General features: G+C 38.7%; 1 protein-coding gene across 2 annotated transcripts; it reads left to right on the forward strand.

The window, feature by feature from the left end:
- Positions 1-4,516: 4,516 nt before the first annotated feature.
- LOC128368508 (cadherin-6-like) lies at positions 4,517-58,051 on the forward strand. 2 transcript variants are annotated; one of them, XM_053329339.1, is made up of 11 exons: positions 4,517-4,750; positions 17,566-17,860; positions 17,972-18,091; positions 21,063-21,236; positions 31,428-31,615; positions 32,803-33,053; positions 37,716-37,861; positions 40,194-40,315; positions 45,202-45,319; positions 49,550-49,801; positions 57,504-58,051. In XM_053329339.1, the coding sequence occupies exons 1-11, from the start codon at positions 4,544-4,546 to the stop codon at positions 58,049-58,051; spliced, it is 2,421 nt and encodes an 806-aa protein (XP_053185314.1). In that variant the 5' UTR covers positions 4,517-4,543. The 2 variants fall into 2 exon arrangements, with proteins under 2 accessions (XP_053185314.1, XP_053185315.1); XM_053329340.1 differs by having other exon boundaries at positions 37,716-37,852.
- The last annotated feature ends 14,038 nt before the right edge of the window (positions 58,052-72,089 follow it).

Below are 72,089 nucleotides of genomic sequence, written 5' to 3' on the forward strand. Positions count from 1 at the left end.
GCTTTAAGCACACACACTCAGTCACACTAGAATAACTAGGCGAAGAGGGAAATCCTCTTTGAACTGGAAGAACTGGAAGGCTCCAGGTCTTTTTCACTGCTTCATAATGGAGCGGTGAGGCTTGTTAAAAACAAGAGTGAAGGTGTCCAGCCAGAATCAATAATTCTCCTGCGTGTTGTTCACCTGATTCAATTAAACCCTTTTTCATAAAGCACAGGCGTAATGAGACTAATGCATTAGTTGGATTGAGACAGAGACATAGAGACTAGGAGAAGAAGGGGACCTCTATACTATGTAGTACATTTCCATTGATCAGAATAAGTGGTTTTTATATATTGTGCAGCTTCACCATCTATATCTAGTGAAGCTGCCTCCACTGTGATGAGGTGGCTGATGGTTGGAAACCACTGTTATATGTCAGGGCTGCACCCTAGTGCTGAAAACGTGAACTGATGAGGTGCTTTATCCTTCAAATCAAAGCAGCGTGAGACCTGTGCACAATGAAGGTAATTTGTTGATTAGTTACCAAGTCCTTTTAATCATGCTGAAAGAAGCACATCCTGCACTCTTTATTGTCCCAAAAGTCTTTCAAAAAACAACCTGGTATTGATTTGGTGTGAGCAAAGTGTTGTCTCCAGTATAAAATGGGTTATATTTCTAAGAGGTAAGTACCTCAGATTTTTAAAAAAAGGGGGCATTATTTTTTGCTTGTTGCAGCAGGACACTGACCAGGCCGTGTGTGGGAAGATAAAAGCACATTTCCTTTCAGTGTCGTAATTGCTGTGTAAGCGCTCCTTTCGTATCCTTCAACATAAATGCGTATGGATTTATTGATCCAGTGAAGTTTTTAAGTGCACAAACACACATTTTGGGACGAGTTTTTTTCTCTTTCTTTTAGATGCTACAACCGCTAGGTCAGTAGTCAATTGGATTTTTTTTTAATAATGAGAATATTCATTCAAAGCCAAGACAGCTTGTCTCCCTGAAAAGATGCCTGAGAGAGAGAGAGAGAGAGAGAGAGAGAGAGAGAGAGAGAGAGAGAGAGAGAGAGAGAGAGAGAGAGAGAGAGAGAGAGAGAGAGAGAGAGAGAGAGAGAGAGAGTAGTGAAGGGTCTGTGTTGTTTAGTCCCTGTTCTTCCTATTTTTACAGGTACAGATACCCACCTCAGTCATGAAGTTGAGGAGGTGATGTAAACACTTTGTCATTAAGGAAAAGATTGTAGAGTAGGAGGGAAACATTCTGTCAATGTGGCTTAAACTTTCCTGCCTGGTTGAACCGATTCAAAGTATTAAGTCAGTTTAACTCATTAAAACGTGGATTGATTCCAAATTCAATTTAACAATCTATTTAATGTTGTTGTTTTGGATTTTTTTTGCTAGACTTTAAACTGGGATTAAGTCTAATCAGGTCGGACGAAAAATTGGACTCATACTTCAATCATCAGTCCAGTAATTTGCAATCTTGTGATCTTAAGAATGAACTCTTACATACTGCTCACATTCTGACCCATAATTAGTCTCTACACCAATTCACATCAGTCATTAACACATGTTTGATTAATCCTTAATGAAGCTGTTTTCATAAGATGTACAAAAATGTGTACCAGCTTTACAAAAAAAGATGTATTTCATTTCCATTTTTGTATATTGTGGGTCACATAGGAAAAGTCTGGCTAAAATAAATATGTATAGGGTGTTTTTACAGCTCTCAAATGTAAACATGGGTCAAATTTGACCATGAACAGTATGTAAGGGTTCAAGCACAAGAGAATTGTTGCCAGTTGAACCAATAAATGCAGCCTTTTGAACTGATTGTACTGGACGAAATCAGTTGATAATGTTATGTGTATAAACTAATCGTATTCCTAAAACTTTAGTTCATAGAGCTTGCTCACACATGTGACACACAACATGCTAAGAAGCACCAATGTTACTTAATTCAGTGTATAGACATTGTTCTGGAACAATTCATAGTAGCACTTCAAGAGACCCTGAGATCCTTAATTCAAAAAAAGCCCATAGCTCCAGTAACACACAACAACTTTATTGTTAGACTGATGCATTTCAGCTCATGCCCCTACAAAAAAAGAACCAATTATGTGCATCCAGAAATGTATCAGCCAATGGGATATCTAGCAAGATGAGTTGGGTAGATCAAGCCTATCATTATCCAAGACAGGTAGGGAGCCAAGGGGATTGTCCAATAAGAGACATGGGTGATACCACATTTGGTTGAGTTAGTCAATCTAAACTGTGCCTATTTAATATGGCATACTTAACTTCCATGTATACATACATGAACCAAATATGATGTCACTCATGTCTCTTATTGGATACTCTCCTTGCCTTCCTGCCTGTCTGCCTCCCTGCCTGGATAATGATTTTCCTACAAGTGCTGTTGGAGCTTTGACCTTTATAGTATTATAATAATCAGGAATTATGTGGGATATTTTGGGGGGGTTCCACTTCAATTGTCTTCTTTTACATTACCCATAGTGGTTTGATTTAGCTCAGCTTTAAAAAGAAAGGTATAAAACTGCAGCTAGTAAGCAGAAATTGAGGTGAAGGACGGTGGAAGCTTCAAGGAGTTTTTCTATCCTGAGACAGAAGATACAGATTGTGTTTGGTATTACCTTCATCATCACACCTAACATCAGTGGAAGTACACTCATGCATAATTCACTTGGCTCATTGTGTAAACACACATCTTGATAGAAGGCCTTTTCAAGCATTAGCCTTCAGTCGTCATAGATAGTGAAGATTACACTTTTTTCATATTCTTCAACCTTGTCAGTATCTTTTCAGTGCTTGCAGTAATGCTCAGTGTCTGCTGTTATTACAGCTTCTCTGTGGTCTTTTCAATGGATTCTTGCTTTTGTTGTGTTAATGTAAAATGAGTCTGATTCTATTGCTTTTGCAGAGCTTTCCATCAGCTGCCAGACAAACAGAAAACTACTCATTTAAATTGAGCAAGCTGTTTTATTATAGCAATATTTGATTCTGATACAGTTGTTTTGATTGCGATTCGGTATGCATGTACATTTACTGCTACTGACTTATATGTGTATGTAAGCTGAGAGATAGAATGCAGTCATCTTCCATGTTTGACAAATTTTAGCAAAATAATTGATGATAAAACCCATTCAGAGTTGCATTGATCGCACAGATAAGGGACTTCCTTATTGGACGGGCTACTATGGAAAACACCATCGGCTGCAAACTTGATGATGGTGCAGTACGCAGTAAAAAGTTGTATTTTCATATATATATATACACCACACAGATGTTTATGGGTTTAATGATCTTGTTGCAAGTCTCCAGCAGCATAGACGCATGAGTTTTGACATCATTGTTCTGCTTTTGGGGTTTTTTCGCTACCGTCAAACAAACATGTCGGCAACGATAAAAGAAAACGATAAGCTCTTGACATTGAAAAATGATCCACCTGGAATGTGTGTTTGAATGTAGGTGATTGTCCAACATAGTGCATTTCCAGATGACATGAGCAAAAAGTTGATCCAGGTTCAACTTTTTTTTTCTGGACGACCATTGATGTGTCAACGCACTGCCACCATTCAGATGAATGAGCAGGCTGCATTTCTTCATGCAGACAGAGCTCATGTCAGATAGATAGATCAGATAGAGCATCACCAAAACCATTAGGAGCTTGAGTTCTGTGCCCATCCATCTAGAAGATGTTGAGATAATTCACTGTATAAGTGACCTGCTGATGGCACTAAAGGAAAAGTTGCAGGATCAGTCAGAAAAATGTATCCTCAATGCAACATGAACATCTGTACAAAACAGCACAGCAGTCCATCTCGTAGATGTACAGTATACACTTGAAAATCTGTAGATGCAGATGCATTTATACCATGTTTTATACTCAATGATTCACAGAAATAGTGTGGAGATACTCGTTTATAATATACCAACAATGCAAACTATGAAATACTATGGAGATTGAATGTGTCAAGTTTAGGTGACTTAAATGTGAGGGTTTTTTTTATGTGTGACAGTGGTGTCAGTTACACTCTTATCTCTCTGTGACTGCTGCATTCCTGCTTTAAATTCATACGCATGAAGGAAAATGGGACATTTCACTAATCACACAGGAGGTTGGGTGCCTCCTCGACAAGCTGCATACAGTCTTCACATAATGCATCAGACAAGGAGATGCAAAAGGTTTAGTAAATCAGGCCTTGATGAACTAACCTCTCATAAAGACCACTGTACTGCTACTGTTGATTTACATAGATTTACAAATCAATAAGATGAACATTTCTGCACTCCTACGTCCAGCGGTTCAGGTTACAAAAATATCCCTAAACTGCCCTCATAATGCAGTCATATTAAATCATGCAGACTTGAGTGTTGCAATGCTGAGCCGAACCATGTAGTCACCCCTGTTTCTCTGTTTCTTTCACAGCTTCTCTCCCCAAACCTGAGGGACTATGACTGATCGACCCGTCTCCCAAATCAAAGAGATCCTGCTGGAAAGATAGAACTTTTGTCACCAGTGCATCAGACACCCTCTTGCAAAAATGAGGACTATCTTACTGGGCCTTGTATGGCTCTGTCTTACCCTGTACCTGGACGCATTGTCTCTGGCTGGACGGAGGATAGAGACAGAAGGCGAAGCAGCAATCAGAGGAGGAAAGGTGCTCAAGAGAGTGAGACGAGGCTGGATGTGGAACCAGTTTTTCCTGCAGGAGGAGTACACAGGCAGCGACTACCAGTATATTGGCAAGGTAAGAGCTGTGTAAATCATAGATGTATTATAACAGCTGGATAGGGTTCTACTCTATCTACCTACCTACCTACCTACCTACCCTCCTATCTACTTACCTACCTTCCTACCTATCTACCTACCTACCCTCCTATCTACCTTTCTATCTACTTACCTACCTTCCTACCTATCTACCTACCTACCTAGCTAGCTACCTTCCTATCTACCTACCTACTTACCTCCCTATTTACCTTCCTGTCTACTTACCTACCTTCCTACCTATCTACCTACCTACCTTGGCTTCATGCTGTTTTAAAGATTATACTCATTCATAAGCTATAACTATCATAAGCCTATCAGCCGATTTATCCCAGTGGTCACTTGTGGTATTCCAGCAAAAAATCCCCGTCCCCATAGACCACCACTGTAAAAGAGACGTCTGGAAAACATCTCAAACTACAAACAGGGTCAATTATGATACTTTCTATTGTGAATTTTTGACCCATGGAGGTTTTCTATTTGTAAAACCTTCCTTCTCCAGCAGGAGAATCCAGCACGCATTGGGACACTGGGTCAATACAAACAGGCCATTGGACCAAAACAGTGTCCAGGCTCTTTGTAGCTTTTCTCTTTGTTTCATAACTGCTGACTCAGGCCCCCTCTGAATGAGCAACTCTATTCAAATTGGAATTAGGGTTTAGGCTTTGATATCATCTCCATCTGTCCAAAGTTGTTATGATTGTAAAGATGCAGTAGTGAAATAGTGTCTAATGGTGTGTGTTTACCATCAACATTTCCAGCAACCCCTGAAAGTACCTTGAAGGTTCAGTATCAGTTCTTGAGCAGTGCCAAAATGTAGTTCCAAGCACTTATTCCCAAAGCGGGTGCAGAACAGCGGAAACAAAGTGTAGGAACTGTGACGAGAGTTAGGGGTTACATTACGTTTCAGTGCATTCCTGCTGTGGAAAATGGCCAAAAATGAAAGAAAGTCTCTGTGCTTGGAGACATTTTCTTCATATTGACTAAAAGAGACAAAAGTGACTAAATCCATTTGATAGTGCAGAATAATCAAAGCTTCATGAAGCCAAATGATCCAAAGTATAAGACAAGGTAAGGATATTTACAAAAACCTGAAGCTACACGTGTGCATGGCAGGATCTACCATACAAGGCTCGACCCATTCTTTTGATGTCGATAGTTATCATCTCTTCAGAAACCTAGTATGTCTGAATCTAAATATGGAGTTACAAGGTTTCCCCCCAACAGCAGCGTTATCCAGTCAGAACAAAACAAAAATTGGTTCCAGGAAAATAAGACTCATAATAATAATAATAATAATAATAATAATAATAATAATAATAATAATAATAATAATAATAATAAAAGAAAAAGAAAAGGTTAAAAGAGAACGTATAAAAGTAAAGAGATGATCGACTGTTTTTATTTGTCAGTTTGATAGCTGGACAAGTGATGATTGGTCAGTGGGTTGCAATGTGCTGTGGTTAGTTTGTATTGAGGAGTGTGTGGGAAAATCAACAAGTGGAATGAACATGAGCTCCACTGGGAGTACTAATCCAGCCTTGCACATGTGCTTGACAAAACAATCTAATCTCTGGAGCTTTCAATCATAAAGTGACTTATTAAAGCACATGAGTACCACTACCTACCAACCTATCAACTACCTACCTATGGCATGATATTGTTTAATAAATTACGAAATCAGCACAAATCCAAGTACCAAATCTACCAATCCAAGTACACTTAAAGTTATATTGATACCAGTTGAGTACTTCATTCGATACCCATTCCACATTTTGTGCACTTGCTTTTATCCATCATAACAGGCGCGTAGCATAGCCATACTCTAGAGCGTTTTCTGCTAAGCGTGCATGAGCCAATCACATGTCACATTACATCGCTGTGAGCAAGTCCATACAAATAGGCATATTTTCTAGTGCTGGGTGCAAAAAAGATTGATTGCAGGTATCGATTGACAGGAGAGGTTTCCATACTACTTGATATCGATTTATTTCAGTTGATACCTTAAGTAGTATTGAGTTCCAATACCCAGCCCTATTACCTACCTACCTACTTATCTTTCTACCTACCTATCTATCTCTACCTACCTACCTACCTACCTACCTACCCTCCTACCTACCTACCTATCTTTACCTACCTACCTATCTATCTATACCTACCTATCTATCTCTACCTACCTACCTACCCTCCTACCTACCTATCGATCTCTACCTACCTACCTACCTACCTACCTACCTACCCTCCTACCTACCTATCTATCTATACCTACCTATCTATCTCTACCTACCTACCTACCCTCCTACCTACCTATCGATCTCTACCTACCTACCTACCTACCTACCTACCTACCTACCTACCTACCTACCTACCCTCCTACCTACCTATCTATCTTTACCTACCTACCTATCTATCTATACCTACCTATCTATCTCTACCTACCTACCTACCCTCCTACCTACCTATCTACCTACCTACCTACCTACCTGTCTATACCTACCTACCTATCTATCTATTCCTACCTATCTACCTACCTAACTACTTATCTTTCTACCTACCTTTCTATCCCTACCAACCTACCTACCAACCTACCTACCTACCTACCTACCTACCTATCTATCTCTATCTACCTACCTACCTACCTACCTTCCTTTTCAAGATAGTCATTCATTAGCTATAACTGATCTATGTCAGTGTTGCTGGATGGGTGTGGATTAGTTCTCTCAGTGCTTTGGTTGACTGTGTAGATTATAAACATGGGTGTTCTGCTTTGCTGAATGAAGTTTCTGAGTCAGTGTCATTATGTTAATTAATAGCTGTTATAAATGAATGACTGGGATCCATCGACATACACAAGTGAATACAATGAACACGATGTGGCTCACAGTAAATGTAAGAAGAAACAAACATAGTTAGAGAATGACAGACTCTCTCTCGGGGCAGCTGCACATGAAACATGCTGTTTGCTGATGTATTACTGCACACATATAATAATGATGTGTTTAATGTTCACTCACCTTGTGCAGAGATAACAGGGTTATGCCTGGGATTTTCTATCTAACTGGCTGCTCTGTTTAATATCTAGAGGAGATTCTCACTCTTAGGCCTATTAGTGAAGTTAGCACACACAGTGCAGAGTGATGATAGTTGGAGCTGTGCTGTTTGATCAGTAGCCAGATGCCGCGAGGTATCGTGCTGCTCTGTATGAGGCCTGCTGTCTGACAGAAAAGAAAAACAAAGTAAGCTGTGAAACAAACAGGAGTTTTGCCATCATTGAGGTAAACACGGTGAGAAGCAAGGCGGCTTTTTCCTCCCTGCTGGGGTGCTGCCTTCACTGCAGGGGATCCTCTGGGTGCTCCGCTCAGTGACAACGGTGACACATGAGCAGGGACGGGGGAACAATACAGTTAGGCAAACATTGTTTTAACTCCTGATACCACAGTGAATCCAGTCTTCTGATCCCATGTATTAATATTGAGTCACAGGGCTGAGCAGTGAGCTTTACCTTTGGATGCACTCGGCTTTACATCATCCTTTACATGTTAGAACAAAAACAACGGGCGATAAATAAGTTCATGAAATGAGTTGATCGTATGCTGACCCATACCTCAGGATTCACAGATCAAGAGAAGAAATGAAAATAACCAAACATCAAGCTTACTGGTGCCAGTGTGTGATGCTGGAGTGAAATCTTGGACATCCTAAACTGAGTGCCAGTGGCTTAAACAAGTAAAGAAATACAAGTTGGAACACTTAGTCAAGCATGGCAAAAGTCACAGTGGAGTTTATAGTTCATAGAGGTGGTGATGATGTAAAAAGGAAAAGCACAGTGCAATTAATTACATTAAAGATGGCTGACCCCAGTTAGTTTCTACAAATGTATCACTCTGTTATAGAGCACAATGGTTCAGCAGAATGACTTTCTTTTACATTTGAATGGAACTGGGCCATGGTTACTGTCATCACTTCCAGCTGTGTTTTTTCCTGTTATGATGTCTGCAGTTCTAAATGATTAACATGGAAGTCTGATGATAAAAGATGGGGTCAAAGATGGGCTTCCTGTTTTGTTTGTGTGCTTTTATAAATATTTTTAGCCTGAGTTCTGCCTCTCAGACTACAGGCTGTCCTCCTTTCTGATAGATGGAGTTCTGACCCTAGTCATGTCCAGCTGATGGGAAATACACTGTATTCTTCACTAATAACACAGAGACAACTGATGTGACATTTGTCTTCTGGTTCTTATTTGCTTCTTGTTCAGTACAATAATCAATGTCATCATAATGAGTGAGGAGCAAGATGTAAATATACCTTATATGTTGTGTGTATTTGTATATGGCCCCGACTGATACAGTATGTCAGGGGCCGATGCCAATACGGATATTAACCCTATAAAGCCTGAACCATCAAATAATTGCCAGAAAATTTAAATTTGATTGGACCTTCTGACAAGTAATTAAAAAAGATGAATTAAATAACACTTTGCATCTATGAGTTTTGTTTTGTATCATATTTGATACACTTTTAAACACTTTTTTAAACACATGAAAACATATTGAATACAACTTTTTAAGGTCCTGCATAAAGCTCATAACAACACCTTTTAAACTTTTTTATGCATGATAATAATATATAATGCATGAAATGAAATAAAATTAAAAGATAAATGACTTCTAATTGGTGATAATAACGATATATCTGTGATAGGCCAATATCAGCCAGTAATATTGGCTGACCGATATATCCTATACATACAGTAGGTAGTTAGGTATGTAGGTATGTAGGTCATCCAATAAGTCAAGTACATATTCTACATCAGTAAGCGCAGTAATCAAATGCCAGTAATGTGTAAAATGATACTCTGTGTATCATCCTGTTCCTAAGAAGAATTACCTGCCACAGCAAAATATTGTCAAAAATACTGCTCAACATTGGACTGTGATTGGCATTAATGTCTAATATATAACATGTTTTACTGTGCAGTTAAGTCAAAATGTATTCCTGGATTTCTGAATCTCACCAGTAAAGTAAAAGTGAGGTGAAGTAAGGAGTTTTTTATTAAAGGTTAGCAGCAAGGAGCGGCAAAGTCTTTCTTTGGTATGTAATGAAAAGGATGTTTTATCCACACCAGCATTGTCAGCATGAAGGTGATTATACAAAACTCTAAGAGACAGCAGTATGGTGGAGATATGGTCATGAAGACAGTGATCTGGGACATTTAAGGACTCTAAAAAAGCATCCTCGGCTCTAGAAATGTGCTGTGGTGAAATGTCTGCAGGCTTCGTCAGCTCGCGTTAGGTGAAAGCACGGAGGTGTTGCAGCCGCGCAGACTGACAGATCAAATCAGACTGAACACCGCTGGAGAGAAAAGGCAGCAAGGATCAAAAGGAAAAAGAGAGAGAGAAATGGAGGCAGAGAGTGAGGGGGAAGGGAGGAGACAAGGAAATGAGGAAAGAAGAGAAGAAACAGAGGAAAGGTATATCTTTTAATGGTAAGAAAATGCACAGGAAATATTCTGCTTGTGGTAAAAAAAAAATAGAAAAAGATCAGCATGAACAACAGGAAAGACACAAGAAAAGAAGAAAAAAGAAGAAAGTCAGCTTGAAGACAAAAAGGTGAGGCACAACGGAGAAAGTGTACAGAGAAGTGGAGAAGAAAAGGTAAAAGATAGCAGGTCCACTCCAAGAGGAAAAGTGAAGGTGAAGAATCACAGTGGACAGAAATAGATGGATGGATGGATGAATGGAGGAAAAAATGGATGGATCCATGGATGGTATAACAACACACTGGACAGAAATGATATACCAACACAGATGGATGGAGGGTTGGATGGTTTCCACCTCTTATTTTTATGTTTATATTCCTTTGGGTTTTATTTAAAATTGTGCAAATAAACCAATAAAAAAGCAATGGATGGATGGATGATGGACGGACGGACAGATGGATCCATGGATGGTATAAGAGCACATTGGACAGAAATTATACAATAACATGGATGGATGGATGGATGGATGGATGGATGATAAGTACAAATATAAAAGATGTATATTGTTGTTCATACAGTCGAGTGGCTGATGCATAATTAGTATCTGTACTATGTAATGCTCAATAGTTGTCAGTCACACTTACTTCCATTAGAATATAGAAACTATCTCAAACCTAAAGGTCTATTTATAAGCTTTTTACTGAACTTTCAACCATATCACATGTTCAGAATGGAAATGGCTCAGTAGTTCCACATTGAGACACTGGACGTACTTTGAGAATTCTCCTCCGTTCTTCATGTAACACTCGCCCTGCGTTTGTGCTGCATTATCACTACATCTGTTCCACAGTCTGTTCAACAATTCCTTTGGCTCCCTGGCTGACAGGGGGAAAAAAATAACTACAGAATTTTCCAAAATAATCCCTCTCAGAGGTGGGGCGAGAAAAGCTGCCACAGGGGAGAGCGTAAGAGATGGGAATAATGGACAAGGTGAAATATCGTAACACTACTGCTTTCAGACCCAGAGGAAGATTTACATATTTGAGTCGGCGACGCAGGCGGAGCAAAACATCCCAACTAAAAACAGATGCTGTTGCCGTGCGGCCTCGACGACACAAGCTCTTCCTGTGCACACACTAGAACCAGGCAGATGAAGTGTGACCCATCCCTCCATACTGCTGATTTGCAGTGTCGCTTTATGTGTGTGTGTGTGTGTGTGTGTGTGTGTGTGTGTGTGTGTGTGTGTGTGTGTGTGTGTGTGTGTGTGTACGGTTAAGTGGGGGGTTATCAGCAGTGAGCCAGGAAGACCCTGAGGAAAAAAATAGCTTTTTGCTGTCTTTGAAAAGTGTTGTGAGTGTGGAAGAGTCTAATTATCCCCTCAGTCTCATCAGAGTTTTGCCAAAAAAAAAAGTGTTTAGAGTGGTTTAGTTGTTCTTAGAATCATCCATCAACAGATATTTTTATTAAAATCATTTTTTTCCCGCTGGTGGAATCATTTTAATTCAGTTTCTGGCATGGTTTCATTTTTTGTTTCACAGTTATAATAGAGAATTTGCATAGAAGTTTTCTCTCTTGAGGAGATTTTCTTCTTTTTTTTTTAGCAACTGCAGCTTTTTTTTTCTTTTTTTTTTGTCATACTAAGTACAACTCTGTTAAAGTTTGTTGTTCTTGTGCTTGGAGATTACATAGTTAGAAAGATGTAGGGTCTCACAAAAAGACACAATTGAGTTTCATAATGGTAAATGTAGTAGTAGTGTAGTCAGTAAACATCTGGATGTCCTGCTTCAGTTTCACCCGCAAGTTTCCAAACTTTATGGACCAATTTGAGGTGCAATATTAAATCTGTGGAGTGACCCTTTTAATGTGAGTATAGGTAGTTTGATTGATTGATGGATTGATTGATTGATGCCAGGGTTAAAGTACAGTGTAACGCCTGTTTAAATAACAATGACAAAGACCAGCTAGATTAAAGAATGAAATAAGGTAACGGAAGCTTCCTTCATAATCAGATCAACGTTATCAGAATAAACAATCAATAAAGACACTAAAAGTGGAAAAATGCAATAAAATAAAATCAGACAAAATATTAATGGAACAGTCCATGTTGCTTTCTTTTGCAGGCTTTTGACACAACACTTGCAAGTTTAAATACATCAAAAATTAAGTAGACTTTCCATTTTTTGCTCATCAGAATGCCAAAAATATTTCAGGATTCAGTCGAACCATATGTTGGAACATAAACTCTCTTAAATCATCAGAATGTGGACAGTACAAAAGAAAGTGGGTAGCTCTTTCCACTTCACCAAGATCACAAAGCTCACACAATCTGTTTTCCTCCTGGATGTTTTTCAATCAACCAACATCAAGTGCAAGCAGAAGAATACAGGTAGTAGAGGTAAAGAGGACCTTGAAACACCAATGAGAAAGAAGTTTGTCCAGTTCTAATGTATGGATACACACAATGATACTTACAAATAAGATACAGACAGGTGACAGCAGTGGTCTGTGACTCTGTAATATCCATAATACAGAAACATCTAACATTAGATAATATTAGCTGACATTAACAATCAATTCTACATTTCTTTTTATATTGTCTTGCTTTAAAGTGGAAAACCTGACTGAAGGAGTACAGAAACACACTGAAGACAGATGCTGCCAAACAGAACACTGAATGGTTTGATGAGTATGAAAATGGTGTGAGTCATCCGAACTCAACACAAGCCTGATAATCACTGAATTGCCATTTTGCTTTCACTTCAGTCTGGCAATATGTTTGCCAATTTCTGTGGCCAAACCGCTCTCTAGCGAGTGACATATCCATCACGAGAATATAATTTCCACTCAAAACGGAAGCTTCGGTAATGATTGCTTGGCAAAGTTAATGTTTTTAAAATTGACTTGTTATTTCTGTAAGTTGACCTACAGCAAAGGGCAGCGCTGCATCTGTCTCATCAGCATTTGTTGCCATTTTCTTGAGTGTTTTTCTTTGGTATTTATACGATTCTGGCCACAAGAAGATTATATTTCAGTTCTATTAGAAATGCTGTATTTCCCAACCAACAAAAGGGTTGTCAATGAGCACAGCAGCAAACCTGTCTGAATCACTGAACACTCAGATGTGGGCAGTGTTTCAGAGGAGCTGTGTTATGTACAATCCTTGCCAAGGAGCATTTAAGCTGTTCTGGCAACTCCAGTTGGTCCAACACTTTACACTTTATGTTTGGTTTTCTTTTCATTTGTCACCCATCTGTTGGGCACATAAGCAGAAGCCAACTGGAATCAATGTCCGCCAAAGCAGAAGAACGGGGAGATCAGGAATCCAGGCAAAAAAACAGCTGAAATCAATGCTCAAAGAGGTGAAGAAAGGGCAAAACCTTCGGGGCATTTGGTCAGATCACATATTAAGACTGTGGAACAAGCTGAGCAGAGCTGAATTTAGCTACATTTCAGAAGCTTTCTGCATTGTAATAATATCAATACCTAAAGCAGACCTTGGACTTGGCTCTTTTTTTGGCTTCAGATGAACAGGACTTCTTTGGGGATAGAGATATTAAGTTAAAAGGAAAATCCTCTCATTGACAACCCAGCAAAACTCCAACAGGACAGCTCTGCAGATTTACATTTTTTTTTTAAGAAGAAGAAGAAGAAGAAGAGGTTGTGAGTCAGCACTCTTGTTTCCCCTGTCAAGGCTCATTGGTATGGGCAGGAAAGTGAGTTCTAAAGGCCAGAGAGCTCAGAGGCTGACCCGGTCATTGAGTCGGTGGTTATGATAGCAGCTCGTGCTGTGAGGCAAAGCAAACAAACTGCAAATTCTGTAATATGTTAAGTTACTGAATGAGTGAAACATGCATCTGCTGCTCCCACTGTGTTCAACATATATCATCACTGTATATTGGATGGTGACCCTGGCGTTGGGTTTATAATATATTCCGCATACAATTACTGCAGTATGTATTGATGCTACAGTATTTGCCAAGTGTCTGTACATCTGCAGCACTGTGGAGATTAAGAAAGATGCTGCAGGCTGTGTGTCACAGGGGTTTGGAAGAACAGATGAGCCTCTCTGAGTTGTTAAATCGAATACAAGTGCAACTTTCAATCAGCGAATGGTCCTTTCGGTTCGTACCTTGGTTGACACGCTTAAACAACACAAAAAACTGTGTGGCTACAAAACCAAGAGAGTGCTTCTGGCTTCTAGCTCCTCACATATATATATATATATAGCAGCTGATACTACCTGATCTTCAAATAATTAGCACCACAATCAGCTGATTGAGTTGTTTTTTTTATATTGCAACAAGCATTCATTCCAATCACATTAAAAAGTCTACTTTGCATAATGTCCATTATGTTGCAGAAACTCTTATTGTGATTGTAAGTGTTAAATGAGCACTCCTATATGTAACAAACATACCCATGCTGTTAATGTTCATCTCTGTTTTTAGTAGAGAAATCAGTGTGGATTTACCAACCCTAATCCTGGAGGCAGGTAGGAAGTTAGCCTTTATTTCCTAATAAATCTGTGTCACAATACAAAATCAAACCAAAAAAAGTGTCCTTGATGGCTCTTCCTTGACTAGTGTACCTGTACTGACAGCTCTCACAGTTTGTGATAGAACAATTAAAGATGAGTGATGGACCGATTGCCGCCAAACAACTGACTTTCATTGGGTTTTAACAGTGACAAAAAAGATCTATCTATCTAATGTGGCCTAAAGATAATAGATATGCTGAGGTCATGAGTCTGAACCTGAAGAATTTTGATTTTGTTTCAAAGACTTGTCCAAAGGACTACAATTGTGGTATGCAACTGAATTCTGGTATTTTATTGAAGTTTGACACATTTAAAATACATAAGACACAACCTCAGTGTTCTTAATGGTAGATAATGACCTGTAAATGTGGATAGACATGTAGAGCTATTCAATGTGTGTTAGCAGACTGGAATGTCATTTTTGATCAAGTTTCTTTTGGTTTTATTCTTTGAGGTATTAGTTCAAATGTTTTTGGTCACATTTTGCCAAGGTTTTCCCTTCTGTCTTTTAAAATGTTACATACCAAATAACTGGAGCATACAGCAGGCTAGCAGGAAGCCTGAATCTGGCTATTAGTAAGGGTTAGATGCAGTATATTATAGACACTGTTAGGGTTTGCCAGTACTCTGAGCTACAATAGGACTGCAGGCTGGTAGTGTGTGTAAGGGTGTCCACAATGCCAGAAATCAATAGTCTATCATTAGTGGAGCTAACAGTTTCATAGCATGCTATACTTCATACGCCCCTTCATCTTGAAATCAGCAAAACTCACTTGGTTCAGTCCATGATTTATGAAAATGACTATCTAAAACAGGTTGGTATGGAATTGAACCATGTAACAGGTAGACAACACTATGAATCAGGTTTGGATCAGTTGTTTTAGAAAGTAATATTATTAGCCCCTTATATAAACTTGTCAAGAACCAGCAGCTCACACCTTTCACAAGCAGTGGGAAAGGAGAAGATAGCAGCTATAATAGTTCTCACTGTCACATACACACACACACACACACACACACACACACACACACACACACACGTATAATCAAAGGCTTCACCTCAACACCTGGCCTGAAGGATTGAAGCAGGGATGAAGGGATGAAAGGTGAGCAGCGAGCCACTTGAGGTCGAGAGATACAGACAAAGACAAGAGGAGAGAGAGAGAGAGAGAGAGAGAGAGAGAGAGAGAGAGAGAGAGAGAGAGAGAGACGGGTAGTTGCTGCAGGTATCGGAGTATAAACAGCAGATCTCACAGCAGATCCGATAGATGTTTACTCCTTCAGGCACAACACAACACTCTGGCTGCTTTCTGCTGCGCTCTCTTCATTTTCAGCCGCTGTGGTGGAGGTTTTTGTTTTTTTTTCGCCTTCAGAAGATTCTTGTTTTGTTTCTCAATCTGTATATGACTCTTGCTCTTTCTTTTCGTTTCTCTCTTTGCTCTTCTTTGCTTTTGTCTTATATAAACCTGTCACCATCATCCACTGGCCTGTCCATCGTCTTCCCTCTCCATCGATGTAACAGCAAGCCAAGCGCTGTCTATAGATAGATGGAAGGAAAGCATGTTTTGATGCTTGACAAATTGAACAAGTAGTAATGTCTGTTTGGTTAGTATACATGTACAAGAGTCCAGATGTTTCCTCATCTGCCATCAGTTTAGACACAATCCTATTAATGTCAACATATCCAATGAAAAACTTCATGATTCATCTACCCTGTGTATGACTCATATTTCTAACCTAAAAAAAAAAGCTTCAGTATTCTCCTAAAACATCTGGTCACTCTACTTTTACTCAAAAAGGAGGAAATAGTGTCTTGAGTGGGGACTATTTTCAGTGGCGGATGAGTCCACATTTGTTGTATTTGGGTATTTCTGGCAGCAGGACTGCATGTGTGGGATTGAGACAAAGTGTATGTGTCCATGGTAATGAAGGAACGTGTCAGCCAGTGTAACAATGTGACTCATTGATGTGTTGTAGTTTTTGGACAATAACAGAGCTCTAAGGCACTGAGGAATAAGATATATCAGGCTTTTGATACACACAAAATACTTTGCTAGTAGATGCATTTATTTTTGGTTTGTGTCTTCACGTGGGATTTTTTGGCCATTAGAAACATGTAGAATATCATCAGAAAAAAGATCATGGTAATGGTTCAAATAAACCAGGAAACCTGCTTTGCTGACCAAACCCTCTACCCTGATCTCTTCCCTTAGATGTTCTGCAGGTCTATAACAATGTCATGCTATTTTCAAGCTGTTAGAGTCATAATGCACATGGTCACCAGAGGTTCCTGTCAGATAAATACAACAAAGGTCATTTTAGGTGTTTGAACAAGCATAGCCAACAACCAACAGTGGGAAAATTACCCACAGACATGGAAAAAAACAAATGAACACAGTTAATTTTAAATAAACAAACAGTATTATACTATCTGTGCAGCATTCACAATGGATATTTGGTATTACAGCAACAATGGAAACAAATGAGAGTGAATAATCTTTTTGTCTGGTGATTAATGAGAGAATATAAATGCCTGTTTGTTCTGTTAATAGAGGGGACATTGAAAATTGGCCTCACAGCAATTATTTTAATGGCTGGGGGTATAACTCCTTGGCCCATTGACATTGGGCTTTGTGAATACCGTTAAAAGGAATTTATATTTACTGAAAGATTTTTAAAAAAGGTGCAAGAGAAGTTGCAAGGCTAAGAGTCTGAAGTTTGGTATGTTGACTCTGAAATACTGAGGCCTGTTATAACCTTCACTGTGTGTGTCCATCTACAGCTCCAGTCAGACATGGACCATGGCAACGGTGTCGTCAAGTACGTTCTCTCCGGCGAGGGTGCCGGCACCATCTTTGTCATCGACGAGAATAACGGCGACCTGCACGCCACTCGCCGTCTGGATCGTGAGGAAAAGGCTTTTTATATCCTCAAGGCCACAGTGGTCAACAAACGGACGGGCCAGAAGCTGGAGCCAGAGACTGAGTTCACCGTCAAACTGCACGACATCAACGATAACGAGCCTCAGTTCAGCAAAGAGGTTTACACCGCCACCGTACCCGAGAGGTCTGATATCGGTAAGGATAACTTCTACTACAATTCATTGCTTTAATTTTTATCTTTCATTTTCTTATTGTCAAACAGTCTTTTCTTTGTCAGTGATCGTCATGTACATGTGTGTTTCTCAGGTACATCAGTCGTCCAGGTAACAGCTTCAGATGCTGATGACAGCATGTATGGGAACAGTGCCAAACTGGTCTACAGCATCAGCCAGGGACACCCATACTTCTCTGTGGACCCCAATACAGGTATGTTTGACAGAATCATCCCAATCCTGAGAGTCAGTCACACACAGAACTAGCTGTCTACAACCATTAAAATGTTTTAGAACACGCAGTATTCAGATATACAGGGACACACTTTTATAACATGATTTATACATTATGACAAACCATGAGCAATAAAATAAATACTGTTCAGAAAAGTTTAAGTTTAGTGTCTCCAGAATGAATCTTTCCCTCCATTCCTCCCCTAAAACTTTTGAGTTAATAAGCAATGTTCTCACAGAGTATGAGCTACCATGGAAGTTACAGCCACAGAAGCTATGGATATTGTACAAGATGCAACATATGACATAAGTAAACACAATTACAACACTGAGTGAATTTGAGGTGGGTCTGATTAAATCTCTAGGAGGAGTTTATTAAAGTACGAAGCGTGGGTATGGGTCCAAGAGACTTTTTTTGTGCGTCTTTACATGATACAAATGCATACTGCATTTCGCTCGTCTACATCAATCTGGAGCCTAGGGGGAGCCGTAGAGCCACTTTGCCACACCCATTTCTGCAAACCATAAAATATATAATAACAAAGTACAGAAAAATAGAAAGACATAAATAAAATGCTAGAATAGAGCATTAAATATAAGATTGCAGCATAAAATAATAATTAGCTTTAAAATCATTAAAAGGACATAGTGTGCAAATGAAAGATTAAAATGTAAAGTGCTTTAAAAGAGCTCAATCATAAGCACAGGAGAAGAGAAATGTTTTTAACCTGGATTTAAAAATGATTTCAGTTCTGCTGGTAGTTTGTTCCAGTTATGTGCAGGTATGGATATATTCATGTGACTCTGTGTAAGACAGCAAACTAACATTACATGACCACAGCAGTTATTGCTGCAGTGCTACAGTAGCATGACAAAGCAGAAAAAATAGCAAAGTTGGAGTGAATTCAAGCTGAACTGAGCTGCAAAAGTGCAATAAAAGGTAAACTATTAACACTCCAATACTGTAGTTGGAGTGTTTTCTCAGATCTCACTTCCCCATATTTATTTGATCAGATCAGATCTTCAGTGGAGGAAATATTTAGTAGTGATCATACCAACACCAGAGGTTGATTTTGGTAAACACAGAGACACAGTGTCTCAGCAGTCTTCATTGTTACAGCTCCATCTTTTTAAGCCAATGCATCTTTTTTTCTTCCTACTACTTAAAAAGCTCCAAAGAACTAGTAAGTAAAAGTAAGTAAGTAAGTAAAAACACACTAGACTAAAAAGAAAGAGAAGAGAAGAGTAGAGAAGAGAAGAGGGGGGTTTGTTATCTGCTGTCATAAAATATAAACATAGCTCATCTCAAGCCTTTTCCTCATCTTATGTACTATCTCTGTAAATAAAAATAAAAAGTCAGCCATCCATTTAGATAATCAGCACAGTAATCTCGCTTTCTCTCCGCTCATCTCTTTGTTTCTAACAAATAGATGAGTCAGGCCCGTGGTCAGATTACTGCTGCCTGTCTATTAATCTGCCATGATAGAGCCTGTTTCCCCATGCAGAAAGTGGAACGCGAAGACAAACAAAAAATACTGAAGCAAACTTAACTTGACTGAAGAACTAAAGGAAGCCTTCTGTCATTTGAGAAATGTGCGCATTTACTTCAGTACTTCCATTTTATTTGTATTGCCCAATATCACAAATCACAAATGTCCCTCAGGGGGTTTTACAATCTGTGCAGCAATACAAACATCATCTGTCCTTAAACAGAGCCAAGCGTCAGCATAAGAACTAGAAGCAGGAGAAAGCAAACACTTCACCTTTATTAATGAGCTTGTTGGTAGATACAGTATTTCTCAACTACTGTATGTACAGAGAAACCTACTGTTTCCTGTCTTTATGCAAAACTAGGTTAAACATGTCAGTCTTGAGGTCCTTTAAGACCATTGCTGTGTCTCAAATATCTTCTTCTGTACTTAATATTTTGAGTGCATAAATGTGTTCACGCTGAGAAGTATGGACAAATGCAGTGCACTATGAGTTCCCTGATGGTGCACTCAAAACTTTCAAACAGTCCCTAACGGTCGCCATCTTGGCTAACGTAGCAGAACAGGAAGGACCACTTTTCAAACAGGAAATGGCAGAAGAGGTTGTAACAATAATGCTGCGTTCCATTTACCTCAGAAGTGTGAAGTCAGAGCTGGGAGTGACGTCACACCGGAGTTTGCGTCGTTCCAATTTAGAAGTCAGAAAAATAACTCAAATATACACATGATAAAAACGCATTTCTCTGTATTTTGCTTAGACAAACAGCGTAGCTACATGTCCACAGATAGAAGTTGGACAGTGCTGAGTGTACGGCTGATTTAATGAGACACAAATAAGACAAAACTGGTAATAGCTGTAACAATGTTGATGCACAGGGCAGCCATCTTTGAATTTGGAATTTCCAAAAATTTGAGAAATCCAATCTCAGGGGGCATTCCAGTTGAAATTTCTGACTGGGAACTCAAGAATTCCAACTTTCGAGTACAACTGGAATACACCATAATACCCTGTCAAAAAAGTGTGCTAACAGAAGTATGTGATTTGAGACACAACACAATTCGATGTGTGTTGTGTGAGTTATTTTTGATAGTGTCGGCACCTTTAGCATACTGACCAAATAATATGTAAATCCACACCTAGTTCTCAAGGACTTCATATTTTTAGCATCCATATCAGATGCTTTAATATACCCTTGTAAACTATTCTCAATTCATCTACAGAGGCTGTGTAACAACTTGTATATTTGTTGAAGAAATTAAAAGAAATGATCAGTTTAACAGATGGCAGATTCTTCTCTCAATCTTCCCATAAAAGAAACAAGAGTGAAACACATCTGTTTTAGTGGAGAATGTCAGCTGTTCATATGTTAATATCAATTCAAGAAATATATTTTAATTAGAAACAGCAAGCTATCTGATTCTTCTATGACATTTAGCCTGATGTGATGTCATTTTGTTCAGGTGTGATCAGGACAGCCTTGGGTCAAGGCGACATGGACCGCGAGCAGAGGGAGCACTACCAAGTGGTGATCGAAGCCAAAGACATGGCGGGACAGAGAGGAGGTCTCACCGGGACAACGGTGGTTAACATCAGCCTCACCGACGTCAACGACAACCCTCCCCGCTTCACTCAGAGTAAGACAACAGCACCGAAAAAGAGGACAGATTGCATTCAAATGATGTAACTCTGAGTCACACACACACACACACACACACACACACACACACACACACACACACACACAGACAGACACATTAATTATGGAGTTCAGAAGCAGAAAAAAAAGATCACTCTTCTGTTTTTCCATAGCTTGTTTTAATAAGAAGAATTTCATTCAGCAGAATCAAATGCTGGAGTCTTTTCTCTGAGATTGTTTCGGTTAACCTTTAACATCTACTTCTCACTTTGAATTGAACAACACTTACTCAGCTGCGGTGTTAACAGACAGTATGTGAAAACACAAGTGACAGATTTAACTGAAATGTCACTGAGCTGATATCCATTAATCAAATCCCCTCCCTGCAATCAATACAATGTTGCATTCAATTGGCAGCACAGGCAACGTTATACATATATCTATATATCAATATATACATATATATATATATATATATATATATATATATATATATATATATATATATATATATATATATGTGTATGATATTAAAAATGAACCCTATATCAGACTGGGTTTGACACAAAAAAAAACACCTTTAACACATAACAGGTCACCTCACAAAATATTTAATGTGTTGCCATTTAATGAGAAAAAAGCAAAGAGTGCAGCTGGAGCAAAGTGCTAAGATAATGGTCCCTTTGCTGATTTTATTGATCTGGAACTTTTCACATTCTGACAGCTGCAGAGTTTTTATTGTTAGGGTTTCATAAAATAAAGTGGTATATATATAGGAGTGAAAAGTACCATCCAAGCACAACACACACACCTTAAAAAAGAAACCCATATTAATTCTGTACATCAAAGAAATTCACACATGGTTAAGCCACTTTGACCAATTTTTATCAAAGACATCAATTTGAACACTTAGTTTTAATGCAATTCTCTCTATATTATAAACTAGGTCAATCCATACATTTATGTCTTTCTTAAACAATTTTCTGGTCACGTCTTTATAGAAAAAAACAGCTTTATAGGCTGGTAAAAATAATATATATAATATAAATGTGGAGTTGATGTGCAGGTTGTGCAGCAGACAGTCTAAGTATAGTAGTTAGTCTTCTGAGCTGGAGTACAGAAGAAAACAATCACATTCTTCCAGATGAATTCACTCCAGGAGCTGCACAGTCTTCTTTTTTAGCCGTGTTAGTTGAACGTTGAAACGAAATCAGCTATTTTGCTGCTATCACATACTCCCTTAAAACATACACAGACAAGAAGTAAGGATGGAAAAGGAAGAAGTTCATCATCTCTCAAATGGAAATATAAGTTATATCAGTAAGTGAGTGAGTGGCTGTCATATCTCAGGCAAAACTGACGTGAAGTAATGATCTCTTTATTAGGACAGAGGACATATTAAGCTGCTTCAAATACACAGTATCAACATCTTATTACATTAAAAAATTAGCTCCTATAAACATTTAACTCAGATTCCTACATGTTAAATGTTTGTTTTTAAATGCTGTCGTCTCTGAAACATTAACTGAAGTAATTCATAATAACACTAGTTCCATCTAACAAGAGTTCTAACTAGTTCCATCTATCGAGTAATGAAGCATAGCGTTAGTTCATGCAGGACACAGAAGTCATAGGCCCCAGCTGCCACTGATTGCATCAGCACACCTTATCAGTCTCACACAAATCACAGCCATTCTCACCACAAGGTGGTCCCTTTTAAATATGACTCCCACCTACACTGATCTAGCTTCACCATTGCTCACACTGCTGCTTGCAGGGTCCCATCATGGCTCTAGGGTCAATCTGCAATTCATGTCTTTCTTTCGGCCCACTCCAAGGGGGGTTTGCATTGCGCTCCCTGTTTTTAGCTCAGCATGCTGCTGGCTAATCCAGAAGCATCTTAGAGTGGAGCCTTCAACGCCAGGTACAACTGTATTACCATTTATTGCAATAAATGGTTTAACCTATGACGAAAGTGTTCCTGACTGAATTAGCATTAATAGCAAATAAGATAAAAATGAACTCACTTGGCATTTGAAATAGTGTCACAATGTCATTCATCACCATTTCATGCAGTGTGGCATCATGGAAAAGAGACAGAACCTGATCTAATACATTCTAAGAACTGATTAGACCAGAACCTTATTTAACCAGGACTTTGTGGACGACTTTTATGTTTTATTTGTCTAACTATAGGGACATTGATGCATAAAAATAAAAAATAAACCCACGTCAAAAGTATTAGCTTAATAGTGCCATGTGAAATAATTTCCCAATCAACTAACTTAATGTAGATCAGCAGGGGTTAGTTTCATTCTTCTTCTGCAGTTCCTTGTTAAACTGATTTCAAATGATGCATGTCACTCAGAAACCTAAAAACCCCTCTTTCATAAACATTTCCGCTTTTAAAAAAAGTTCATAATTTTTTTTAAGAAGTTTCTTACACACTTCCCAACTCATTCTGTCCATCACAGCGGGAGCGCTGTTCATTCAAAGTCCATTAATGTCTGCAGGAGAAATGAAATGTCTGGAAAATGATTTCAGCAGCTGCGTGTGTCCTTCCGGGGGAATTATTCCAAGTAACGTTAATTCTTCCCGAAAGCCTTCTTAATTAATTAAACTTAATTAATCCGTAATCACAGGAACAGTCTCACTGTAAACATGTGGGCTTTGTACCGAGAAGCACAAAGTCTCTGAAGACCCTCCGCTGTAGTGAATCAGTCAGAGAGAGAGAGACAAGTTGTAGATTCAACAGCAGCATGTTCTATTTATAATACTAATCTGGCTCCCAATCACTGTCATTTAGTCTATAAAGGGTCAGAAAATAATGAAAAATTCCACATAATCATTTCTCTAGAGCCTAAGGTAACATCTTTTAAAATGAGATTGGAATGTTTTTGGGTTTTTTTGTCCTTGAAAAACAGTTGTTGACTAAATAATCTTGCCGCAGGGTCCATTTAGTAGCTGCTGTTCATTTTTCCCATTGTATCATCATTCAATCATTTTCAACAGCTGGAATTATAGATTTTAATGTTTTTGTTTTTCTGAAGACTTTAAGAAGTCTTGTCAATCAATGTCAATCAATCTTAAAGGTGCAGTAGGTAGAATTTTAAAGGTGCAGGGTTAGCGTCTAGCCGAATGGACTTGGCAGAAATGGAATATAATTAGTTTTAATTAATTAGTGTATAATCACCTGAAACTAAGAATCCTGTGTTTCATTACCTTAGAATAAGCCCTTTATATCTACATAGGGAGTGGGTCCCATTCCATGGAGGCCGCCATGTTGCACTGCCATGTTTCTACAGCAGCCCACAGTGGACAAACCCAACCCTGGCCTTCTCATTTCCTGCCAGTTTCAGTAGCAACCATATAGTCTCCTACATTCTTGAGGGTGGGGTATTTAAGTGTTTAGCCTCACCACTAGATGTCAGTAAATCCTACACACTGCATCTTTAAAACTGCTTATTTCATCTGACCAACAGTCCAAATATATTGATGAACAATTATAAAACTGAGGCATAAATATTATTGTATACGTGAATTTTTGTAATGGATTACATTATGTATAAGAATGTTGGTTCTTTTGGGGATATGTTAGCATGCATATATAAGGAAATATGTATATGTTATAAGCAGATGCTTCAGCCTACACCTTTTCAGTCAGAAACTGATTTATTTATTTATTTTTCTACTCTCCAATCCCACCCCCTGCCCCCCTTTCATTATTACGCTATTATATCATCATTATATCAGTGGTATAAATTGGTCTTCAAATGACAATAATATATATATATATATAGCACGATTATTTCTGTGACAGTATATCATTCAATAGAAGTAGTTATCATGACAGGTCTATATGATTATTTACTTTACTCATACGTGTGTATTTGAGTTTAATGACAGAAATCAACTAAACTAAACTAACAACCAAAGATATTCAAATGGAAATGATAGAAAACAGAGAAAAGCTGCACATCTTCATAGAGGCTGCAACCAGAGAACATTCAGCATGTGTGATAATAAATAGCCTTTCATTTTTACCAATCAATTACGATGAATTGATGAGTCATGTCAGTGCTATATGCTGTTCAGAATCACCTCATACATAAGACGAGCTGGAAACATTCTGTAACTTTAAAACTCCACAAGTTGAAAAGACTTGAACGGTGACATATTTTTACCCTCCGCTGATGCAAGTAACAGCAAACTCAAGCTTGGTAACTCATGACTTCAAGGAGCCAACATGGCCACCTCTGACAGCAGCGCTCTTAAAGGGGCATTCCAGAAGCTTGTGTTGTATTTAAATTTGGGAGGAAACTTTTAATCCTTAGTATGGGTCAAGTGTTGGGATTACTTTTTTTTTTTTTTTTTTACTTTGGAGCACTTCTTCCAGAGCTTCAGAAGATGTATGAGCAGCACTCTTCATCACAACTGAGCTGAATTTGATGTGTAGAATCTGCGGACTCTCCCCTCATAGTGAGATACTGTAGTGAGCATTAAACAGTTTGATGTTTAGTAAAATTCTGCTCACCTGTGTTCAAGTGGAAAGCCGAGAGAGAAAAAAATATCTTTTGAATACTAGTTTTTGCACTTATTCCCATGGCAACAGATGAGCGTGGTCAGTTTTAATACATAAAAACATTTATGGGTGGTTGAGTAATTAAAACTAGTGTTCACATTGAGCTTGTTAGATGAACCACGCAGGGAGGTTTTTGGTTCTACCTGCATATTTGATGTCCTCTCCTGGTTGCAGTGAATAATCCACAGACCTTGCTGGAGCTGCTTTCATCTGAAGTCTTTATGAAAACTGACTGTATGTTTTATGGATTATCCAGAGTAACAAGAGCAGCGACTCTGGACACAGATGTCGAGGCTGAATTTTTTAAAATGTCACATTTCAATACTGTGAGAGCAGACTGGCTCAGGGCAAAGCAGGCGATGTCCCTGATGGCCACAAAGAATCTCTGTAAATAGATGATGAGCACATTTATTGGTGAACACCTGCAATTAACCAAATCTTCCAATTTTTATATTTTTTTATTATTTCATTTGATGATAATGCATAGCTATAGTTTAAACTCAATTGATATTAAATTGAAGAGTACAGTCTAGACCTGCTCTATGTGAAAAGTGCCTTGAGATAACTTTTGTTGTGATTTGGCGCTATATAAATAAAGATAATCGAATGAAGATAATGTTTAGTCAGTTTTTATCATATGTATTCATGTCAGAGCTCATGTACAAAAACAAAAGAGAAGAAATGCTTTGTGCCAACATTTGTAGATCACTTTAATGTAATAATAATAACTTTATTCATATAACACTTTTAAAAACAAGTGCGTTCCATAAAATGTAGTCAAACATAGAAAGTTATAAAGTATCATATCATAAAACAGCAAAACCCACAATAGACAAAACCATGAAATAGAATATTCTATAAAATAGAATTAAAAAAGACTATAAAAAATAAATGGAATACATTTAGTAAAAAAACTATAAGGCCTTTGTTTAAAAGTGAATCTTAAGAAGTGATGAAACAGATTCTGCTTATAGTTAATAGAACATAAATTTGATATTTATGTGGTGCACATTCATAAATAAATGTATTTTTAATCAGATTTCTTCAAACTAACTGACACACAGTAGACCTGGAGTCCAGAAAGTCCATATCACCAGATCTTTAACTTGTGGTTACTTTTTGGACTTAAAGGCAACATGATACATAGACAATGCTATGAGAGTGTGGGAAGACCCAGGAGGTAAATAGGAGACTATTTTTCAATTTTGCCCCCCTTGCGGGTCAATCTGACCCTGCTGTGAGCACCACAAATGAAATTCCACCTTTTTTATTGGGGTGGAGGCAGAAGTCTCACACACAAGTATCTAAAACTCCAAACTAGCTGCATGGACAGATACCACTAGATATAAGTGAGAGAATTTGAAGGAAAATGTTAAGTGGTTGTGTTTTTATTCACACACGTTTTCATTGTTCTTAGTGTCTAGATAACAGATCCATCAGAACTCATGTCTGTTTAGTAGATGGGTAAGTTTGAACGTAGCAACAGCTGCTGCAGATGTAGCAGCATTTCATCAAGAGGCTATATTGGAATGTGGCAGCATGTGTGTATGTGTGTATTTGTGTGTGTGTGTTGTGTTGTGTTGTGTTGTGTTGTGTTGTGGTGCCAGCAGCAGTGTGAAAGAAGTGAGTAAATTGCTCCTCTGTTGGCCTCGATCACATCAGTCACATCAGTCATCAGTCGCCTAATCCGCAAGAATTGACATGATGGCACAACTTCCTCCCTTTCCTCTCTTTCTCTCCCTCTCTGCCTTTCTCTATCCATCTCTTCATCTTTCTAATTGTTTTTTCCCCCCTCTCTCTCTCTCTCTCTCCCTCTCTGCCTCGTTCAATCACGCTGACTGTATCACAGTGTCCACCCAGCATCAGCACCCATTCACCCTGCGTTTCCGTGTCCAGCGCTGGGTGCAAAACAAGCTCACCCTGGAACAGATTGCATGTGGCATTATCATTCCGTTTAAGTCCTCACACTTCACACACACAAGCTTGTATTACTACCAATATGGGGACAATCTGTTGATCACATAGCATTGTATGTTCCCTGTCCTCAGTCTGTAGGTCGGAACCTTGTCCTCATAAAGGTAGCAGAACACACACAGTCATACACACCTTGGTCCACGCATGTCAATTCATTTTTACTTCACACCAGGACCCCAATCAGTGCTGTCAGTGTCAGAGCCAAGAGGCAACACAATCTCCACCCAGCCAGAAAGAAAACTGAGTGGAGATGAAATCTGCTTCTCTTCTTTTTCACCTCTGGGCTCTTCAGGGTTTCACCAGCCTCCCACTTGTTTGTTTTGCTATTTTGCAAAAAGATAGGTTCATAAATAGACTATCAAATATATTGAAATAGTAAAGTAATATGTTTGTTTTAAAATTTGCGGATTATATGGTCTTATATGTTTGCATGGGTCTAAATGCGCCCAACGCCAAATGTCATTCAAATGTGTCTGTGATGAATAAATCAAAGAGGAACAGGCTGTAACCTTCAGAGATAATAACAGTTGAAGCTGTTGGCTAAGTCTGTGGTTCTTGAATCAAAGCATCACTAGGCTTCTGTTTTGTATATCATTCTGGTAAAAATATATATTAGATCATGGAGAGCACCACATACTATTCCATTCCATTGGTCTAGTATGGTATGGAATGGTCTAGTATGGTATAGTATGGTATAGTATGGTCTAGTATGGTATAGTATAGTATGGTCTAGTATGGTATAGTATGGTCTAGTATGCTATGGTATGGGCTAGTATAGTATAGTATAGTATAGTATAGTATAGTATAGTATAGTATAGTATAGTATAGTATAGTCTAGTATAGTATAGTATGGTCTAGTATAGTACAGTATGGTCTAGTATAGTTCAGTATGGTCTAATATAGTTCAGTATGGTCTAATATAGTTCAGTATGGTCTAGTATAGTTCAGTATGGTCTAGTATAGTATAGTATGGTATGGAATGGTATACAGATGACGTGGCCTGTTCTTTCAAACTTAGGCACCACTTTAAATATAAGTCATAATATTTCAGCCACCAAGTCTTAAATGAGGTCAAAGACTATCAATGCTTCATTCTACAAACATTTCCTATATGTTTGCTAAAAAAACACTCCTAAACCTTCTTTGTATGACAGCTGATAATGTTGTTTAGCAAATGACATTAATTCATAAGGCAAAAGAAAAAAATGTACATTATTATAATACACCAGTGAAAATGTAATCTGCTACTAACAATAATTAATGACTAACAACACAGATATAGCTAGCTTGATAACACGTTTGTGTTTTGAAGGTTGTGAAATAATTCTTTGTTAAATAAGATAGTGGATTTTGTCAGCTGTTGCAACCTCTCCTGATAATATGTGTGCACTGTGTGTATACACATGAGCACATCCTTTATCTCAATGTCTCCGTGTGTCTACGCACACACAAACAGACATAAATATATCAAAACAGTGGCAGGTTGAGTACTGTCTTGCTGCCAGGGCGCATGATGCCTGCTGTGTCTCAGCAGCATATAATTACTCACTCAAGTGGTTTATACACATACCACGAGATCTCCTGAGATGGAGCACACACACGCACACACACATACAAACATTCAAAGTAAAGGAGGTATCCTGATATGAAAGCGCCTTAGGTTCATATAGCAGAGTGACATCTCATTTGCATTTATTTAGGTGCATTTGTGTGCTTGGACTCCATTCAGTGACTCAGACAAGCAGCCTTTTTTTCTCTGCACACAGTCTATAGCTGTGTTTGTCTCACAATGAGGAAGAAAAATCTTAGTAAAGGCCGGCAAAACACAGTGTTAGCACTTATGTCAGAGAACAAAAGGATACATCACGCTCACACACACACAAAAATACAGTGAAATGCTTTTTTTAATGATCGTCAGCATTCTGGCAGAGAGACATTGTTCCAGCGCCTGCCTTCCATCAGCATTTACACTACTTTTTTCAGGCCAAGAACGCTTCTTTTGTTCTTGCTGTCTACCTGTCTAACCTCCTTTATGAAGTTCTAAGACTTAGGAAAATATGTTTCTTTATTCGGCATTTATGCTGTCATATCTGGGGGGGTTTTGAAGAAGAAGAGACAAACTTTCCAGATGTCTTTGAGTTTATGCATTCATATTCTATGACACTTTAACAGTGTCAAGATGCCAGATCTATCAGTGACACATCTTATCTGTGCACATTAATAGGGTTCTTGATCAGTAGCAGTAGATGAACTCAGTGTTTATCTACTCACTCAGACTTTCATGCTAATTCACATTTATTTGTGCAGGTCTTGATCTCAGTAAATGTCTCAAAGGGCCTAACAAGGCCACAGTAGACACCACTGCCTGAAGTGAACAATGGAAAATATTGCTCAGTGGGGAAAAAGAAAGTAACCTTTAGAGGGATTGCATAAGACAAAACCCTCCTTCCAGTATAAAGAGAAGGCAAAGTGAGCAAATGACAAGGTAGTGGATCACTGGCACAATTAGACATTGTTTTATAGCACTAATATAAAATTCAACACAAGAAAGAACATACTGCAAGTCTCACGGATGGGAGAGTGTGTCTTATGAAGCTAAAGCACAACAGCCTTCAGGGCACCAACACCAACACCAGCAAGATATAGAGTTTAATGGAAGATGGAGCTGTTGTCACAGCAGTGCAGGTCTCATTAAAGACAGATTTATATGTTCTGTAATGCTCGTCTAACAGTGGCTCAGATAGATTACAATCAAATACATCAGCAGATATAGAAAGTATGAATATAGCAGCATCTATAATGTGCATTTGCTATCAGACAGTTGGTTTATAAATTCAATAAATAAGACTTGAGTTATGGAAGAAGTGAAAACCAATGTGAAGCAGGGTTAGGGTTAGGCTTTCTTGGGGAATTGTCTCTGTTTTGCTTTTTAGGGTTTTGTTTTTTTTTTACAAACAAAAACTTACCGTGATGTTTAAAGGTGCAGTGTGTGGGGATTTAGAAGCATCTAGTGTTGAGGTGAACCAGCTCAATACCACCTCTGCTTCCAAGTGTGTAGGAGAAACTGTGATGACCGCGAAACTTGGGAGAAACCCAAAAGTCCCTCTCTAGAGCCAGTGTTTGGTTTGTCTGTTGTGGGCTACTGTAGAACCATGTTGCACTAGGCGGTGCAACATGGAAGACGACCCTCTCCTCTGTACCCTCTGTAGATGTAAAAACCCAATTAGGTCCGTCACAATAATTAGTTATCAACTTATTGTACAATAACGTAATTATCGACATCATCATGCACCGCTTATATGGCATTAAAGGTAAATAACTGGCCCATAATGGCAGTCTGTGTTTTTCCAGAAGCCTATCCAACCCCCCGCCCCTCTTGCATTATTATGCTATTATGTTGGCATGTGTTTTAACCACTCGACTACCCAAGCGCTCCAACATCAATGAGTATATATTACTGTATATTATATTCCATTGCTGCCAAGTCCATTTTGCTAGATGCTACTAAATTCTACACACTGCACACAGGTTTAAATTACAAATGATCCAATCTGCCTACATTAATCATGTTGCTTGGACACCGTCTCTGTTAATTACCTCTGATAGTGACAGCGCTGTTCTCTGCATCATCAGGTATATACCAGTTCAGAGTTCCTGAGTCATCCAAGTCAGGCACTCCAGTTGGGAGGATTAAAGCCACCGACAAAGACATCGGGAGGAATGCTGAGATGTACTTCACCATTGTGAGCGGAGACGGCATGGACATGTTTGACATCTCCACTGACAAAGACACCCAGGAGGGAGTCATCACCGTCAGCAAGGTGAGAGGAAACAGGAATCAACTGCAGGCTCAGAGTACTAATTAGATCTATAAAACTGATGAGTGGCACTAACATGAAAGCCAGATTACCAAAGTGCTTTTAGTGGAAGGAAAAGATGTCTAAAAAAGTTACAATAAGCAAGTAAAATACATAGAAAGTAGTGTATTCTTGCCCTGTACATTGGATAACATAGAATAAAATATATACATCAAACTGAATGTATTGTAAATCATTTAAAATGTGATGCCTATGTTCAAAATGAGGCCGACTTTTAATTATCTTGATTTTTTTTTCTCGTGGCAGCTGTAGAAATCAAATAAATTCTAAAGCAGTGATTCAGCAGATCCCACACTTTTCCACTCATAAGGATCCTGCCCACGTAGTCTGTTTTACACGTACTGTTAAATATGCAAAGCCTGGGCATGCTTGACAGATGAAAGAAACCAAATTAAACTTATTCATCTTTACCTTTCACAGCCCCCCCCCCCCTCCTCCACCAAGTCCTAGCCTCCTGCAGCACAGCACAAACACACAGGGAACAGAGCTGCTTTTTTAGATATTCACAGTGTCCTCACAGAGTGTGTTTACTGATGTACAATCACAATTGATATTTAGAAATTCTTTTGTTCCTCTTGCTGACACCACCTAAGAAAGAAAGTCTGTGAGCGCCAACAAAGAAATAATGATATTCTGTCAGCAAGAAACTAGATGAGGACAATATGTAGAGACTTCCTTCAACAACAAAAAAAGTAAAAGCTGTTCAAGTAAATCTGAAGCTTTGTTCTTGTGTGAAAAAGTAACTATAATGCATTGTCATCATCAGTATTATTTACATTTATACTTATCTGTCAGCCGCTTTAGATCACATTTTTATTCATGCTCGACCTCAGTAAGCTTCTCATTCTTGTATCGTTCAGACAGTCAGTGAATGTGGAGATGTGTTCTTATATACCATGACTTCTGTCTTTGATGCTCCATTTCGCAGCTATCAAATTTAATAAGATATGAAATCAAATCCTTCTCTTGCTGGATTACATGTAATGCACAGCGGGGTATCTGCCTGCTATCACTATGACAATGTGGGAAATCCTATGTGGAGCATTTAGAACAGTTTAAAAAGTAAAACAGATCTACAGTACATGGAGAAAGAATATTATAATATCATTACTTAAAATTTTGTTCTACAGCCATTGGATTATGAGAGGAAGCAGTCCTACACCATAGAGATCCAGGTCCAGAACACCCAGGTAGACACTCGCTTCATGTCGGCAGGCTACAAAGACATGGCCACGGTTCGGATCGGCGTGGAGGACGTGGACGAGCCGCCGCTGTTTGACAAAGCCAGCTATCTGATGGAAGTGAAGGAAGATGCTGCGGTGGGCGTGGCCGTAGGCTCGGTCAGTGCCATGGACCCCGATGGAGCTCGCAGTCCAGTCAAGTAAGGAGAAACCTCAGTCTGTTTTATTTATTTTTTTTAGATTTACAATTATGAGATATTGGTTGATTTGTGTGATTTAATGTTTTGTTTTTTTTTTTTTACAAACTGTGTACAAGTTTTAAAGGTGCAGTGTGTAGAATTTAGTGGCATCCAAAAGAACGGTCTTGGCAGAAGTTGAATATAATATTCATAACTTGTGTTCTTTTAGGTTAGTATTAGCTCTTTCTATCTCCGGGGGGGGGGGGGGGGGGGGTCCTCTTCCATGTAGCCTGCCATGTTGCACTGTCATGTTTCTACAGTAGCCCAGAGGGCATTTCATGTTTTTGGCAAGTTTCATGTCAAACATAGGTTCTCCTACACACCACACCTTGGAAGGGGGAGTTGCAGTTTGCACCCTCACCACTAGATGTCACTGAATCCCACACACTGCACCTTTAATTTCTATTTAGAGTCTACAGCTTCTGTTTGTATTTTACCTCGTAAACACAGTCAGTTTCAATTACAGATAAGTAAAGTTATCAGTATCATAACCACCAGTATCAAGATGGGAACAGTTGCATGGTTACATTTATTTAACAATTCAGGGGGAAAAATCTAATCAGAAAATGTAGCCTCATATCAGCAAGGAAGGAGTGTATAAATGTCCTGTCTACATCCAGATTTAAATAAATCTGGACAATTATGGTCAGTTCATGCATGGAATAGGACAGTCAAAAACAACCCTGGCTTATATCAGACAGAAAATAGGAAGCTTGTGTCCCTGCAGCAGAATATCTACATTTCTTTCTCTGCTATTTTAGAAATTGAAGTTGGATGAATTTTGACTTCAGATGGACCTCAGTGCTCTGTAGACTTGTGAGGATCTCTGATAAAAGTCTGAAAAGAGAAAGCAGAAGCGAAATATGAAGTGTGGTAAAAAAAAAAAAAATGTAAGTGATAACAGAACAGTGATTAGTGTTAAGATTATGAATCAAACAAGTCTGTATGTGAAAAGTGCTGAGCACATAGACAACAGAAACCTGCACCTACAGGCTATATTTAAACCCCACTGCAGCACTGTTCATTATTGATGCTCGGCATTAGGATAGCTTGAGTTCTGTTGCTCGGCTGTTAGGAACTGTCCATTACTCAAACGGCACATCGATACATCCTGGGAAATTTCTGTTTACAAAATAAAAAACGCCCAAAGCCTGAAGTAATTTGCTGTGCTGCAGCGAGTATTGATCAGGTACTGTAAGACTGTTAAGATAAGTTGAAACTTTCCTGATCTCTATGGGCAATTTGAGTTACTGCCAAAAAAAGTAATAGGACACAGCAAGTTAATATCAATCTAGAAAATGGTGCAGTGTAAACATAGAGAAGTGCAGGATGAGCTGAATGGAATTAAATGATGATGTATGTATGCAGCAAGAAGAGGAGTGTGTTGAACTGACAGGAGATGAACTGTGGCAGGCAGGACAGCACAGTTAGAGACTGCAACTGAGCCCTTATTTCTCTACATTTTAAGCAGTGATGAGGAACATATTCCAATTAAAACAAGCATGGAACCATGGAGTGCTCTTAAAATGATGTGTCACAAGGGGGCACACACACACACACACACACACACAGACACACCCACACGCACACACACGCACACACTATTCCAATTATTCCTGTGTTTGTGCATTTGGGTATGTGACTGTATCATCTATTCACATTGTGTCAGTGAACTATTATTTTACTGTTGAGTGCTTTCTAATTATGATCAAGCCTTGATGCACCGAAGCACTGTTTTCTTTTCATGGAGATTCATATATCTCTTTATGGAAAACAATAATTAAGATTGAATGGTACATAATTAACGTCTGAAAAGCAGAATGATGTTATATCTATTAAGTGGACAGTGAAACCAGCCTTAATCCAGAGGCATGGAAGATGTTCCTATACACACTACAATATGCAGTTTCTGTTCACAGAGCAGTTTGTCTCCACTTTGACAGGCAGGCAGAAGCAAAGGCATCTCAGTTCTATTATCTATGGAGTGCTGTGAAGCTGTGAATAGCTGCATTCAGCAACTAGTTCAAAAATAGAGAGACGCTGTGTGAGCAGTCTACAGCGGGAAGATATTTTCAAGTATCTATGATGTTTTGAACAGACTACAGTAGGATTGAATGGGAGGAGAGGACAGAATGCAGGAGGCTTCCAGCAGCAGCACAATTATGTGATTCCAGTAGTTAGAAGAGTGAGGTTAGCTGTTGTTCAAAGTCTCTTCTTCTCGTCCAAACTTACAGATCAAAGATTGTGCGTCTTTTTTTTTTTAGTTTGGAATCCACATGACAGTTAAAAATGATCTCTTGTTGAGGTGTTTTCACATTCAGTATAAAGAGATTTTCACCTCACGTTATTTACAGCTTAACTGTTAAAGTAAGGAGCAAATATACTGACTGTACAAATTAGCTAACATTAGCTTACATTAGCTGTAGCTCGCTAACAACACACGCACTGACTGTTTTCATGTAGTAGCTCAGACTTGTCTTTGTTCAGTCTGGGTTTAGTCAGCATTTTACTGACGTGGTAAAAATATACATACATTTTCAATATATTTTGTTTATTTCTTTAAATTCATTTGAGAAAAAATCGATATGGTTTGTATTTTGGTTTATATTTGAGTTCACAAGTTCTCCTTTTAGCGTGTGAGAGCTAACAGAAATTCATCAGAATATGCTAATACTCAGTTGGGAAAAAATACTTTTATAACTCATAATAATTAATATTATCTTTGTTTCAATAAGACTATAAAACTAAACCTGTAATTGGCAGTTTATCCACACTAGGGAAATGTTCAGGGTACAATTGTCCTGTGTAATATATCTCGCAAGATTCAAGGCAAGAAGACAGCAGAAGTTTACAGATTAAGAGATTCAAATCACAAATAGTCTTACATTGTGTGAATCAGGGTTCAATGAACAGAACACAACATGTTAATTATTAAGCTTTAGAGATGTTGGTAGGTGTATTTTTGAAGTGGTAAGAGATCTCCATCTTCACCTCCATACTAAAGTAACAGACATGTTTGCTGCCACATTCTTATCTGTAAAGAGAGTTCATAAGTGTATTGTCCATAAGTTCAGTGTTTCCTTTAAATGCTTTCAACAGCAGAGCAGAGCTGCTGCTGAAATGTCACGTTGTACATAATAATCAAGAAAAACCGTACACACTATCTCTGCTTTGAGCAACTGATAGGAGCGAGAGGGTCAAGAATGGCAATTGGTATCATGTATGGCTTTTTCTCTCTGTCCTTCACACACACACACACACACACACACACACACACACACACAGAGAGAGAGAGAGAGAGAGCAGAGAGGCCGCAATAGAAACAGCGAACCAGGTAGAATGAAAGAATTGCTGCTTACCGAAAGCGCAATAAAACCCTTGTTAGCAAAAAAGCCGGCAAATACTTTATCAAACCATCCATCCAAGAAGCATAAACATGTAGAAAAGCAATATTTTCAACTGCTTTGCTTCACAGTGATCCATCTACCGCTGGTATGTTTTTTTTACACAACCACTGTTCTGGTTAGGCTTATAGCGATTTGTTACAAACAAGCTCAAATGAAAGCTGTGTGTGTAGCTGCTGTAAATGTTACGCTTAGTTTGCCACCTCTATTAAAACAAGTCAGATTCTTGTCAACCCCCAAACCAGAGCCTCCTGTCTCTACCAGTAATACCTGCAGGCAGTGAATCCTCCTCAGCAGAGAGAGGACTGATTTCTACGTTCTTAACTCTTTTTAAACTTCACTCAGTACTTTGATGTCAGATATATTCTATATTTTACTGACACTTTAGATTTCTTTCCATAACATTGAGTTTCTATAGTGACTTTGCTGCTTTAAACTGCTCTGCTTGGTTATATTTCAAATTTAAATAAAGTCTAATCCTGCTCTCAATGAGGATTAGATAGCACTTCTTTCTTGCTAATGTGTGACTGCACTGTGAAAAACTACAATCGGTGTTGTTTTGTTGATAGATATTGTAATGATAATGGTCCGAAATGATGGGAAAATGCGCAGTTTTATGCCAAATTTTTATTCATTGCATTTTCTTGGGAGAGAAACATGCAAACCCTCCCATATTTGTTACCACTTATGTGGACCTTCTGGTGTCCTGTAAATGATCCCACATGAATCTGTGGACATGGATGAACCTCACTGGAACAAATCTAAGCCAGTTTTAAGTTATTCCATTTGATGCTCAAATACGGGTCCTGGTGTCAAGGGCTATGTGGGGTGTTCCGAATTTTGTGCTCCTCTGTTTCTTCTGACCACAGGCTAAATGAGACACTTTACACTATAAAATACTGTTAGAAGCAATAAAAAACACCTTCACACAAAGGTTAATGCTTGAAGTAATACAACACTTATGGAATCACATTGTTCTTCCAACAGATTTAAAGACTTAAACACATTTACAGTGACTCCACAGTCCACCACATCACTTTAGACTCGACTCTATCATCATGTGCTCTCTTCCATCATAGATCCAGAGGAATCAATTATTCTGCCTGCTGCTGTGAATCCCTGGTGGGGCTGCAGACACACACAAGGGGCCACGAAGTTCATCCCACCCACTGACTTAGCTTAGCACTTTCTCACCTCCTGGCTGTTTGGCTTGTTACAGGTACTCTATCGACCGGCGCACCGACATGGACCGCCTGTTCAATGTCCATCCAGGGAATGGATCTGTCTTCCTCCTCAAAAGCCTGGACAGAGAGGAGACCGCCTGGCATAATATTTCAATCATCGCCACAGAGTTCAGTAAGTCTAGCGGGGGGTTGGGGGGGCAGACTGTTTGAAGAGATGATGGGATTTATCGACGTAAACCACAGATGTATAGAGGTAGAGAAAGTGTCTGCTTACCATGACACATCAGTCAATGACAAGACATTAGAGTACTAAATGTAATATCCATGACTGGCTGAGTGGGGAGCAGTAAAGGGTCAGTTCACACAAATGACAAAAATTCATATTTAAAGTAGTTCTATCTAACCATGCAGATAGCTGCAGTTAAAATAGAGGTGAGTGGAATTTAAAGTCTGTGTAAAGTAAGAATAAATATGTGTTCTGAGTTTGACATACCACAGAAAAGTGTGTTTTAACCACCCTGCCAAATTTTAATGATTAAAAAAATTGCCAAATATATGAAATTAGGCTTCAAAGTTGTGTAAAAATCAGCCTCTATCTCTGCTCCCAAATGCTGTGGGAGTGCCCCCCGAGTTCGTTGAAACCCCGCCCCCTACCAAGTGTCACCCGTCGATCAAAGTCACCACCTCTACCAGAAACATGGACGCTACGACTGAGAGCTTTCTGGTGCTAGCTCAGCAGCTAACTCGGCGGCTAGGTTCAGCTAACTGGCTAACTGTAGACTGTAGTAGTAGTAGTGTGTGCTGAATGTATTTATACCTCTACAGCAGCAGGGGCAGGTTTATGCTAACGCAGCAGTGATTTTCAGACCCGCCCACTAAATCCTGAACACAGAAATGTTGAAACACAGTTTGTGAAGCCTAGCTCCACAATTCAAATCTAAATGGTTGAAATGCTTTTTACACCTTTTTTAGAAATACATTTATGACTTATTTAATGTGTTTAGAAGAAAATGTCTGAATTCACTTTACATGGTCTTTAATTTGTGCTTCTTAGTGACTTATCTTTCCTGAAACAATGTCCTGCTTACTCTGGATGATCCATGGACCTCAACACTAACTGTTTTCACTAAAAATGACCTTCTCCAGAAGAAGTAGCGTCAATGAAATCTGTTCACAGTGACATCTGTTGATTACCAAAGTAACAGGGAAAAGAAGGACAGAAAGAAACATAGGCTACTTGTTTCGTGTGTTGGGAAATAGCATAGTGCATTTTTAGAGGGAGTATTTTCAGCAGTGGATTCATCCACATTAGTTTTGCTCTGGTGAATATTTCTGGTAGCAGGACAGTGTGTGTGGGATTGAGTCAAAATAAACTACAGTATGTGTGTTCATAGTGATGAAGGAACATGTCAGCGCTGATACACACACATTTGTTAGTAGATCAATTCATTGTTGGTTTACGCCTTTATATTTTGACAAATAGACAAAGAAAAATACAGAATACCCCCCAATTTAGTATGTATGTAATGTAGGACGCCAAAATAAGATGTAACCTACAAGTCTATGACATATTTGGTCGTTTTTTTGTGTGAAAATGTACAAATTGATATCTAGAACTTACAGAATCAGAATCATTATATTGAGATCTTATTAGGATTCTACTGTCTGTTCATACAGGTAAATGTATATAATAGAGCCAAAGCAATACTTCATTTCAGTATCAGAAAGAGAAGAGGAAGTAATCAAATGCTCCTGATGAGAAACACACTGTAAAGAAAAGAAAGTAGTTATAAAATAAAACAAATAAACTACAAGCTTGAAGCAGGGTGACCCATCTGTACCATTTTATATCTATAAATCTGTTTTTGTAAGTAACTAAACTGTTGCTGGATAATGAGAAACAGAAAGCAGCCATGCATACTCCCACAATCTCTTTCATGCCAAAAATAGAACAAAGGTAAATAACCCCCACCCCCACCCAGCTCAATAAATATATAGTTTTGGGGTTTATTTTAATTATTGAATTTATTTATTTTTTTAGTTTTAGTTTTAGTTTTCATTTATATCAAATAACCTCGGCTTCCACAAACAATTTGACTCAGACACTAGTGTGAAATGGAAACATGATTGGTTTCCCTGGCTTCGACTGAGACATGCTGTGAAAATGACAGAACTCTATAAAGCAAAGTACTCACACTCAAAATATGGCCAATGTGTATGAATTCTCTCATGAAAGGCTAATTTGTTTTCTTTCATGTTTTGCTATTTTTATATTTAATTGTGAAGAGAGGGAGAAAGAGAGGGAGAGACAGCTTGTGACCAGAAGGGAAACAATGGAAAATAAATGTTGTTAATGGAAATTGCATGGAAACACTCTCCACTAACTTCCTCCTTCATCACAGTGAAAGGCTGAGCTTATACTGGTCAGCTCATAGTGTGAATGTGTACAATAGAAGTGAAGCAGGGTGTTAAGTATTACCCAGCATGAAACCTTTCCTGTGTTTGCCTTCTAGATAATCCTCGCCAAATCAGCCATGTTTCAGTCTACATCCGCCTGCTGGACATTAACGACAACGCTCCCACCTTTGCCACTGTGTATGAGACCTTCGTCTGTGAGAGGACCAAAGCTGGTCAGGTACAAGCTCTTTAACACTTCATCATATATTGTTTCAGTTGAAAAGGTAGTAGCAGTGACTCTTATTTAAGGATGCCACTATTTCTGGCTGTCAAGGAACCACAGGGGATTAGTAAAGGCTGTCTTTTGGTCAATGGATCAATGGAAGCCTACATTTGGAGTCTAATAGTATTTTATCTAATTAAAGTTAATAATTTATTGAATCCATGTATTAAATCTAGATCCATTGAAATCACTTATGTACAAATCTTCCAAAAAGTTCCGAAAGATTCAACTGACTTGTGTGAAAATGGTAACCTAACTCATGTTAAGGTAGAAATAAAAAAACTGGCACAACAGTAGCCTTGTAATGGTGAAAGTGAAGATAAGATAAAATAAAATAATATATACAATAAACAATCTCTGTGTAAAATAATCTGCAATTATATAAACTACAGCCTGAAAAGCTATGGTGGCCCTGGGGGTCAAAACACAACATGACATTTCACGAAAGAACAACATTACTGTAGGGACAACCATTCTTGTTATAATTGGACAGAACATACACAAATCAATTTTAATTTGTGCTTCTGAGCTGTTGCAGATCACTGATTGACTCCTTGAATGACATTCATGAAGCTTGTATGGGCTGAAGCATAATTACACAGAACAGCAGTCAGTCAACATCATTCAATCAATAAAAGCCTAGTATAAGAAGTAAACTAGCACAGGTTCATTGGCTGGCCTTGAATGTATAGTTAGGTGCTGCTGGCGGCTCTTTGCCTTTATTGGAAATGCTGTTAAGAGAACCAGGCTGCAGACAGGTTGATATAAAGCAGGTGTTCCCTCACCTCACATTTAGTACCGGACCAAACCATGTGATTCAGTAATAAAAGCTTGATGATAATTAATGTCTCTCTCTCTCTCTCTGGTGTGCCTTGTCTTGCTTCATCAAAGTGCATTAGCCTGGGCCGACATGATTCTGCCAATATGCCTTGATGCAGAGAGATAGCAAGATAACACACACACACACACACACACACACACACACATAGGGAAAGAGAGAGGGGTTGGCGATGGTATAACAAGAAGTGATGAGGAATTTGCAGCACAGACTGTGCCAAATTCAAGGTATTTACCCTCAAAAATAGCCTATAATAGTCAGCAAACTTATATTATTGTTATCACTTGGTTCCCTCTCAGCTCAGTACTAAATGTTCTATATCACCTCATTGTCCTCAATAGTTGCTACTGCTCTGCCAAGTTTTTATAAACAGGCCTCTTCAGAAATACAGAAACATATAATATATATAGAAATACATCAAACAGACATGCATACTGTGGTAAATTAGCGTTCACTATTGATTCATAATGGGAGCGGACTATGTGCAGCGTTGAACTTGAACAACCTCCAATAGTAGAATTGGTAGAGACTCTCCAGGCTGCCTGGAGCGGGTGTTAGTGTAGTTATTGTGCGGGCGATGTGCTTTTATGAATCACTTACGGGACACGCCATGTTCAAGGGGCTAAACTGAGCTGCTAATCCCCTTTTATGAATAGAAAAACACAGCATTTGCATGGAATCAGCCCTCACCACCACGCTGACCCTTGTACTGGGTTTGATAAATATAGGCCAACATGTCTGCTGCTTTTATTAGAATATTTTTAGCACATCGCTGCAAGGTTACTACACTGTTTTTTTCCTTATTTTTCTACATGAATCAGGAATATTTTGTTTTTCATTGCTTTTATGACCCGTTTATATCCAAGCATTGACATTGATTGACATTTTTAATTGCCAATCTCCCCCAGCAGCCTAATATCCTGACATCACTGTGCAATAAAAATGACTTTGACCTTTTAATAGTGAATATTTTCCGAAACAAAAGTCTGAATTTAAATGCAACAAACAGTGCTTAATGTAATTGTAGTCTGCTGTAAAACCTCTTGATATGATTCATCACGTACTGTATAGGATTCAACTAATGTGATTAAAACACACAAGCTTATACATGCGCACATACTGTATACATACTCCTCCAGCTATAAAGCTTATTGGCTGTGAGCTGCGTTTCTTCTTTTGTGGTGGCTGATGAGCTAATCTGTCATGGACGCTGACAGGAGCTTTCACACATCCAGTGTTGTAAATAGGGTTTTTACGCACAAGCACACACACACACACACACACACACACACACACAAATACTTGTATATCATGCATCTAATATCATGCAACAATTAATAGGATAAAAACACAAATCTGTATCTCTGCACACACGCACACACGTCACACACACACACACACACACACACACACACACACACACACACACTAACACATACATATCCACACAACAGGTTAAATATAACACAAAAGACAATTAGGTGCAACTACAATAAGCTGACGCCACACGCGCACACATTCCCAGCATCATCTTGACATTCTTCAGTACGGTGGCTTGCTGCCATCGGTCCCCTCACATCCCTGTCATCCTGCCACCCTTTCATCCTTTAATTCCTCTGCCCTTTCATCTGTCCATCAGTGTTAATCATCTGTATTTGTTCACTGGATATCCTCTGCTGCTTCCCTCAGGCTCTGGATTTGTTCAGTGTATGCGTGCTTTTTTTTTCTTCTTTTTCTTTTTTCAAAGCCTTTAATCCCTTAGCTAGTGTCTCTCATTCAATTAAATAAGACTGTAGTTAAAAAAGTATGAGAAAATGTGTAGTCACCAGCTGAGAAATGACAGGAGTGCACACGTCAACAGGGTTCAACAATACACAGTCATCTAGTGTTCCTGCTGTGTATATGAAATGATGTTTGATTCTATATTAAAGCTGCATACATTTCTATGCAGCAGTGGAACAAGCCAAAACGCAACAGTGACATATTGTCCTCTTATCAAGCTGTTATGAAAAGAGCTCAGAACATTCTATTGATTGAAACATTTTGAGTAACAACCAAAATGCATCTATAGCATTGAGTAGGAAAAAGTATTGAAAGTTGATATAGATTCATTTAGAACATATTTCAATAATATTTGATCAGACTTTGGACTATATTCCAACATGTGGTGTGTGGTGAAGAAAGAAAAAAAAACAACACAGCAGTAAATCATTGACTGTGGGTTACTGAGTCACACATATGAATAGTAACTGTTGCCACTTTTACACAGCACCTTTATTCCACCTCACTGTTCTGTATAAAAGTACAGAGCCGTCTGCAGAGGTATAGTCACACAGCTGGATCAAGGTTGTTTGCAGCTGTAGTCAAGTGAGCGAGAGAGTGAATGAAGAGAGGGAGCGCTGACAGTGAGATTAATAACACGTTATTTTCTGCATGCCCACACACTTCCACTCCACCCTTAATGAAAAACATTAACATCGGCACAAAAAAAGCAAAATCCACTTGATCGTGACATATGACCTGAGGTTACTAATGTTAAGGATTCATTTTGAGAGTAAAAGTTGTTATTAAAGACTATTATTGTTATTCTCCACTACAGGTGGTGATGTGTTGTGTGTAACAAAGCAAAATCAGAATGATACACATTTATTATTTAGTTATTTTAATTGAATCCATTCTCTACAACTATCTTGTCCCAAAATCCAGTTCCTGTTTTTATAATAACAAATGACATATACACATATTATAATAATTAAATGACATTTTAATTGGCTGACCTGGGACCAAATGTTCATTTAACAGTGAAAAAAAGGTTAAAATCTGTTTTGACATCATCCATTTTTATATCCGTTTCAATGTCAATGTCATGTATGTTTGTTCATATTCCACGTTTCCTGAATTTCAATCATCCACTGACATTCCAGCCAGATCTGATTTTCAGCATTTGTTGGCTTAAAGTGATTCCCCACCCAAAAATCTATCTTTAGATTATGATGCTCTTCCCCCTCCTGTAGTCTTGAAAGGTAACTATAAAAAGTTTGTAGCATGCTTCTTCACAGAGTAGAGCAGCTGTGCTCAGCTTGAAGTCAGTCAGCTACAATGCTTCCCCATGGATTACACAGTGAGAAAAACACCCACAGAAACTTCTCCAACCACTGCTCCAGCATAATCTACTTCTCTGCTGTCAATCCATACACTCAATGTGATCTATAAACTAACCACGCTGCTTTCATATCATGCTGTAATACTTCTCAAGAGTGCTACTGGAAGCAGGGGATCCAGCCACATTTAACCAAAAAAATAGAAATTAAAAAAAAAAAAATAGGGGATCATTTACTATAGAAAGGACTACTATTAGAACCAATACAGAAAAAACTGATTTCCAAAAGGACTGTGCAAATCCCAAGAAATCAGATGATACACTTATGTCAAAGAATGTACCACAGAATCAAGAAATCTAAAACAAATAATCACATTCAAGCTACTTGTCAATATACAACTTAATGCAACCTAAATCAAGTCCATATTTCTTTTGCTTTAAGATTCCCATAAGTCTAAAACTCTCCAGTGGTAGATTCAGAACGTGAAACATAACTAAGAATTTTCTGAGTTGCAAACAGTCAATTTAAATAAATCAATGAATCATTCAGAACATCAAGATAAAAGAAACAACAATAAATACACATCAGAGACCTGTCATTTATAGAGTATGTATCTATGCATTCAATTGGTTGTTGATGTGCAAGCTTGAGTAAACCGTGTTTTTACAGGGTAATATATTATTGTAGTAGTTGTGGATTATTTAGCATAGAAACCAGTGATCCTGATAATATCCAATCTGCTCTGTTGGAACCTTTACAATCCAGAAGGTGTAATGTGTAATAGTGTATTCACTGTGAAAGAAACCTCTAACCCTGCCAGTCTTTTTCCACTTACTGACTGCTGTTAATTGACTTCACTCCTTTGGGATGTTCATGTTAATGGATGTTGGTGTCTCTCACAGCGGATCCAGACAGTGAGCGCTGTCGATGCCGATGAGCCGTCAATGGGACACAAGTTTTTCTTCAGCCTGGCTCCTGAGGGGACCCACCGCAGTAACTTCACCGTACGAGACAATGGAGGTAAGCAACACCGATAGGACTGTAATTTGATTGAAGTGTGTATTTAATTTGTTCTGTAAGTGATAGGGAGCATAAAACAAGCATTTACGGATTGTGGACTGATTCAAATCCAAATTACAACAGAAGTTATCTCAGGATATTTTTCCATACAGAGCAGGTCTAGACCGAACCGGACTATAGGTGGGCTGTGGACAGTCAGATATAAACTTAAGGCCCATTTATGCTCCGTGTACGTACAAAAATGCGTACATCCTTTTCAAACGATGTTACCTCACTTACTTCCATGCGTCCTTTACATTGGCATGGATGTTAACCAATACATCCACCAGGGGGCAGTGCAGAGTCAAAAACAAACATGGCGACTGTGGAGGAGATATTGATAATGTTCCCCTTGCATAAAAGACAAAAACGATATGTTTAAAGTTTCTAACCAACTCACACAACCTTTCCTCAAAAAGTTCCGCCATTGTTATTTCTTCTTCGTGCCTCACTAGAGCTACGTATTGAGTAGTGACAGCAACACTGCCTGCCCATGGTTTCCGGTGGTACTGCTCCATTTGGTCCGTATCTATAAGCTTTATGGAAACATGCAGGAATATGGACGAAGTGAACGCAGAGCATGGACAGAAGGATCCGTCTGTATCCGGATCTGTATTTAACGTTGAGCATAAATGGGCCTTAAGAGAACTGTAACAAAATAAAACTGGCTGTAAATTGTTTCCATGTTCAGTGATATAAACTAAGAACAAGACTTCAAATGAGTTATAATTAATCATAGATCTTGGTTTGGTTATTAGGCTACAATTGGCTGCTAATGTGAGTATTAATATGACTGGGGAGGGTGGATACATTAAGCTGACATATTCTTCATAACACAAGCAGGTTGCAGTAAAATCAAATAAATCAATATGATAATCTGAGATTAGATTGTTTATTAATACAGCTTTAGACAGATCTGAGGTTTAAGAGTCCACATATATGGACGCAACTTACATAGAAATAAATGAATTACTACGAATCAAACATGGTGTACCTTGTAAATCCATGAAATATTAGCTAAATAACAACAAATCTAAATAGTGGTACCTCCATTACCCAGACTGATAACCTGTGAGACTGGAGTTGTCCATTCACCACTACGCCAACTGTGTCGAGAGCTTTCAAGCATGACACCGACACAGTGATGTAGTGACCCTTCCTTCTTTTGTAGTCACCTTGAATTGAGAGCAGTCAAAATGCTATCAGCAACAACATGCTTACTGTAGTACATCAGCAACATGAAAGAATGGAGTAGCTAACACAGAAACAAGACATTTAAAACAAATCATCATGTTCATGCTACTTGTGGTTCATATTATGAAATAATATGATAAAAAACATCAAAATGTGTTATACATTGATATGCAGCATAATGTTTCTAATATTTCCCATAAACTTAAAACTCTCCAGTAGTAGATTCAGAATGTTAAACATGATTAAGAACAGTCTGAGTTGCAAACAGTACATTTAAATAAATCAATGAATCATTCAGAACATCAAGATCAAAGAAACAACTAAATACGCATCAGTATGTAGAGGAAGGAAGGAAAGGAGGTAGGAAGGAAGGGAGGAAGAAGGAAGGAAAGGAGAGAGGGAGGAAGCAAAGGAGGGAGGAAGGAAGGGAGGAAAGGAAACAAGGAAGGGAGGAGGGAGGGAGGGAGGAAAGAAGGAAGGAGGGAGGTAGGTAGGGAGGGAAGGAGAAAGGAAAAGAGGAAGGGAGGGAGGAAGGAAAGAACGACAGAGGAAAGAAGGAAGGGAGGTAGGTAAGGGAGAGGAAAGAGAGAAGGAGGGAAGGAGGAAGGAAGGAAGGACAAAAGGAAGGAAGAAAGAGGGATGGAGGAATGAAAGAAAGAAGGGAGGAAAGAGAGAGGAAGGAAAGAAAGAGAGAGGGAGGGAGGAAAGAAGGAACAGTCTAAACAGACGGGGTCAATTTGACCCAGGAGGATGACAGGAAAGTTAAATAAATCAATAATCATTCAGAACATGAAGATGAACTGACATCTTTAACCTTATCAGTTATCAATACTGATAATTAAGGGGCCTGTAATGCAGACTGTAGGTGAATTTAGAAGTACCCCATAGAGGCAGACAGGTACAGTTCTGTGAGATCATTGTGAAAAGCTCAAAGGCATCGGTGGCAAGTGCAAACAGTAGTGGTATTAAATCCAGTGGTGTTAAATCCAAACAGGCAGCTATAGAAATGGCACAGGTTCAGGTAACAACGCAGAAGCTGAAAAAGCACTGACAAAAAAACAACATGACAACAATCTGATAAGGAAAGAAATGGCGCTTTTACACTCGAGTCATGCTAGAACCGTATAGTGGAAAAGCACCAAAAGGCTGTGGGCTGGTATGTTGCTGATGAAGGAATGAGTTGCAGGTGAGGAATGGGTGGAGTAGGCCAGGTAACTGCAGGACTGATGAGAAGTGGGAACAGATGTGTAGAGAACATCTGGAATCTGGCTAACAGCATGGAAGAAGTAAGCAGGGGGGGCTGGAGACAGAGCAATGCAGAGGACTGAGGATGAAAGAGCAGAAATGAAATGAGTGTGAGCAGTAACACTTGATTTTATAGCTCCATTATATATTATGTTTCCTGGAAAGAACTGGTAGAGAAAAAAAAGATACAATACCGACAAATTTTTGAGACACTTACTTTAATTAGTCAGTTCAGTCGGAGACACTTACATCAATGAATTAACCAATTACAGCAAATGGTTATAGCGCTGGATTTATTGGAAAAAGCTGCGCTGTTTGAAGGAAAGCTCTCAAAGGATGCAAGCAGCGACGAGGATTCTGCTCAGAGAGTTAATCCCTCTAATAAACATACAGTACACGAACATTAATCCCAGTTAAATCAACAATATGAAATACTACACGAGGAGCTGCAGCAGTGAGAGTGTAATCAGCAGAGAGGGAACTGTGATAGTGTCAGATTACACCTGCGTTGAGCGTGACTGGATGTTACCAGCCACACAGCTGTAGATTGAGTCAGTGATTGTGAAGCGTATAGAAAAGAAAACTTCACTGCTCTGCCTTCACTAACACTACGCTCCATTTGTGTTGAGTTTAAAAGCAGGAGTAGATCTCCAGCAGTGTCCAGATGAACACTGACTCTATTTTATCTGTAGTCAGTAACAAATGTCATGGTTCATCTATTTTATCATCTACTATGTAGCTAAAGTTCTCTTTCTTGTTTCCTTGTTTTTCCACAACAATTCTTTACACTTATTGTTGCTTTCGATGCTGAGCTATGGCTTTATTTTTTCTTTTATCTCTCTATTCAACTTTTAAACGGAACCAATAGCATGTGGAGGGAGTTAAGATAAAAACTGCATATTGTTTTCAGGAAGTGGGCTATCCGTTTTTAAATTGCTGCCATATGGAGCCAGATGTATGAAACAGAAGCTGTTTGTGCTTTTTCCAAGATATGTGCCAACAGTGTATGTTTTATCTCATCATTATAGGCCTGTCACAATAACTTTTTTTTATTAGATGTATTTATTTTTGGGCTTTTTGCCTTTATTTTGATAGTATATGGCAGAGAAGCCAACAGGAAACAGGGAGAAAGAGGGGCGGGGGGTGACCAGCACCATAGGCCCCTTACTGGAATCGAACCAGGAATGCTGCCATTATGTAGCATGTGTGGTAACCACTCAGCTACCAAGGTGCTCCCTGTCATGATAACTACTTTTATTGGACGATATATTGTCTGAGAAATAATCGTGATAAACAATATTATTGTCGTCTATAGATTATTATATACCACTGATATAATGATAATATAATAGCATTATAATGTTAAGCCAATGAGTCATGAATAGCCTCTTAGCTGCTAATGTGAAATGTGGTGATACTGAGGTCAAAAAAAAGATCATGTCCATGTATCATATGATAAGTCCATATATAGACATGATGATGTTGATCATTACAGTATAGTAGGATAAGTAGTTAACTTCTATTGTAACAGGCCAGTTTCACCCAGCCCTGCCTTCATAGTTACAAAACAGATTGATCTTCACACTGTGTCTGCTCAGTGAGAAAGAATGAGTGAATCCCACATTTCTCTTTTCTTTGGTAATAAAGTGATTTTTATTCACACCTCTGCTGTGTGACTAAGTGTGAGGCCCACTGTGCACTGCAGGCATGTTAACAACACGGATCGTCTCTCTGAACCTTTTCCCAACCCAGATAACACCGCCGGGATCCTGACACGTCGAGCCAGCTACAGCCGCCTTCACCAGAGCGTCTACCTGGTTCCCGTGGTGATCACAGATGGAGACTACCCCATGCAGAGCAGCACGGGGACCCTCACTGTGCGCGTGTGCACCTGCGACCGCAACGGCAACATGGAGCTGTGTAACGCCGAGGCTCTGAGCAGCACTCCTGGTCTCAGCACCGGAGCACTCATCGCCATCCTCCTGTGTGCCATCATACTGCTGAGTAAGTATGAGAAAATTTGTGTGTGTGTGTGTGTGTGTGTGTGTGTGTGTGTATTATCATCCAACACAGTGCTTTGTACAGTGGAAGGTTATACTAACACAGGCCCTTTGTTAAGAAAGAAAGACAACATGTATTTATATCTGAAGGCAAGGACACTCCAGAAGGTTAAAGGACAAATACAAGTAAAAAGACCTTCATACTATCCAGTGATAGTGCATGTTGTAGTACTAGATGAGAGAGAATAGGTTGTATTTGCTCAGTAATGTATGGCTGCTTTATCCTCTCTATTTTTCTCAGGAGATGTAGTTCAATCAGTTTTTTAACAAAACACAGGAGCTTTCATGTCATTTTTAAAATGTTTTTAAATTTTGAAGCTAAAAAGCCCATTACGAATCACATGTCATTTAAACATATCTCTCATATATATATATATATATATATATATACATATATGTATATATACATAGCATGGTTTGTATAGTCTTTATGTTCCAGGTGTTTACATTGTGAAGCAAATTCATGTCAATAACATAAAACAATCATATGAAATGCTTCTTTTTTAAATAGCCTCTTATATTAAATAAACTGAACTTAACCTTAACGTAATAATTATAATAAATAAATAAGAATTAACTTTATTTATAAAGCACTTTTTAAAAATCCAAGTTACAAAGCAGCAAAATACACTCTTCACATAGAGTCAGACTCTAGTATCCACACTTATAAACCATAACATCCTATAAACAGCATTGTCAGGTTTTTACAGTACATGGTCGTGCATATCCATATCCATACCCCTACATACACACACATGTTTGTTCAGCCTGTTGCCCTGCATACCCAAACTTTAAGCTCATCGTCAAGGAAACTGAAGAAAGTTTACAACAATACATCACTCCAAAAATGTCCAAAACAAAAGAAGCAACTGTACAAGTCAGGAGAAACTTCGACTGAAGCACATGTTTGAAAACTCTGCTGTGTTACTAAAAGACAAATACCAACAATATCATAAATGAGTCAGACAATCCTAACTTACTCTACTCTGTCACTGTGAAAGTCCTGCTCCTTTAGACAAAGAGTGCTGCTCACTGGCTCGTACACCATGCTACAAAACACACTCAAAAATCTGTGTGTTGAGGCCAAATCATCAATTTTTCATCAGAAAGAATAAAGAAGAAGGCCAACCCTTATAAAGAGACATGGTGTTTTAAGGAATATTCATAAACACAATAAGACTTTTTTTTAAACACAAAAACAATATTCTGGATAACATCAAACAGTTATACATAAATGAGATGTGTGTGCAGTAGCATGTAACATGTATGATCATGCATATGTTTGTCCAGTGTAGTGGTGCCACTCACACAGCATCATAAACACACTGTTGTGCTTTCTGGTTTGATATAATGCAAAACAATGTGAGTTCAGAGCTGCAGTCTGCTGCTGCTGCTGCTGCTCATCAGAATCAAACCTCGTATGGTAATGAATGCATCTCATCTACCACCACATCCTCCACTTATCCTCTTATTCATGCAACGGTCACAGTCCAGTGGGCTGCTGGGAAAATGAATACATATTTATGCCTCTGAATGTGTAGTCATTGCAGGCTTAGTGGACACACACACACACACACACACACACACACACACACACACACACACGCACACACACACACACACAGACGAGGTAGGCAGCGTCCACACTTACACGAGTGCAGAGAGATGAGAGCAGCCAGCCATCAACAGCCTCCACACACACACACACACACACACACACACACACAGAGAGAGAGAGAGAGAGAGAGAGATTCATGCACACATCAAACAAGTCTACATTTAAGTATAACTGTAATGATAATAAAATACAGTAATATCTCTTTTTTAACCCAGTTAGAGCAATACTGTGCAAGTGCCTTAATCAAATTATTGTAATCAGACAAATATAAATGATAATCAGAACAAGCACACTCCACTTTGAGCACAGATTTCTGCTCAGCGTTTAATTTATCAGAGTATGTAAACGAGGGTAGATTCAAAACATTCATGATTCAATTAAATATGTAAAGCCCATTTCACAACTTAATCATTCCTGGAACACCCCTACCATTTCCTTTTTTAAAGATCCCCTTCAGGCGTGTTTTAACATATAAACCAATCTGATTGGAAGAATAATATATGTGTCTGATATGTTTTTTTATACACAGAAAAATCCAATTACCTCATTAAAGTTCTTAGAATGACATTTCGCTCCTTAGAAAACTGAATCTATGAATATGCAGATGTTGTTCATTTCAAAAAGCTTTCTTAGTTCACTGTAGAGTTCATTCTCAGGCTTCAGTGTCCTCATCACACTGGAGGAGGACTTGAAAGTTTTTATTGAATGTAACTTTACAACAGAGAGACGATGGGAGATCAGGCCTTTTTAATGACAAACTCAAACACATGTGACTCAAGCAGGAAATAAAGCTCAATCACCAAAGCTCAATATTCAGTAAAGCTCAGTATTTCAATATAGTGAAATATATATTACAAGTACATGGGAGCAGTACAACTTAATATAATACAGGCTGATACAACTCAGTGTTATACAATACAATAGGCTTGAGTACAATACTAAACAGTATGATTCAGTGCAATATGACACATTGCAATGCATTTGTTCAGCATTTCTGAGCCTGCATGAACGCAGCATGGGACGTTTACCGGCACGTGCTTGATGATGTATAACAACAACACGCTAGACTCGCAGGTTGCTAACCGTGGCTAACCATGACTAACAAGTTCATAGCATCCACCACCATGTACACGAACACACAAACAGAAACCAGGTTTACCTCCTCGCTGTCATTTTCTCTGTTATGTTTTCGGCGTCAGAATCTGGTGGGTCCTATCTGAGTCCTACTCTGCTGGAGACACAACAGATGAGAGGAGCGAGTGAGAGGACTTCCTGTAAAGGTCCTGCCTCCAGAAACGGGGCTTATGTCTGTGGTTTGGAACTATTTCCAAGTGTGTCCTACGCATAGTAGATGTGTAATTTGCAATGACTGCAAAGCAGCATAATAAATATGGTGGTGACATATTGGCACTTTTTTCTATAACTTAAGTTGAAGTTGTTCTCTTATTTTGCACAGACAGTGTTTACATGTGGAAAGCCATGTTGCGTTTATGTATGCATCCAGCGGGGCATCACAATACAATTAAGCATAATGTGTTAATTCCACAATAGGAGATATGTTATGTTGTTATCTAACAGTTTTGGTGTAAAAAGTCTGCCTCTATCGGTATCAGGTGATATCGGTATCAGAAATTAAGAGTTGGACAATATTGCAATATCGGATATTGGCAGAAAAGTCAATATCAATCATCCCTAATGTAGCGATACAGCACTGTGGCACGTGATATGCTAAGGAATGATAAAGTCATATGACATAGAAAATAGTACAATTTATAGTTCAACTCTCTGTAAGCATTTGGTAGGTTTCCTTGTTTTATTAGCCATCCTGATCATTTCTGCTCTGGATATCCATGAAGACATGTATTGTCAAGAAACTAGTGGTATAAATTATGAATCACTTTACTGATCTACTACAATCATTTCATTCTGTTCACAGATTTGCAATCACTGACTCTGAAGTTCAGTCACGTTTTTTTCTGATGTGGATGTATAACAAGCAGCAGTTCCACCATGAGACTATATGTGGACTGCTCTTCTAACTCACCCACAAGCTATTCCTCAAGTGCTCTCAGCTGGAATGTTCACCACAGAGGAGACATTCAAGCAAAAAGTACAGACAGCTCCATTATACTCATCTATAGTTAATGTGATTACAAGTTCTGTGCAGGCTGGACTTACTGAATGTGAACCAAATACAAAAATACACCAGCTGTTCAACTAATGCTTCCAGCTAAACACACCAACAGCTAACTCATATCAAAAGTGCTTGAGAAGTGTTTTTGACTACATTTTTAAGCTGTTCATGCCTCACTTAAAGCCATTGGTTAGGTTTAGGCACAAAAATCACTTGATTAGTATCTGAATCTAAAGCCAGAGGACTCAAATGCACAACTCAGTGACATGAGGAGAGATTGCTTTAATAGCAATGGTAAAGAACACAGGAAGTCAGTCAGCAGAGAAGAGGGTGAGGTAGAGGCAAAAATCCTAAAAATGAAACAGGGTCAAAACGAGAACGAGAAGCACAAAAATACTGTAACCTTCACTTCAGGTAGATAAGAACATCTGGCAAAGGTGAATGAATGGGAAGACACAGGGTTATATATACACGAGACACAGGTGCAACAGATTCATGCAGGGCCAAGTCATCACACAAAGGAAAAACATCTGTTTATAACTTTTTAAAGGTGAACAGTCTTTTTTTCAAGTGGGAAAAGCTATTCCATAACTCGGTACCCCTAAATCTTAATGAAAATGGACCTAAGAAGTAAATGGGAAGATGAAGATTTGATGATTGATGAGTTGAGTATGAATAAACCTGTTCATTTGCCTTACAGTAAAACTGAAACTGCTCAGGAATATTTCCTTCACCTGAAAGTATCTTATAAATAAAAACACATATTTGACATATTTGAAAAATATTGATGTTATTTGTAGACATGATCTGACGAGGATGAGATACACGGTATACAATCTGATTGGGATGCAATCCTAGCAAAACTGTTTTATAGGATCCAAATTTTATGGAGAGCAGAGAGCAGTAGGAAAAATTCAATATGAAAGATAAGGATAAATAACACTGTAATAAAGAGTAAGAAGACTGTTGTTTATGGTCAAAATGTGACTACCCCTCCTTATTATACCAATAGGATTTATTTATTTTACTGCATACCCAGTCTGAAAACAAAATCAATGAATGAATACATACAAACACTGTTGATTTCTTCCTGTGGAGCCAACATACAAACTGTGTTGCTTCAGTGAGTTTCTGCTGTCAGTCAGCTTGTTGCAGACAGGTTGGCTGACTGCTGGTCAGGAGCTGCTGTGGATAGACTGTCTGAGAGCCTGAACACAGGTCAGAACTTGTGTGGATAGAACAGATAGAACACACTCACATCTCATTTCTATAAGAGAATCCATGGTAACACGTGTAGATATCCATATAAAAGGCAGAAAATATATGCAGACATGTTTTGAAGTGAAAGAAGAGCTGCAGTATTTTAGTAGTACTGATATACATATGAATGTATTCATCAACCCTTCAAGCATTTCTCTTCTGCTCATCCATCTTCGTCTCCTTCTCCCCCCTCCTGTAGAAACTGCCTTCTTTATCTATGTCAATCTCTCTGTTTTCTACCTTCACTTCTAATTCTCTGAGCATGTGACGTTCCCTCCTTCACATCACAGCTCTCTCTCTCTCTCTCTCTCTCCTGCTTTCTATCCTGCAGTCGTTTCACGCAGTGATTTTCGGGGCGCTTCTGTGTACGCGTTATCACTTATTTCACTTCCCTTGACCTTAACTCCGCCTCTGCTCTTTCTTGTTGCCACTGTGCTTTCACTTGATTTAAATTCAAACTTGGCCCCGTCTGAGCTCAGCCAATCAAATGTTCCGCATGATTATTTACGGTTAGAGCCCTCTGAAATCAAAGGCCGCCTTGCTCTGTGTGTGTGTGTGTGTGTGTGTGTGTGTGTGTGTGTGTGTGTGTGTGTGTGTGTGTGTGTGTATGTGTGTGTGCCGGATGGTGCAAGCGCTCCCGTTTGTACAAGAAAGAGTTGCTCCAAAAAATACAGTCATCTTTCATTTTTTAACCCTTACATACTGTCTATATTATCCATATTCAGGCTTTTTTCTCAATATCCCCTCATATTAAGTCTCTCTACATTATTTTGTCAATCAGCTGCACCAAAACATTTTTTAGAAAGATTTCCATGTTTTTGTATATTCTGGGTCATATGAGGTTAAATCGTCAAATTTCAGAATAAAAGAAACGTTTTTAATGTGTTTTCTTCTCTCAAATGTACAAATAAATGGGTCATATTAGACCCTGAATGTATGTAAGGATTAATAGTCATAACATATGTATATATATATATATATACATATATATATATATATATATATATATATATATATATATATATATATATATATATATATATATATAGTTAGATTTGAAAGCTGCTATAATCATTTAACAGTCAAATTACTTGAATGAATGAATGAATGAGCTCTATGGAGTCAGTGGAGACCAAAACAGAGCTAAAAGAAAGAGATGACGTGTGAGATGGCTCTAAATGATTTAGTTGCTGTGTGTGTGTGTGTGTGTGTGTGTGTGTGAGAGAGAGAGAGAGAGAGAGAGAGAGAGAGAGAGAGAGAGAGAGAGAGAGAGAGAGAATAGGCGACTTCTGAAGTGATAATATGCTAATGTTGTGTTTACAGCTTGTTGTGTCTCCAACTGGCCCCAAAAAGCTAATTAATGCAGGATTAAAGGATAATACTGCTTCATTGGGTCTTGTGTTCATAGTTTTACTTATACTATCATTTCTGTTATTATAAATTATGATAATGATAATAATAACAGTGCACACAACAAGTACATTTTTTTAAGCTGATGTTTTTTATAAGCTCAGTGACATCACTAAAAAAAGACATTTGAACTGAACTCAAAGTGATAAAACAGATTTTAAATGAGACTTATTTGGTGAAGAAATGTATTCACAGTTTATTTACATACACACTGAAATACCTGGAGATGCAACAACATGCCACCTGTTAATTGAATACTAAAAAATGTGGCACAATGTGGAGAAAGGTATAATGCAGATGTTTTCTCATGGGAGAATTAAAATACTTTAAGTGCAAATTAAGTGATACTTTCATATTGTGCAGATTGGTTCTACCTCTAAATGAATATATAATGAAAGTGTTGGCTTGTTTATAACCTTTTTCTGTTTCTTGTTACATTGGGCGCCATTGCTCTGCTGTGTGTGTGTTCCCAGAACTCAGTGATGAAGTTGATGAGACTAATGTTACCAGAGCTGATAGAAAAGAAGCCAAACTAATTGAAATAAGACTCAAGTTGTGAAGAAGTAGAATTTACTTTAAAGTCTGTGTAAAGTAAGAATAAATATGTGTTCTGAGTTTGACATACCACAGAAAAGTGTGTTGTTAACCACCCTGCCAAATTTGAATGATTTAAAAATTCGCCAAATATATGAAATTAGGCTTCAAAGTTGTGTAAAACTCAGCCTCTTCCTCTGCTACCAAATGCTGTGGGAGTGCCCCCCGAGTTCGCTGAAACCCCGCCCCCTAGCAAGTGTCACCTGTCGATCAAAGTCACCACCTCTACCAGAAACATGGACGCTAGGTCTGAGAGCTTTCTGCTGCTAACTCAGCAGCTAACTCGGCGGCTAACTCAGCTAACTGGCTAATTGTAGACTGTAGTAGTAGTAGTGTGCGCTGAATGTATTTATACCTCTACAGCAGCTGGGGCGAGTTTATGATTTTCAGACCCGCCCACTAAATCCTGAACACAGAAATCTTGAAACACAGTTTGTGAAGCCTAGCTCCACAATTCAAATCTAAATGGTTGAAATGCTTTTTACACCTTTTTTAGAAATACATTTATGACCTATTTAATGTGTTTAGAAGCAAATGTCTGAATTCACTTTACACAGTCTTTAATTCATGATGTCTGCTGTGGCTGTGTTTATCACTAATCATTCCTCTCTCTGCTGTTGTCTCCCGCAGTGATCGTGGTTCTCTTCACGGCGCTGAAACGCCAAAGAAAGCAGGAGCCTCTGATCATCTCCAAGGAGGACGTCCGGGACAACGTGGTGAGCTACAACGACGAGGGAGGAGGAGAGGAGGACACCCAGGCCTTCGATATCGGAGCACTGCGTCACCCGGACGCCGCCGCTGCTTTGGAGGAGTCCACCAAACAGAGGCGCGACATCATCCCCACAGATACGCTGCTGTACCCTCCGCACCGCCGAGCCGGCCCCGCCGCCTCCACCCTCATCATGCCGCCGGTCAGCATGGCGACGAGGGATAACGGGGACGTGCGCGAGTTCATCAACCAGAGGGTTCTGGAGAACGACTGCAACCCGACGGCGCCACCGTACGACTCGCTGGCCACCTATGCCTACGAGGGCGCGGGTTCGGTGGCGGAGTCGCTGAGCTCGCTGGGCTCGGCTTCGTCCGACGCCGAGCAGGACTACCACTACCTGAGTGACTGGGGGCCCAGGTTCAGGAAACTTGCTGACCTGTACGGAGCCGAGGACAGCGACTTCTCCTAACAAAGACACTCATGAATACAACACACATGCACACACCCACACACACACACAAACACACACGCATAAAATTCCGCATTAAAGACAGGTGCAGGAAAACATTCAACTACCACAAACTCACTATCAGAGGTTGTGATGAGCTTTAAGAAAATGTAAGAACGTAAGAAATGTAACTTTTAAAACACACACACACTCCACATGAACTAACAGATGTGTTGGCAGATGTGAATTCCATTTAATGGGATGTTCAACACGGCCACCACCGTCACCACCAGATCCTTGACCTGCCGGATCCAAAACTGGAGCTTAGTCATTTACAAAAAGTCCTAAATATGTGTTGTTGTTTTTTTTAAAAGAGCGGTGGAACTAATGGATGTAGAAATGTAAATCAACCAGCACAGCGGTGGAGCCCAAAGATCTGTAGTTCCACCAGTGTGAACCTCTTCAAAGACTCATTTCAGGCCTGAGTGGAGTTTTGAATCAGAAATTGGACAGTATTTTTTAATCAGAATTGGATTTTTTTTCCCCCTACTTTGAGGCTTTGCTTTAATCTCTCCTGGGTTACCAAATAACCACTCCACTACCATTCTGCAGAGTGTTTCCTGTGGTGTTACATGTGCCATTCAATGCGAGCTGAAAGGAGGGAAAGAGTCAGGTCATCAAATAAAAAAAGGAAAAAACTTGTGGACCAGGTAAACTTCCTGCTGCTGATATGAAATGAAGTTGAAGAGCGTGGGAAGACGAGTTCTTTTGATTTCTTTTTGACTAAGTGCCCTTCTGCTGCCCTTCAAGCTGAACTGTGGATGCCTGTTGGCTGGCTGAGACTGAAGGGGGGCTAATGACTCTTTACATGATTGCTTTTTTTTTTTTTTTTTTGTCTTTTATGCTGTCTTGTACAAAGTGACCATTCCAGAGGAGCTGTTCTGAGGGATCCTCACTTGTAAACGCCTTTTTTCGGGACACAGAGTAAAAAAAGGACAACTCATGTGACTAAATGCACTGATTTCTTTATGTTTACGCAGGTTTTTCAAATCTTTTTTTTGTTGTTAATTTGTGCTGCACACAAAAAGATATATGTTCAAGCATCTTTTATTTAGATTTTTAGCTTCCTGATTAAGTGTATATTGTGTTAGAAATGTGGTTATATTGGAAGTATAAGTTCTATAAATCTTTCATTTTACTGCAGTCTTTTTTTTCTATAACAAAATACTTCATACACAGTTACTAAACAATATTTAAATAAAAAAATGGGTTTTCATTGAGAATATTGTTCTATTTATCTTTAAAGAACATGGGGACATCCTGTCTTCTCTGTGGGGCTGTCACTTTTTATTCAAAATTCAAGTGTTTGAACATACGGGGGAAAAGAAATAGTTGACTTGTAATTATAAAATACAGTGTCAATCTAAAGCAGGCATGTCCAAGCTGTTCCATAAAGGGCTGTGTAGTAGCAGGTTTTTGTTCCAACCAATCAAGAGAACACAAGATTTGACCAATCAACTGTCTGAATACTGAGATCAGTTGATTAAATAAGTCAAGCCTTGTGTGCTCCTGCTTGGTTAGAATGCCACATAAACCTTTATGGAATAGTTTGGACACCTCTGATGTAATGTGATGTCCTGTTGAACTTTAAGTAAACTAGGCAGTTGTTTTCGTCATTAAAGCTGCCCTAATCAAGATCTTTGTAACAATTGATCATTCATTATGTGAAAAATGTTTATATAGAAAACAAGGTGTAAAAATGAAATCAACCCATCTTCTGGCGTCTCTGCTGGTTGTCTTGGAACCTCACAGAGGCTCCACGTATCCATAAAAGCTGTAAGATGAAGGATTTAACATAAAACAGAGAAAGCAAGATGTGCTGAACATGAACTAGATCATGGCATCATCTGCAAAGAAACGCACATCACATTCAAACCAACAGATAGAGACATTGTGGATAAAGGTAAGGATGGTTTCCGAAAGAACCCAAAGTCAACTTTACAATGTAACGTTAGCTTAGAATTTGGCTACGTTTTTAAAACAAATGGTTTGTTAATGGTTTAAACGTGACTTTTTGAAGAAGTGACAGCCCTGCCTCACAGCCAGCATTGCAGCTTGAATGTCTTTCAGTGACTGCTAACCTCATCTCAAGCTTGATATTATTTCTTCCCCCTTTTTTTCCCCCGTGTACTCGTATAGTTTGAGGATATGATCCAAATGTTTTTTTACCCAAAGGTATTCTGCAAACATTTCAGTTGCTGCTTCATCTAAAACAAACAAAAAAAGAACACAAAAAAGGAAAACAGCTTTTATTTTTACTTTATAGTTTAATTCACCTTGGCGTCTCATCCTGAGGCTTTTGTTAAATGTTGTAATTAACCAACACTGGAAGGCAGCATATTTGTCATTTGCTTTGATGTTCCACTGCATTACATCACAGAAGGTCAAAATCACAACCTCAGTCAACCTCAGTGCAATGTGATCAAATCATTATTTTTTCTGAGTGAGGAATGAAACCATAACGTCGGGATCGTTTAAAGACTTTTAGACTCCTGATTTGATATCAGCGGTTTGTATTCTGTGTTTTGGCAGTTTTTTCCAGTGAAAGCAGCAGTTTGTTCCAGTTGTGTTTTGTGACCGTTGTGCTCTGGAGGCTTAAAACAAAACAAAAATGTCCACATATTTTTCTTTATATTGTAATTCATTCTTTTTGTACCAAATATTTATAGGACACATGGTGATAATCTTGGAGGGGGGTAAAAAAAAAATCCAGATACCGTCCAGCTTCACTGTTTTTTAATGTCATTTTGGAGGTGTGAAACTTGCTGTGGGCAGTATACCGTCCGTATATGATGTATTATCAAGTTGTTTAATTTTATCAAAATAAACTTTTACAGTGAAACTCTTTTGTTTTTTTAATTTATTGATTTACAAGCATGAAAACCTTGTTCATACTTGTTACATCTATCTCTGCTGCTAACCTCGCTCATTAGCAGTGTTTTCTTTTTCAAACTGATGCAAAAATAGAAAATGAACTCTTCACTTAGAGGGAAAAGTTCAGAAAACATGTTCTGCTCCTCCAGTTATCAACTCCAACAGAAGAAACAAACATTTCTCTGAGGCTTAGTAAAATATTCCCCATGCACCTTTTTAAAATCTACAAATGAAGTTTGGACTGAAACAACCAGTAACTTTATAAAGATGAGGATGATCTGGCTTCTTCTGAATGCTATGGTTTCCTGTTCACACATGACCTGTTTGTCCCAGGCAGTCATGTTGACATGGAGGTGCTCAAACCACACAACTGATTTCAGATGTGACGTGATGATAACAATATTATTTTTGTTGGAAGAAATGATCTGACTCTGATTATACTCTAGGACCTCGACCTGGCTATGATGTGCCCTTAATCGGATCGACAGAAACATGGGAGGAGTCACTGTCATATCAAATCACTTAAACATGTTTGGGTGTCTAAGGCACATCATAACCAGGTAGAGGTCCTAGAGTATAATCAGTGTTTAATGTTGGGGGGTCTGATTCCCAAGATTCTTTTTCAAGTCACCGGTCAGATTAGGGAGACTGAATAAAAGGACCCAAAGGGCTCATATTTGGACTCATTAGTCCTGTTTCCATGAAGGAAGTTATGGGTAAAATTTAGGAAGTGGGAACCATTGTAGAGTAGGACCTTGAGAGGTCTCGCCGGAGGACTCTGGAGGTAACCTAATCATTCTGGTTTCCATCATTGCGTAACAGTTTTGACGTCACTGAAGCAACGCACCAAAAGCATTGTGGTGTAATTAAGAAAAGTTACAAGAGACTGTTTACTGTAGAATGCCTTTATTTTGAATGTGTGTGTTTTATTTTGTAATTTCCTGTGGGTGGGGTCATTTCCTGTTGTGCTGCAGTTGCAGTCATTTTGAAGAAGCACATGTTGTAGTTAATGCCATCTCTATCCATCCATCTTTTGTTCGTTCATGGGGTATCGCCAGTGAGTATATTTAATTTAATAATTTAATATAACAATATTATTATTTGTTTTGTGCTGAATTTATTTATTTATTTACTTACCTGTATCTTAATTAAGACACTTTGAAGGTGCAACCTGTAAAGCGGAAATAAAGACTTTATTTATTAATTAATGGTAATACAGAAAATACTTACCTGTATTTTGTTATGTGTTTGTTATTTCAGTTTTACCTTTTCTTCATTAAAGATCGTGTAAAGTGAATTCAGACATTTGCTTCTAAACACATTAAATAGGTCATGAATGTATTTCTAAAAAAGGTGTAAAAAGCATTTCAACCATTTAGGTTTGAATTGTGGAGCTAGGCTTCACAAACTGTGTTTCAAGATTTCGGTGTTCAGGATTTAGTCTGAAAATCACCAAATCATCATAAGCATAAACCCGCCCCTGCTGCTGTAGAGGTACATTCAGCGCACACTACTACTATTACAGTCTACAGTTAGCCAGTTAGCCAGTTAGCTGAGTTAGCCGCCGAGCTAGAAGCCGAGTTAGCAGCAGAAAGCTCTCAGACGTAGGGGTCCATGCTTCTGGTAGAGGTGGTGACTTTAATTGACACGTGACACTTGCTAGGGGGCGATGTTTCAGCGAACTCGGCGGGAACGCCCAGAGCTCTTGGTAGCAGAGAAAAAGGCTGATTTTTACACAACTTTGAGGCCTAATTTCATATATTTGCCGATTTTTTTAATCATTCAGATTCGGCAGGGTCATTAACAACACACTTTTCTGTGGTATGTCAAACTCAGAACACATTTATTCTTACTTCACATGGACTTTAAAATTACCTGCCAAGTACAACACATCGCCTGTTCATTGGAGGAAAACTTTTTGAAGGAACGAGTGTAGCTTGCTATTTCATGTTAGATGAGAACAGTATAAGCATAACAACAAAGAGGGCAACATATGTCTTCTTGTCAATGTCCATCTTCTACTACTGCTCTTCTTCTGCTGGGTTTTAAAAATGGAGCTCATTTCGGTGCTTTCTGTTGACAGCACATCCTGCTTTGAGTATACACAATCAGCACAGAGTCAACCTCAAAGTCCACCCAGGAATTTTTTCAGAGCCGCACAGACTACATACCCCAAGGCAAGGACTCGTTTTGCCCCCATAAAAGTTCCGGGAGATTATCATTCAGGAGCGGTTCCTGCTATGGAGACAGGTTCCAAAAATTACCCCCAAGTTCCTGCAGTGGAAAGGCCCTATTGAGCCGGAGCATTTGATATCAGAGAAGCACAACATAACATGAGAGAATTGGTCTGTCTCTCTAAGTACATAACGTTGGGTGTCGTCTGCATAACATTGGAAGCTGATATTTTGTTACTGGTAATCTGACAGAAAGGAAGCTTGTAAATAGAAAATAATATAGGACCAAGAATTGAGCCCTGGGGAACACCACATGAGGGGGGAGGGCTGCAGATGAGGAGAATTCACCCATTACAGCAGATCTGTCAGAGGCTGGAGCAAAACCAGGCAAGAGGAGTACCCTTAATGCAACTTAAAAATGTATTGCGGTTAACTGTATAAACCAATATAAGAACTGTTTCTATACTTTGCTGGACACAGAATCCTGATTGGTATTGCTCAATACTTCAGTTGTTCATGTATGAGATGCATTTAGTGGTAATGTCAGAAGGCAGTTTGTATAATTTAGTGGGATTTTATTTGCATGATTTGAATTTGTTTTATTGTGCATGGTTTGATCCTTTATTTTCCTAACGTATGCACTAACTAAAGAGTTGCATGTATTTTAATTTTAACTTGGATTATTAAATGAAAACTGCCTTTGGGACTATCTAATTGTTGGTAACAAGCAAAGAGGACTGCAGGACAGCTGAGCGAGGGGGTGTGTGAGCGGGAGAATTGGAAGACACCAGCAGGACCGCACCAAGAAGCAGAGAGGGACGCTCTGACACGCAAAATAAAAGCTAATTAAGGGAAAGTAATAAGTCGCAGAGCGTGTGAGAGAAGCACTCTCTCCCTGTTGTGGTGCTAGGCATTAAGACAAGCCTATGTTTCTTGCCCCACAGTGGTGCAGTTTGTCCCAGTGGCAGAGCGTGACACTAGAGGCCGTGTGTTTATTTGGGACATTTTATTTAGTGCTTTATTGTTTTATACACCAGCTGGTAGTGCTATTTTTAGTCGCTTCAAGTTTTAAATGTACACCTTTATATGTATATTTGATCTGCCACTAGTAAATTTGTAGCTAAAGAAAAAATAAATTCCCTCAACCCTCTTTTGCTGTCTGTTGCTGTTGTGCTTGGCCCAAACTGTGACAGTAACAGACTTCTAAATGATGATACAGGTAAGTTTGAAGTGGGTCTAGAGCTGTTTTAAACAAGAGGGTCAAGTATAGGTTTGTAGAGGATAGGTCAAACTATTGCATTTTAAAACGGGATGAGAAAGAGCCAGTAGACAATAAGCAGGCAATAATAGAGAAAATTTGTGGGCCGACACTCTGATATACCTCTTAATAATATCTGACAGGTGGAAGAATTTAAGTGGGAGATGAACTCCTTTGAGTCTAGCATGGAAAAATATGAGACATACTGGTAGAGGGTTCAGCACAGATGAGGAGATGTCTCATCACAGGTGTAATATGGAGCCTATTATCATCTATTTTATTTATGAAATGATGGGGAAACTGCTCACATTTATCAGTGGAAGCTTCCATATGCAGACTAAGAGGAGGAGGGCTAAGCACTGAGCTGATTGCCTCAAATCAAACCTGGGGGTTGTTGCAGCTATTAGCAATCAGATTGGAAAAATAGGAATACTTTGCCTTAACTGCATGCTGTTTGTCTTTCTTCTATTTTCACTCAGCTCTCCTACATTGTGTCTTTAAATTCCTTGTATAGTCATTAAGCAAGGGGAGGGCATTATGTTTTGTTCGTTTTTTTCTTGAGGCGATGTCATCAAGGACAGTCCGACATGTTCTATTAAAATGATCAAGTAGATCATTGAAAAAATCCCCTGATTAAGGGTATTACTGGCAAAAGCAGCTAAAAACTTTGACTTGGAATTAAAAGACTGAGAGTAGATACTGGTAGATGGTTTATGAGCAGGAAGTGTAGAAGTATAGAATATCACAGCCTTTCATATCTAGAAGCTACCAGCAGTCACCAACTCTACACCTGCTACTGCCCTGCATGTTTTAGGTGTCTCATCACTCTAAAAAAAAATCTTTTTTAGATGAATCGTTTACTTTTTATATTATGTAAATTTGATTTTGTGGTCTGATGAAAATATTCAGTTTCCTGTAAAGAGGACAACAGTACAGTGAAGGCAGGAAGCTTGATTTAACTACATGATACATCAATGGTTAATTGTCACTTCCCCAGTCTCTATCTCCCCCTCCTCTCTCTGTACAGTATGTGTGTGTGTTCAGGTGTGATGGAGACAGAGCACATCAGTATCCACCAACTGTACCTATTCACAGATCGTAGCCACTGTTCAGTCAATGACATTACTGTTATGTTCAAAAACCTTATTTACAACCAGCGTTTTTTTAGGGTTTTTTAGTTTATTTTTTTTTAAAGTTGATAGAAAGAAAGAGAAAGAAAGAAAAGAAGAATGGTGTTTTGCTGCCACACCAGAAAAAGTAAAAGTAAAAATCAGAATCAGTAAAAAGATCAGATCAATAATTCCTATTATAAAGTGAAAAGTCCATTGTTATTATTATTATTATTATTATCTTGTTATAATGTAAGTGCATGGAGCAGTATAGAAGGACGGTTAGTTAAATAAATAATATATTGTTATAATTTAAATATGAATGTAAATGTGTATGTCTTAATAATGTGAAATTATCTAATTATAACAACATACTATTTATCAATCAATCTTCATTCAAAATGGCAATTTTTACATAGAGTAGGTCTAGACTGTACTTTTCAATTGAATTTAAAGAGACCCAACATTCCCACATGAGCAAGCACTTGGCGACAGTGGCAAGGAAAAACTCCCTTCAACAGGAAGAAACCTCAAGCAGAACCAGGCTCTAAGTGGGAGACCATCTGCCTCGGCCAGTTGGATGACTCAAATAAATAGTATATTGTTATAATGTAAATGTGATTGTAAATGAAATGTGTATAATATATACAATAATGTGAAATGAACATGAACACTAACAATAAACTTTTCGCGTTGTGATCTGTTTCTCGTTTTCTGGCGTGGCAGCAATTTTCCATAGCAACAGAAAAAGAAAAATTGAATAGAAAATTGAAAAAGAAAAGAGAAACATGCAGAGGTCCTGTCATCATGGTGGACCCCTCCTCCTTCTCACTGGAGAGCAGATGACGTTGATTCTCCTCAAAGCCTTCATCCACCTCCTAAAAACTGAAGGGCGATGGGAAGAAGAAGTCAAGTCCTCACTTATTTCAGCTGTCATGTGTTCTTCCAGGTCTCTGTTGTCATGGAGACCACTCGTCTTGTCTGGTAGGACAGAGTAGAGGGAGACTGTGTCCTGTTCTTTTCTTTTTCTCTGTCCCACTTTTCTTCCATTCCTCATCCTGCAACTTCTCCTCCTCTTAAACGACCATCTCTTCTTCCCCTTCCTCGCCTTCTTTCTCACTCTCCTCATCCTCACTGTTGCTCGGCTTTGTAGAACGAGCCGTTCCTCCTGGTAAGGGTCCTCATCCTCAAAACCAGCATCTTCCTCCTCTTCATCATCCTCCTCCAGTCTGGTCACCACAAATGGGCCAAAGTCTTTCACCATTGACACATGTCCTGGGCTGCTGTAAATCTGCAGTTTCAAGAGTAAAGCATCACAATCATCATTATCTTGTCTGTAATTTGATAGTGAGAAATGGATTTACAGCGTCAAACAGCAGCAGGATTAAAAACTGTACCTCAGTGAAGCGGTGTGCCACAGAGCAGAGGTACGGCAGCTCCACCGGTGAGTCCTTATCATCGCCATCTGTCTGGCTCCTCTGGTCTGCATGGGCTGTAGACAACACAGTAACAACCATCATGCATTATGTTATGAAAAATGGCAGACATGATATTTATCTACAACTCCCAGCATGCATCAGTGAAAAAGCAGTAGACTGAAAGTCACAATTTTAGCAAAGTAAAAGTCCTCCAGTGATTCTGGAGACATGAGTAAAGCTTTGTTGGTACTTACAATCAAAGTAACTGGTGTCCTCCTTAGTTTTTAACTCGGGAACGAATAGGGGCTCGTCATACAGGAGGTGTTCCCAGTGCACCCACCTGAAAAATGGGTGACTCTTCACTGCGCTGGCTCCTCCTACAGAACAAGTGAGACAAACAGACATTGTATATCAACACATCTTGGTATGTACTACAGATGAATTGTGTATGTCTGGAAACAATGACTATTCCATGTCTTCCTGTCTTCATCCTCATCTTCATCATTAGTAAATGTGACACTAACCTGTACCCAGCCTTTCCTTCGGGTCCTTCTGCAGGAGAAGGGTGATCAGGTCCTTGGCCGCAACTGGTGGGGCACCCTTCCCCTCCGGCCAGATGATGTCATCTGAGGAAAAATAAAGCACATGTCAGAGTTAAAAGTTTAGCTCCATCCAAGTAGCATAATGCACATTTTAATCATCTTTTAAAATAAATAAAGTTCAATTTAGATCTGCAAGCATGACTTAAATGTAGAAAGAGATGAACAGAAGTTAAGATTCTTACCTTCGAGCACGTGGTTGAAGATCTCCTCAACGGTCTTTCCGTAGAACGGAGGTTTTCCCACCAGGAACTGATACAGGATGATCCCCATTGCCCACCAGTCCACAGGTTTCCCATAGCCCACCTGCTGGATGGTCTCTGGGGAAAAATAAATAGGACTACCTACCATCTGAAGGTAGGAAACAGAACATGATAAGAACAACAATCCAGCTTTGAGCTCAAATAAGCACAGAAGAGAAAAATCAAAGGCTTACCTCTTTGTCGGTGAACTCCTTGACAATCCTCCTCACTGATGGTTTCTGTAGATCATCCGCTATGTTGAGTGGACCGATTTTGGACAGTCCAAAATCTGCCACCTTGATGTGGCCCGAGGAAGTGATCAACATGCTACAACAAGAGAAATCACAAACATGTCTCGTGTTAGATTACACACCAAACGTAGATTAAGTTATAGGAATTAAGAATTCAAAGTTTCTGTGAATTCAGGTTGACTCACTTTGCAGGTTTGAGGTCCCTGTGGATGATTCCATAGCTGTGCAGGTACTGGAGAGCCATGGTGGTCTCTGCGATGTACGACGTGGCCATGAGAACAGGAAAATGCCCCCGGTCTTTGAGTAAGGAGGCACAATCCCCACCTAAAAAGGACAAGTGGAGAGTTAAAGACAGAACACGTCAGGTCAGATGTCATGTTTAGATCTTCTCAGTGTGTGTTGGGTGGGTACCACGGATGGGGAGTCCATAGATAATACAGGAAAGTGAGTTTAAAGCTCATTTATCTGCTCTATACCTGTCTAAACAAACAACCTCCTTACCTGCTACATATTCCATTACCACACGGAGGTCTCTCTTCGTCTCAAATGTGCAAAACATTGAGACTAAATAGGGGTTCTCGGTATAAGTGAGGATGGCTCGCTCAACCAGCACCTGCTCGATGTCTACCTCCGTGGTTAAATTCTGCCATTTTATCACCTTCATGGCAAAGGTTTTACGTGTCTGCTTGTGGCGGACAAGATTCACAGACCTGCACACGAGGGAAAAGGAAACATGAGCAGCTTATAATACAGAACATCAGCTGTGATTTGAAAACATTCTTCAGTATGAAAACCTTTTAACTGAACTCTCTGTGGAGTCCAAACAGTCTGTTAGAATGTAAAGTCTTACTCACCCAAAGCTGCCACCGCTGAACCTTTTGATGGTGTCGAAATCGCTCTCCTCTGGTTTTTTGGGTGGAGGACAGCAGACTGAGCGAATCTAAATCAAACATATAAAAGAGACACAATCTCTGTTATAAATGAATCAACTAAATACAAAAAGTATTCACTATAAACTAAGGGATGTGTGTGTTTCTTAGAATCAGAAAATGAAACACGTACCTCATGGAGGACTTTCTCCAGTTTGTCCTGGAGATCCACGAAGAACAGTGGGAAGACCAGTTCATTCTGGTTTGCGGTCTCACACTCATTGGACAGCTCCACCAGCTGCCTCTGAACAAACTTGAGGGCAAATTTAGCCTGACGCAGACCCCTGTTGGTGAACATTTTCACTGAGACTGAACAAGAATGGAAGAAAGAATTTAAAATCAGGATTATTATTTCTGTTTTAAGCACAAGTTAAAAATCAAAGACTGTAAAAGTTACATTAGACAACTTGAATTAAATGAGAGCAAATTTGAAGGATTAAGTATGAAACAAAAAAATTACAGAATAATGTGAGACAATGAAAGCATGAATGTAGCTGTTACTTAATCTGATAATATGCAATAAGATACAACATGTTGGATCTAGTTAGTACTCAGTTGGTAAAAACTGGGGTGAGGATACAGGATGTATTAAGTACTTAAAAAAGAAAAAAATACTTACTACTGCTAACTGCTGCTGAGGTCTCAGAATAAATCTTCAACTTTCTTGTTGAAGATGGATGCTGTAAATTCAGTTTTCTAACACGTAAAGTTAGAAAACACTGATTTTTGTTCTTTGTAAGAAAAGAAAATCATAAAAGTAAAAGTTGTCTTTTCGTACGTTAACAGACTGCTACTGAACAGAAACCTGACTGTCTTCTGTGCTTCACTAACAGAATGAAGATTCTCTCATCCGCTTACTGCATGATTCCAAGATTCCATCCTGTGATGTCTTGGAATTGTGATGTCATAATGGTCAAAAAACATCTCATTTGCATATTTTAGAACACACACACACACACACACATATTTACCTAATATATATATATATATATATAAGTAACTTTTGGGATATTTACATAGAGTTCCATTAATTTTCTGCAGACTCTAACCATGATCACCTTACATTAACTTTAACCATTGACCCAAAAATCAGCATTTTACCATTTGCGGACACGATTTTTGTCCCCAAATGCTCAAGCTGTCCCCAATCAACTGGTCTTAAGTCTGGTTTTCGTCCCTACAAGTGAACTATGTCAGCCCCCCCACACAAACACACAAACACACAAATACACAAACAAACACATACATTATAGGTAGTCGAAATGAAAGCAGGTAATACCTAATGCACTTGTGTGTGGTACCCATACAGTCAATGGTGCCACCATAACATGACAGTGTTCCTGTCATTCATTATGTGGGTCTGATATCCACCAGAGTGAGCTGCAAGCCTCCAGTTTTTAGATCCTAATATTAAAATAAAGTATATTAAGACTATTTAAGTGCAGGAAAATATTTTAAACAAGCATACACACACTGGAGCTTCAGAAACACCACTTGTAATGAATGATAATGTTTCTCCATAAATGTTGAACATGGAAATAAGCATTCATTTAAAGTGGCTAATATTCACATATTCACTCACAGCTGGTTGTGACATCGCAGATTCAGGGGGAAAAAAACCCAAATATTTGCTGCTCTTTCAAAGTTCAGCTGATATGCTTTATTGCTCATAACGCATCATTTCCTCCAGGTTCACAGCATTTGTAGTAAATTGATTTATTGCACATTAGATTTTCAGATTTTGGAACGGACAGTCTCATTATATTTGGAAAGGGGAAAAGTCCATCTTCAGACAACAGAGGAAACAGAAATCCTTCAACTCCACATTTCAAACTCTATTTTCATTTTGATGTGCTAATGGATGACAAAATGGCACAGACACACTTCAGTTCTTCACAAGTGTCTTTTAAGAACAGTTGGACATTCTCTCTGTCACTACGTCAGTATGCAGAAAATCACCCATTCTCTACTTCAGTGATATTTTAGATAGGAGAGGCTGAAGGTCATCATACAATCTTCTGGACAGCTCATTCTTGTCCATTATATACTTGCAACTTAGATCATGGAAAACTCCTTCATCACTCACTTAATGACCAAATTATAATTTAGACTTCATTATGTCTTTTTTATCGGTAAATCCTGACTGATTAAAACCCTCAAGATTAATCAGTATCTGTGTAGTTAGTGAATATCAACTTCATTCACTGGTTTTACATTTAGTTTTTTTGTAGTTCTGGTTCTGCACTGGGTGTCTAGGCTAAATAGAATGTGCATTTTGTACTCAGTGGGTGTCTGAGGGGGCAACAAACCTATTTTGCCCATGTAAATAGACTGTATTTATGTGGCCCGACCACTCAAAGCACTTTTACACTATAAGTCACATTCACCCTGTCACAGCCCCCGCTGTGACCCCTTGAGTTTCCTTGTTTTCTATCAGTGTCTGTCTTTGTCTCCTCCCCTTGTGCTCCTCCCCTGTATGTCTTTGACTACATTTCTATTTTCATAAATGGACATTTCATCCTCTCCGTTTACAAAAAAACTGCGTGCACACCAGTCTGTTTTCAGAAAAGTTTCCGTTTACACTAACCCGTGTATATATGCCGTCAAGAGCAGCTCAAGCTCACGTTATCAGAATCCCGCATAGCAACAACAACAACGTCACTTCATTCCTCCACATTGTACTGCCTTCCTATTGTGGACCTTGCTGTCAGACAAAATGCAAAATCATCTGATATTAATAACATTAAATGTTCATCTTTTTTATTTCATAAAAATTGTACACTTATTGGCATCTACTACCCTTATCACTACAAATTAACCTTTGGTCAAGCATGTATTTAGATGGTAAAAAGACACTTATAAAATGATTTATATATATATATATATATATATATATATATATATCATTTCACACTGAATACGTTTTTTATTTTATAATAAATAGTCCATTTTAATTACATTAGCTAGCTTCTCTACCTATACCATAAAACAATGATTCAACTGTTTGGTAGAGCACTTTTTTCTTTTTTAATGATTTGACCATTATTAGCATTATTTTTGTAGCATCAGGTTACATAATTCTGTTCAGTGAGACCTCTGAAACTATAATATGTGGAAAAAATGTTCTTATCTCCAGAACGTGTCC

Source organism: Scomber japonicus, chromosome 12 (assembly GCF_027409825.1).
Source record: "Scomber japonicus isolate fScoJap1 chromosome 12, fScoJap1.pri, whole genome shotgun sequence".
Lineage (NCBI taxonomy): Eukaryota > Metazoa > Chordata > Actinopteri > Scombriformes > Scombridae > Scomber > Scomber japonicus.

Coding starts and splice junctions, on each gene's coding strand:
- LOC128368508 (XM_053329339.1), top strand. CDS start 4,544: ATGAGGACTATCTTACTGGGCCTTGTATGGCTCTGTCTTACCCTGTAC. Junction 17,861..17,971: donor ACCCGAGAGGTCTGATATCG/GTAAGGATAACT, acceptor TGTGTTTCTCAG/GTACATCAGTCGTCCAGGTA. Junction 45,320..49,549: donor CACCGTACGAGACAATGGAG/GTAAGCAACACC, acceptor TTCCCAACCCAG/ATAACACCGCCGGGATCCTG.